The sequence below is a fragment of the Rhinoderma darwinii genome, chromosome 6, assembly GCF_050947455.1.
Source record: "Rhinoderma darwinii isolate aRhiDar2 chromosome 6, aRhiDar2.hap1, whole genome shotgun sequence".
Lineage (NCBI taxonomy): Eukaryota > Metazoa > Chordata > Amphibia > Anura > Rhinodermatidae > Rhinoderma > Rhinoderma darwinii.
The window spans coordinates 13,648,937-13,721,025 of NC_134692.1; the positions used below are offsets into that span (position 1 = coordinate 13,648,937).

The 72,089-nt window shown below is 43.6% G+C and overlaps 1 long non-coding RNA gene across 3 annotated transcripts; it reads left to right on the top strand.

Annotated features, from left to right (window-relative positions):
• The first annotated feature begins 19,258 nt into the window (after nucleotides 1-19,258).
• Nucleotides 19,259-32,892, top strand: LOC142656186 (uncharacterized). Of its 3 annotated transcripts, XR_012849609.1 has the most exons (6): nucleotides 19,259-19,703; nucleotides 22,746-22,860; nucleotides 29,149-29,235; nucleotides 30,073-30,174; nucleotides 31,216-31,354; nucleotides 32,110-32,892. It is a non-coding gene; the product is annotated as an uncharacterized LOC142656186 (long non-coding RNA). The 3 variants fall into 3 exon arrangements; XR_012849607.1 differs by lacking the exon at nucleotides 19,259-19,703 and having other exon boundaries at nucleotides 19,710-22,860; XR_012849608.1 differs by lacking the exons at nucleotides 19,259-19,703; nucleotides 31,216-31,354 and having other exon boundaries at nucleotides 19,710-22,860.
• The last annotated feature ends 39,197 nt before the right edge of the window (nucleotides 32,893-72,089 follow it).

A 72,089-nucleotide genomic window follows, 5' to 3' on the forward strand; every position in this document is an offset into this window, starting at 1 on the left:
CAATTTTCCCCAGAACAAGAGTCTGGTTGCCCTCCAAGAATATCCGTTTAAAGGTTCCGTCCTACAAATTTGCTCCTAGATTTCTCGGTCCTTTTGAAGTTGTACAACAGGTCAATCCTGTGTCCTACTACGCCTGCCTGCTACCCTCAAAATCCCCAACACCTTCCACATATCTCTCTTGAGACCTGCAGTTGCTAACCGGTACAGTAAGTTTCCTGGCTCTGCAACTGCTCCCAGCGGTTCTTCGAATATCTTCGAGGTCAAGGAGATTCTGGACTACAGGAAAGTAGGAGGGAAGACCTTTTATCTGGTGATTTGGAAGGGTTTTGGTCCTGAGGAGTGGTCTTGGGAGCCTGAAGTAAATGTTGATGCCCCATTTCTCATCAAGAATTTCCTTCCACGCTCTGGACCTAAGAAGAGGGGGCGTAAGGGGGAGTACTGTCATTCCCGTGGTTGCTGACTGCCGGCATTCCCCTCTTACCGGCAGCTGCAACTGCAGAACTGTGAGTCCCCACCAGCGCCTCCCTTCCCAGGGATGCTGGCGCCCTCTGCTCTCTGACTCCTCCTCCTCTGGACTGTGCGCGCGCTAGTGCTTGTTCTTAAAGGGCCAGCGCGCACCAGTCAATGTGTCCCCAGCCTATCCCTGGATACCAATGACTATTTAAGGAACCCTGTCTACTAGTCCAGTGCCTGAGCGATGTTGTTACTAACCCAGTGTTGAAGGTTCCGTATCCTGTTGCCTGAAACCTGTGTCCATGACAAGTCCTGTATCTGTGTCAAATCCTGAGTCCAGTGTCCGTGACAACTTTTCTGTCCATGTCAAGTCCTGTATCCTGAGTCCAGTGTCCGTGACTAGTCTAGCTTCCAGCTATCCGTCACAAGCCTGCTTCCAGCAATGCAGCATCCTGCTATCCGGCACAAGCCTGCTTCCAGTAATCCGGCACAAGCCTGCTTCCAGTAATCCGGCACAAGCCTGCTTCCACTAATCCGGCACAAGCCTGCTTCCACTAATCCGGCACCAGCCTTCTTCCAATACTTGCAATCTGGAGCATCCCTTTTTGTTAGAAGTCAATTTACAATAAGCCGATTACATTGGAAAACCCTGTCAGCCGCTGTCATTTGTGGAGGAATCAGACAGCAAATGTTCAATGTGTCTGCGGCGCCGTCACAGGTATAATAACGCATCACATAGTTTATATTGATATCAATGGGCTGTGCATGTCACCACGGACGTGTTGGGTCCTCAAGAGTAAGAGATGCTCTTTGAAGCCATTCTCCACTATGGCTAAAAGATAAAGGTACTGAACAATATATCACAATTCCTCAAGTGGGTATTTGAAAATGGATTTTCTAGACCAAACAGCACATTTAAGGAAAGATGTATTAAAAGAGAGAACTGTTCATCTCGCATTTCGGAATGTCTCGGTTGGCTCAGGTTACTACACTAATCACTAGGTGTCCTCAACCCTTCCACACCTCGTCTGGGTGTAGCTCTAGGTGGTGATAGGACATGTATTGCCAACAGCTATGTCTTCAGTGCCGCCATGGTGCTGATATCAGGGTTTTGCAACATTTCTGAGTTTTTTTACATTGCCATCAGCGATGTATTTCGGATCACAGTTGTTAAATCATAGGTGCAATTATTGCATTCTTACAAAGTCATGATCGTCTCTGACAACTGCTCAAGGCAGGTGGAGCTTGGATAAGAAGTATAATAAAAAAAAGATTATATTTCGGCGCAGAGATATAAAAACCAGGAGCAGCATCTTATGTAAAAAAACCAAAACCAGTGTCCTAATTCTTCCAAAGTCACATACAATGAAAACATTCGTAGCGCTCTACCAATATCGCAACGTGCTAGAAAAACACTTGACAGGCTGCAATTCACAGTAAAACCACTGGTGGCCGCACATAGACACTTAAACAAATGCAAAGCAGAAAAATAATAATAATCTTTATTTAGTGCCCACATATATAGCGCACTTTACAATTCAGAGGAAAAATATACAGACAATATCAAACATTATATAGAGACAAAAACAAATTAATTCAAACAAGATGAGTGAGGACCCTGATCACAAGAGTTTACAATCTATGAGGAGATAGAGGAGACACAAGAGGAGTGACGACCCTGATCACAAGAGCTTACAATCTATGAGGAGATAGAGACATAAAATATAAAGTGCTTGTTCAGTACAATGGTTCGGCCATCTTTTATACACATGGGGTAGTAACATAAAGCTGCATGAGCCGGTCACCAGGCAGGCAGTCTCTGTGTATGACAGACATGAAGTGCATTAGGGGGCAAGGACTGTGGGGGATACTGCTGAATGAGGGGGTCAAGTTCAGATGAATAATGTAAAATGGGGGCAGGAAAAGGAGGCAGATTAGGGAATGCGATAGATGTGTAAAAATATGTGTTTTTAGGACACTCTCTTAAAACCGTGGATGTTGGGAAATAATCTGATTGTCCGGGGTAGCACATTCCAGAGGACGGTGCAGCACGAGTAAAGTCTTGGAAATTGGAGTGGGAGGTTCGGATTATAGAGGATGTTCATCTAAGGCCATTGGCAGAACGTAGTGCACACATAGTGTGGAAGACAGAAATTAGGCAGATGTAAGAAGGTGCAGCACTGTGAACAGCGTGGTGGGTAAAAGTAATACATTTAAATAGAATTCTATAGTGAATAGGCAACCAGTGCAGTGACTGGCCCAGGGTAGAGGCATTGGTGTAGCGTACCAGTACAGTGACTGGCACAGGATAAAGGCATTGGTATAGCGGTCCAGTAAAGTGACTGGCACAGGATGGAGGCATTAGTGTAGCAATCCAGTGCAGTGGCTGGCACGTGGTAGAGGCATTGGTGTAGCGGACAAGTGCAGTGACTGGCACAGGATAGAGGTATTGGTATAGCGGCCCAGTTCAGCGACTGGCACAGGATAAAGGCATTGGTCCAGTGTAGTGACTGGCACAAGTTAGTCAATGGTGTAGTGATGAAGTTCAGTGACTGCCACAGGACAGAGTCCGTGTAGTGGTCCAGTGCAGTGATTGGCACAGGGTTGAGTTACTGGTGCAGTGATTGGCACAGGGTAGAGGCGTTGGTATAGCGGTTGGTCAGATAGATGAGCCTGGCTGCTGTATTGAGGATAGATTGGAGAGGGGAGACTTTAGTGAGGGAAAGATGATTAGTAATGAGTTACAGTAGTCAAGACGAGAGTGAATTAGAGCGACAATGAGAGTTTTGGTTGTTTCCTCCGTAAGAAAAGGGCGGATTCTGGAGATGTTTTTGAGGTGCAGGTGACAGGAGCGAGAGAGTGATTGTATGTGAGGAGTAAAGGTAAGATCCAACATAACCCCAAGACAGCAGGCGTGCTGCCCAGGAGTTATGATAGTGCCACAGACTGAGGTGGAGACATCAGGTTTAGGTCGGTTAGTAGATGGTGGGAACACAAGAAGCTCAGTGCTAGAAAGATTCAGTTTCAGATAGAGAGAGGACATGTTAGAGACAGCGTGTTAGAGGGGGGCACTGTTAATTTTCATCCCTGTAGCACAGGGACAGGGGCGGCGGAACGGGAGCGAGACCCCCGGCTTCCAGATAGTGGAAGCGTCGACGTTATCATGGTAACGGTGCTTGCGGAGTCACGACTCATGACGGGAGAGAAGACTGACGTCAAGGAGAGTAGCCTACTCCACCCAAGAAAAAGGAAGGCGCCTGGAGTGGAGTGGATTCACCCCTAGGAGAAGGGGGCAGCAGCCTGGCAATAGTGTGCGACAGCACCCAGCCAGAGGTGGCTGGCAGCATACCGCCTGAGTACAGCAGGACCCTTAGAGAAAGGGGCTGCCCGCCATTACAGATAGGTGTGCCTTAGTTCATACAATGTATTTGGAAAGTCTTCAGACCCTTTCACTTTTTTCACATTTTTTCACACCATAATGACAAAGTGAAAACAATATGTTAGTAATTTTTGCCACATTATTGAAAAGTAAAAACTAAAAACTTGCTTAGTTGAAGCACCTTTAGCAGCGATAACTGCCTCCAGTCTTCTTGACTTTGATGCCACAAGGTTTGCCCAACTGGATTTGGGGATTTTCTGCCATTCTTCTCTGCAGATCCTCTCAAGCTCTGTCAAGTTGGATGGGGACTGTCTATGGACAGTCATTTTCAGGTCTCTCCAGAGATGTTCCATTGGGTTCAAGTCAGGTCTGCGGTTCTGCAACTCAAGGACATTCACAGAGTTGTCCCCCCACCTCTCCACTCGGCTGTGTGCTTAGGGTCATTGCCTTGTTGGAAGGTAAACCTTCAGCCCAGTCTGAGGTCCAGAGCACTCTGGATCAGGTTTTCATTAAGAATATCTCTGTACTTTGCTCCATTCATCTTTCCCACAACCCTGACCAGACTCCCTGTCCCAGCCGCTGAAGAACACCCCCACAGCATGATGCTGCCACCACCATGCTTCACTGTAGGGATGGTATTGGGCAGGTGATGAGCAGTGCCTGGTTTCCTCCAGATGTGACGATAAGAATTGAGGTAAAAAAGTTCAATCTTGGTTTCATCAGACCACAGAATCTTGTTTCTCACAGTATTGGAGATCTTTAGGTGCTTTTTTGCAAACTGCAGGCGGCTTTCATGTGTTTTTACTGAGGAGAGGCTTCCTTCTGACCACTCTGCCATAAAGCCCAGATTGGTGGAGTGCTGCAGTGATGGTCGGCCTTCTGGAAGTTTCTCCCATCTGCACACAGGATTTTTGGAGCTCAGCTATAGTGACCATTGGGTTCTTGGTCACCTCTCTTACCAAGGCCCTTCTTCCCCGATTAATTAGTTTGGTGGGGCAGCCAGTTCTAGGAAGAGCCCTGGTTGTTCCAAACTCCTTCCATTTAAGAATTACAGAGGCTACTGTGCTCTTGGGAACTTCCAGTGCAGCAGACCCAACATCACCTCAGTTCCTCGGAAGTACAGTAGACGGAAGCGAAAACTTATAGACTACAAAGAGTGAACGGACTGCCTGGCTGTGGCACCAACTAGAGCAGGTTGGAGTAGCCCCAGATCCGGAGATGGAGGAACAGTTAAGGTCACCCGTACAACAGTTCAACTGGGTTTTCGCCCAACATGAGGAAGATTACGGGTGTACGGCCACCATTGAACACGAAATCCATACAGGAATCACTCCTCCCATTAGGGGCGCTTCCTCACATCCCCGAATGGAAGGATCCTTGACAGCAGCCATGCAGGAAGCACAATACTACACGACATTAGATCTAGCCAGTGTATAGTGGCAAGTGCCCATGAAGGAGGAAGGTAAGGAGAAAACCGCACTTACCAACGGTTAATGGAACATTGCTTAGGTGATCTGATTTACGAGTCTGTTTTAATCTATCCCGATGTCCTAATAATTTTTTCCAGGACCTTACCTGAACATCTGCAGCATCTACAGGTCATACTATGGTGGGTAATGCTTGGGGAAATATGGACTCAAATTAAAACCCAGCAAAGTGTCGACTGGGGCGACAACAGATCAAGTACCTCGACCATCTGGTGGATGCTGCAGAATTTCTCCCGACCCTGACAAAATTAAGGCCTTGCAAGGGTGGCCTCCTCCACAGAACACCACTGAAGTGAGAGCTGTCCTCGGTTTGGTCGGGTATTACCGCAGATTTATCCAGGGGTTTACGAAGATAGCGAGTCCCCTGAACCAACTTCTTTGTGGACAGCCCAAAAAAATGGACCCGGAGTCGCAGTGTTGTCGAGCAATGGCAGGAGGAACAACAACTAGCTGTAAAGGATTTGCCAGACACAGGTTCTGTGTCGACGCCCGTGGGCAATCAGTCTGCACCTGCTCCTATGTCTGTGAGACTGACTCCATCTTCCACCACACAGGATGGCAGGCTTAGGAGTGGGAGAGCCTATCACAGCCTGGCCAGACGGAGCTAGTTCCCGCCCACTGTCTATTTATACCTGCCTTTCCTGTTCCTCCTTTGCCTGTGATTCTTCTATGCTTGTTTCCTGGCTTGCTGCTGCTGCTTGTACTACTGATCCTCTGCATGTCATTGACCTTGGCTTTCTGACCACTCTCCTGCTCAGCGTTTTGTACCTCGCTCTCTCCTGGTTTGACTCGGCTCGTTCACCACTCTTGATGCTCACGGTGTCTCCGTGGGCAGCTGCCCCGTTTCCCTAGCTTCTGTGTACCCCTGTCTGTTTTGTCTGTCTTGCACTTACTGAGCGTAGGGACCGTCGTCCAGTTGTACCCCGTTGCTTAGGGCGGGTCGTTGCAAGTAGGCAGGGACTGAGTGGCGGGTAGATTAGGGCTCACCTGTCTGTTTCCCTACCCTGTCATTACACTAGCGTTCAAAGAGTTGACAGATCATCTGGTGACGGCTCCTATTCTAGCCTTTGCCGATTTCAAGCAGGCATTCCGGTTGTACACCGACGGTAGCCTGAAGGGATGGGGGCTGTGCTCGCTCAACAACAGGGGGACGTGGAGCAAGTCATCGCGTACAGCAGTCGCAGCCTACGCCCGTCAGAGCGAAACCCTACAAATTTCTGTTCATTCCGATTGGAACTCCCGGCCATCGTGTGGGCAGTCGTGGAATGCTTTGCTGAATACCTGGTTGGAAGTAAAGTAGATATTTAAACAGACAACAATCTCCTGGCCTATCTCAGTACCGCTAAATTGGGAGCAGTGTAACAGCGGAGGGTAGCACGATTGACCTGGTTTGATTACACTATACACTACAAACCAGGTAAAAACGACACCAATGCTGATGCACTCTCCCGCAACCTTCTGAAGCTCCTGATGGACATGTCGATCAGGAACTCGAGGAGGTTGAGATTCCCCCACTCGGAGTTGCCCATCCACCAGTAGAAGGAAAGCGAATGGTCGCAGCAGTACACGAGGTCAATATCCTGACCGAGCTGTACGATCGAGCAGAGTTGAAGGAGTACTTCAATGGAGGAGACCGACGACGTCAGAAAGAAATAGATTGTCACCTCAGGCCAAAACTTTGGCTCGGCAGTTAGAGCGGTTGGAATGTCATGATGAAATACTGTATCGGCGTTTGTGGGTACCAAGGGAGCATCGAGAGTTGTGGCAATTGGTATCACCTAAGGAAGATGTGGCACCGGTGTGTAAATGGATGCATGAAATGGAGTTCATTTTGCGTTGGAGAAAACTGTCCAGATGGTTTGTGGCCATTTTTATGCCCCTGGGTTGGAGGAGGTGACAGATGTATTTATGAATAATGCGACATGTGTAGTGCATAAAGTGACGGAACAACTAGAAGAACCAATGGCTATAAAGACAAGTGAGCCACTCGAACTACCGACAGTGGATTTCAAAGTTCAAAGTTTGCGCAGGGGCGTAGCTAGGGGGGGCAGGCGGGGCATGTGCCCCGGGCGCAACTTAGAGGGGGGTGCCATCGCCACCCCGTCCTGTACTATAATTGTACCTGCGTCTATTGGACACAGGTACAATTAGAAGCAATGAATGGCCGGGTATGTTCTGTGTCCGGCCATTCAGCGCTTTTCTACAAGTGAAGCGGTATCGTGCTTCCGTCGTTGAAAGGCGCTGACTGACAGGGAAAGTCATTATGCCCAACCAATCAGTGCCTTTCCTAGATGCTTCGTTCAACCCCAGGAGACCTGCGCAGAAGAGAGCAGGTCTCCATTGCTGCAGACTGGCGTGGGAACGGGATAAAGGTAAGTTTGAATAGTTTGTTATTTTATTGTAATAAAAAAGTGTGTGGCTTTATCTACAGGGGGGCTTTATCTACGGGGTGGCTTTATCTACAGGGGGGGTTATCTATGGGGGGGCTTTATCTACAGGGGGCTTTATCTACAGGGGGGGCTTTATCTATGGGGGGCTTTATCTAAGGGGGGCTCTAGCTACAGGGGGGGCTATATACCGGGGTGGGCTATCTATGGAGCACCATATACAGGGGTGGGCTATATCTACAGGGGGGTCTATATACAGGGGTGGGCTATCTATGGAGCACCATATACAGGGGTGGGCTACATCTACAGGGGGGCTATATACAGGGTTGGGCTATCTGTGGAGCACCATATACAGGGGTGGGCTATATCTACAGGGGGGTCTATATACAGGGGTGGGCTATCTATGGAGCACCATATACAGGGGTGGGCTACATCTACAGGGGGGCTATATACAGGGTTGGGCTATCTGTGGAGCACTATATACAGTGGTGGACTATATGTGGAGCACTATATACAGGGGTGGACTATATGTGGAGCACTATATACAGAGGTGGGCTATATATATAGGGGGGCTATATACAGTGGTGGGCTGTCTGTGGAGCACTATAGGGGGAGCTATTTGTGGGACACTATATACAGGGGTGGGCTATATGGGGGCACTATCTACAGGGGGCTCTATGGCAGGCACTATCTACAGGGGGCATGGTGCGCGTGTGTGGGACACAGTGTATGGTGCTATTATAATTAGAGGTGCAGTGTATGGCGCTATTATATTTAGGGGCGTAGTGTGTGGTATAATGAGAACTTCATGTTTATTTATAGGTGTAGAAATGTTGGAAAAGTGAGAAGCTGAAGACATCTGCGCGGCAAACTGCAGAAATGGTCTGTGACCGGGAGAAGTCATCATAGAGGTCTGGACCGGATGGAGAAAAAGAACTAGAATCTGAGACGCTTAATGTAAATGTTTATTCTGCCTCTAATCAGTATTGTAGTCACTGTATGATCTGCAGTAAGATGATGGGTGGTATGATTATGATATGATTTATTTTTTGTGAAACAGTATCTCCCAGCATATCCTTACCATTGTTCGGGCCATGCTGGGATCTGTAGTTTTACGCCGTACATACCTATATGGCAGTGGTTGCATTAAATTGAGCTGTATTTGTGCTGGTGTTGTATTTATGTACTGAGCTTAGTTCTGGTGCTGTATATATGTAATGAGCTTTGTTCTGGTGCTGTATATATGTACTGAGCTTGGTTCTGGTGTGTATAGAACTATATTGCTTGTAAAATTTACAAATGTTTTTATGCTTGAGTTGCATAAAAAGAAATGTGGAAAAGAAATGACACGTCATTGATTGGTAGAGAAAACAAACACGGCGAGGGGGAAGGAGATGTCGGGAAAGAGGTTGGTGGGGGGGCGCCAAACTGAATCTTTGCCCCGGGTGCTGGAGAACCTAGCTACACCTCTGCTTTGCGGTAGTAATTCCCACCCGTGATAAGACCGCGCAGATGACAGCGGCAGCAGTATGGAAGCATGTCATCCGTCCCTATGGCTGTCCAAGACGACTCTTATCCGACCAAGGTCCAAACTTTGAGTCAGATCTCACCTGGGAACTATGTGTATTTCATGGGATCTTGAAATCCAGAACTACACTATACCATCCACAAGGCAACGGTGCGTGTGAAAGTTTTAATAAGACTTTGGGAGGATATATTCTTATCTGGCCATTTAGCAATGTATAATATAAATCTTATCTTTGGTAGCGAGATCATATCTGTCACCCTCGTGTTCAGACAGTGATCCTTGCACAACGGAAGGATCAGCCTCAGGAGGGGTATGTAATTTTAGAGGATAATTATAGAGTTAATGGCGATTTCATCATCACAGATTCAGAACTTATGTTACATGTTTCAGCAGTAAAGTGAGTCCATAACTAACATTTTATCCCCTTCAGGCTTGATTCTTACTGTAATTCTGTGATGATATGTCCAGATCAGTATTTTCAATTTTTTTTCATTTTTTTTTTTCTACAATTCCTTAAATAACAATTTCTTGGTACAATATAAAATTAAAAACTCCCATAAGCTTTAGGACTGACCCAAGTCTACAGCCAAGCTTGTGGATAGACTCAACAGTGGACTCCTAGTGTAAAGGATCTGCCAGGCACAGCTTCTGTGTCTACGCCCATAGATAATCAGTCTGCACCTGCTTCTATGTCTGTGAGACTGACTCCATCTTCCACCACTCAGGATGGCAGGCTTAGGAGTGGGAGAGCCTATCACAGCCTGGCCAGACGGAGCTAGCTCCCGCCCTCTGTCTATTTATACCTGCCTTTCCTGTTCCTCCTTGCTTGTGATTCTTCTCGTTTGGTTTCCTGGCCCTGCTGCAGCTTCTGAACTATTTGACCCTGCTTCATATTGACCCTGGCTTACTGACTACTCTCCTGCTCTGCGTTTGGTACCTCGTACACTCCTGGTTTGACTCAGCTTGTTCACTACTCTCCTGCTCTGCGTTTGGTACCTCGTACTCTCCTGGTTTGACTCGGCTCGTTCACCACTCTTGTTGCTCACGGTGTCCCCGTGGGCAACTGCCCCATTTCCTTTAGCTTCTGTGTACCCTTGTCTGTTTGTCTGTCGTGCACTTATTGAGCGTAGGGACCGTCGCCCAGTTGTACCCCGTCGCCTAGGGCGGGTCGTTGCAAGTAGGCAGGGACTGAGTGGCAGGTAGATTAGGGCTCACTTGTCTGTCTCCCTACCCCCATCATTACACCTAGATTGTATTTTATGGCAATTTGCAGTGCGGTCTCTTAAAGGGATCCGTCAACGTATATGTACCCTTATGTTAGCGCCCACAGAGCGCTGCTACGTCTTTATTTGTTTACTATTGCATTCCAGTCACAGCTTGGTACCTGCCAATTTATTTGATTTTGCTGACTAAAGGTGAAAAAAAAAAAAACGGCAGCCGAAATCAGGCCCACATGCGGTGGCGAATGGCCGCATGATTTTGCACATGTGACGGATGCTGCCGGAGCTGGCTTGTAATGACATATCTTCGCCTGTGGGACTGCATGACTCCTAAGGAGATTGGGACTGCCCACATGAAGTGTGTGTCTTCATTTTGGGTGCCTCCAGGAAAGATTTTACAAATAAAAAATAAATCTCTACAACATTTAGTTCAAGAACGTTATTTATCATCTATATACTTAAAGAGGCTCTGTCACCAGATTTTCAAACCCCTATCTCGTATTGCAGCAGATCGGCGCTGCAATGTAGATAAGAGTAACGTTTAGTTTTTTTCAAAAACGAGCATTTTTGGCCAAGTTATGAGCATTTTATATTTATGCAAATGAGCCTTTCTTAAGTACAACTGGGCGTGTTTAAAGTTATGTACAAGTGGGCGTGTATTGTGTGTGTACATCTGGGCGTTTTTACTTGTTTTACTAGCTGGGCGTTGTGAATAGAAGTGTATGATGCTGACGAATCAGCATCATCCACTTCTGTTCGTTAACACCCAGCTTCTGGCAGTGCACAGACACACAGCGTGTTCTCCAGAGATCACGCTGTGATGTCACTTCCTGCCCAAGGTCCTGCATCGTGTCGGACGAGCAAGGACACATCGGCACCAGGCGACAGAGGCTACATCGACTTACCTGCAAACGCCGATGCTGCTGCAGAATCAACTGTAGCCTCTGTCGCCTGGTGCCGATGTGTCCTCGCTCGTCCTACACTATGCAGGACCTGGGGCAGGAAGTGAGTGACGTCACAGCGTGATCTCTCGAGAACACGCTGTGTGTCTGTGCACTGCCAGAAGCTGGGTGTTAACGAAGAGAAGTGGATGATGCTGATTCGTCAGCATCATACACTTCCATTCACAACGCCCAGCTAGTAAAAGAAGTAAAAACCCCCCGATGTACACACACAATACACGCCCACTTGTACATAACTTTAAACACGCCCAGTTGTACTTAAGAAAGGCTAATTTGCATAAATATAAAAATGCTCATAACTTGGCCAAAAATGCTCGTTTTTGAAGAAAAAAAACACGTTACTGTAATCTACATTGCAGCGCCGATCTGCTGCAATACGAGATACGGGTTTGAAAATATGGTGACAGAGCCTCTTTAAAATAATTTTTTGGTGGTTTTTTCTAAAATAAGAAATTACAGGTTTATGCAAATGGAGCTCTCCAGCAGATGAACTTTAGAAAACATGCAAACATGACATCCACCCCCCACCCATTCCCTCCCTCCCCGTGGAGTAAAATCGGGTGAAAAATAAAAATGTAATGTAGGGAAAATATATTTTCAACTAATTAACTAAAATCTAATAATGCAGAACAGTGTGGTATTTTTTAAAACATGGCTCAATGCACAGGCCTGGGGACATGATGGACAAAAATATCGGGAATCTTTGCGGTGCCCGTCTTTTCTGCAGACGCTGCACTTTTTCTGGGGGTTGCTTCTGGTTGGTGTTGGGGGAATCCGACTGATGAAGTGTCTTTCAGTCAGTCGCGTGACATCCTCAGACTGGGGGCATTCTCTGGTGTCCTGAACATCAAAAATGAGGCATTCAATAATTTTTTCCTGGAAATCCAGGTATGTGTCTCTGCCTCTGTTTTTTTTTGTAGAGCACAAATGAGTTGTGGATTGCCACCTGTAACAAATAAATGGCCACTTTTTTGTATCAGGTTTTTGTTTTTCGCTTCACTAAATAGGGCTGTAAAACCTGGTCGCTTAAATCCACCCCCCCCCCCCCATGTACTTGTTATATTCGGACACGCTCACTGGTTTGTGCTTGTCCGATGTTGCCCCCCCCTTTCCCTCACTGCCACTGTTCCTGCGGTATGTATTGTGCTTAGTACATACACGTGCAACACCCCTTTGGGCCGACCTCTGTAGGCAGGGTGTAGTGTAGTTCTCACCTCACTATGGCGCAGTGCCTCCACCCAGTGGCGGATTAAGTAGACCATGGGCCCTGGGCTGTTACCCAAACTTGGGCCCCCCTTCCTCACCGTAACTATTTTTAACACTACCTTTTTGGGCAAGCATTAACAGTGTTACGATTCCCCTTGTCACAGCGCGGTGTCCCTACATACTGACAGGATCACACTGTGCAGGGACACAACCTCCTGACAAGGGGAATTGTCTATCAGTCCTGGACCGCAGAAAGACTTTTTGTGAAATACAAGGATTTCCTATAATAAACATGTCAGGAGAGGTGACAGATTCTCTATAAATCTAGTGACTCACAGGTGACGACGTCTCAGATTCTAGTAGTTTTTTTCCTCTTTTTTTCTCCATCCGGTCCAGCGCTCATGACGACTTCTCCCGGCCATGACTCATTTCTGCAGAATTTGCCACTTAGACGTCTCCTCACTTTTCCAACATTTCCACACCTATAAACGAAAATAAAGTTATCATGGTGCCACATAGTGTACCCCTAAATATAATAGCACCAAACACTGCGCGCCTGAATATAATACCACACACTGTAAAACACCATACACACAGCCCCCTGTACATAGTGCCACACACAGCCCCTGTAGATATTACACACCCCCATAGATATCGCCATACACAGCCCCCTCTATATATCACACATCCCCCTCGTAGAGAGCGTTACACACAGCCCCCTATAGATAGTGCCATACAGCCCCCCTGTAGAGAGCGCCACACAGCCCTCCCCCTCTTGTAAATAGCACCAAAAAGCCCCCCCTATAAAGAGCGCCACACACATACCACGGTGGATAGCACTACACAGCCCCCCCTTGCCTCACAGCGCTCCCCCTTGTATATAGTGCCTCACAGCGCTCCCCCTTGTATATAGTGCCTCACAGCGCTCCCCCTTGTATATAGTGCCTCACAGCGCTCCCCCTTGTATATAGTGCCTCACAGCGCTCCCCCTTGTATATAGTGCCTCACAGCGCTCACCCTTGTATATAGTGCCTCACAGCGCTCCCCCTTGTATATAGTGCCTCACAGCGCTCCCCCTTGTATATAGTGTCACACAGCGCTCCCCCTTGTATATAGTGCCACACAGAGCTCCCCCTTGTATATAGTGCCACACAGCGCTCCCCCTTGTATATAGTGCCACAAGGTTATGTACACATTTAAAAACTTTATATTATAATTATATATATATATATATAGTATGTCTGTGTATCAGTGTGATTGATTGATTTTATTAAAAAATATTTTTACTTTTTGAGATACGGCTGCTTTGTATCCTGTATCCGTCAGGTCAGCAGGACTGACGGGATCAGTGACACGCAGGATCCACCTCAAATCTATCACATCTAAGATTATAATTTAGCGCAGGGCCCGTTTCACTGATCCCGTCAGTCCTGCTGACCTGACGGATACAGGATACAAAGCAGCTGTATCTCAAAAAGTGAAAATATTTTTTAATAAAACGTAATTACAAAGTTGCACCAAACACACATTTTTATTAAAAAAAAATAAAACAGACGTTATTTTTGCGACGTTTTTTCCGTAGACAATGCAGGTTTCGTTTTTTATCGTTTTTATGCACACATTTTTTGCCATTTTAGAATTTTTATTCATAAAGTTTGAAAATAATAGTAAAAAAAGAAGCTTTTTTACGTTTCAGCTATTTTTTTTTGGTAATAACATTGTTTTACCCTAAAATAGACCTTTTATCTGTGATCGTCATTGTCTACCGTAAATTTTAATATATTACATGTCTATATTAGGGTAATTGGGTCAGCGCTAGCGTTACAACAATGATTGGCGGGGGGGGGGGAACGTTTTTTTTGGGGTGGGTATTTTATGTGTATTTATTATTATTTCTTTTTTTTGCACTTTACTATTTTTTATTACTATGTTCTGATCCTCAAAGGTCAAAAAAGACCTTTGGGGAACTTTATATCTACTTTCTCTTTGTTTTACACCATGTTTTTCCACTGTAACTGGAGCTGCACAGCAGCCCCAGTTACAGGGGAAATCAGCCCTCTCACAGTGACGATTGTCACTAATAGGGCTGTGCTGGGTCTAGTAAGACCCAGCAACAGTCTGCCACTAACGGCACCCGGCGATCATGTGACCTGTCACATGATCACCGGGAGGAATAGAGACAGCGCCGCTGCTGCTGTCTCTATTCCTGTACACAAGCGTTCATTGAACGCTGTGTAAGAAGACATCGGAGAAGACAGAAGCAGCGAAAGCTGCTTCTGTCTTCTCCTCAGGGTCCCCGGCAGTCACTGACAGCCGGAGACCCGACATTCAGCTGCCCGATCGCGCGGGCAGCAAGTTAAAACCCGAGCCGTAGAAAGTCTATGGCTCGGGTTTTAAGCACCCGTCCCTGACCGCTGGCCGTAAAAATACAGCCAGCGGTCGGGAACCAGTTGGGCAGGAGGATAATCCTGTACTGACCTCAGCGCCGGTGACCGCCCGCCGGCTCTTCTCTTGCTGCTTTGGAGTAACAGAACAGCCGTCCGTCGCTGTTCTGTTACTCAATGGCGGCGGCCCGCACTGTCAGGGAGGCGTGTCCTACCCCTGGATCCCGGCGAATTCCCTGCTCCTCCCCATCTTCGGCCGTTAGCAGCGCTAGCGCGCTGAATAGATTTACGAGATAATGTGCGTTTCGGGCTGCCATGGGCCCCCTGGAAGCCTCGGGCCCCGGGCGGCCGCCCGAAACGCCCATATGATAATCCGCCACTGCCTCCACCCAAATCTTGCTAGGAGCTCTATAGGAAAGCAGGAGTGTCTTCCTCTTCTGCCAGGGGTCGACTCGGGAAACCCCCACCTGAGCTCAGTACACACTCACAAGCGGTTATGGTGAAACTACTCAACTGTTTTATTTAGGGAGAGGTAAACACGGGCGATCTGAATAAGAATAATGCAAATAAAGAAAAAGCACAAATGACATAACAGTTACAGTTCTGTGTGATTGACCCCCTAGTGGTGGGCATGAGCTATATGCCAGGCCTGGCTGGTACAACACATATCAATATTCCCAGAAATGTTATGGGGATAACAAAGGGTTAATCTACTGTCTTCACCAAACATATACAGTATATCAGTGACCCACACAGGATAATGATCACTCACCCACACTCATACTGCTGGTAATAGCCGGCGCACACTTATACTGTACTAATGGCTGTAGTAATGCAATGAACACAGTCCAAACATTGGGGCCCTGTTGCCGCGGACGTTGGCGCGCTTTTCAGGAACCGTTGGTGCACTTAGATACTGAACTTCCTCTCAAGAACAGTTCTCTCACTAAGTCCTCAATATCAGCACAATAAGTTCCAGCAATGTGTACTCACTACTTCTTTCAGCAAAGATGATATTCCCCCGGGATCCAGCTTGGCGCCGAAGCGTTCAGACGCCTGGACGACAATGGAGTGGCAGGCAAAATCCTCCTGTGCTGCAGAGCAGGGAACCTCCCTGGAATCAGGCTTTTTGCAGAGGGGATGCTGCTGCAGCATTTCTTTCTCTCGTACAGTGAGCTGCTGGGCTGTCAGGACTGTCTCTGGGTTTCCGTGCTGTGTGCCCCAGTGCATCCACACATACAGACCACACCTGTAGCTAGTGCCCCACATCCCAACATATAGACCCCCCTGTATATAGTGGCCCACATATAGACGACCCCACTGTAGATAGAGCCCCCACTATAGATAATGCCACTCACCGTTTTAGGAGAAAAAAAACAAAAAACTTTACATACTCACATGATCCCGTTCCCACGCTGTTCGCTGGCAATGCTGGAGCTGAACGAGCGTCGTCCAATGACGCTGATTGCCATTGCAGAATGACTTGCCCCGTCAATTAACGCCTTTCAAGCATGGAAGATGACGTCATCTCGCCGCTAGATAATCAGCGTCATTGTAAGGCGCTGAATGGTCGGCCATTCAGCGCTAATGCATTTATTTGGCTGTCGCTAGCACCGGGGCCCCCCCCCGGTGCTAGCGACGCCTACAGGCATGAGAGGGCCTGTGTCGCCCGGCCCATACTTGTTGGAGGCTCGGCGGCACGGGCCCCATATGCGGTGCGCGTGTTGGCTGGCGGCATGGGCCTCCTCAAGCCGCGGGCCCCGTAGCAGCCGCTACGGCTCCTACCGCGGTAGTTACGCCACTGAATGCAAACATAAAGTAGACATATGGGAAATGTAAACTAGTAACTATTTTTTGTGGTATTACTATTTGTCTTACAAGCAGATACTTATATTTAAAAAAATGCTAATTTTTGCAATTTTTCTCCAAATTTTGGTGTTTTTCATAAATCAACACTGAATATGTCGACCAAATTTTACCACTAACTTAAAGTCCAATGTGTCACGAGAAAACAATCTCCGAATTGCTTGAAAAAATAAAAGCATTCCCAAGTTATTATAACTTTAAGTGATACATGTCAGATTTGAAAAAAATGGTCTGGTCCTTAAGTCCAAAACAGGCTTAGACACTAAGGGGTTAATAAAGAGAAAAGAATTGGCCATGCTCCTTCAGTGTTTTCTCTTTTATTAGGATATTCCACTGCCGTATGTGGACGTTTTCTTACTGCTTTCATTTCCTTTGTATGCTGTAGCTTGGCGTTGAGCTGCATCCTCTGGGCTACGGTAGATTCTGATTATAGCTTCACTTATGTCTACTCCAATGGTTTTCTACACAGATAGGGGGGGGGGGGGGGATATTTTGATGCAAAAATGTTAATAATACCCAGTCACTAAAAGCGATTTCAGTCTAAATTAAAAAAAGATTGTCCTTGGAAACAAGTCCTTAAGTTTTCCTCTTGTGTGAGATTGTAAAAAAATTCTTCTATTCAATGATTTCATAGTTCTATCACTTCCTGAGAAAGCCGTATACTGCCGGTATGGCTGCAATGACATTTCTATCAGGGGTTGTCACCAAATCTTCCCTGTTACCCATGTAATTACAAAGTGCTTGTTCTCAATTCTGGAATGGACACTTGGAGGAGGAGGATTCTGGCATTGGATCCTAATTTTTTGCCACATTTTAGGGTCCCAATTGCGGCTGCAGCATCACCACCTGCTGAACAGAACTTAGATCACTAAAGAGCTGTATGGTGACCTGAGTTTGGTTGAGTAGTACCGCATAGGCTCCAAACGTGGCAACCGTAGTATGCGTCTTAAAATGTGGCTGAAATGCGCCAAATTTCCAAAATTTGCGGATGTGTTGCATTGCATAGGAGAAGTAAGCAAGGCACACTGTAGGTTCTAAGGGCACACTAGGTGGGGGGTCTATATTTGTTTTACTATGAGCCCGTCCCTCATTAGCACACGCCTCTATGACTTTACATCATATCAAATGGATCTTTCCATCGCCATAATTGGATCTTTGTATAAATGGTTTGGCTGACAGATCTCATGTTTAGGATTATTTTCCCTATTCATAGATTCTGAACTTATCCATCCTTTTATAGATTTGAGGTGCATGTTCTTTTACCATAGAAATTTGGATTAAATATGTCTGTCGTCTTATGACTGAAATGAATGCCTTCCAACATATGGACCCTCCAACATATGGACACCTGTAGGGATAGGTTTGCACCTGACATTATTATATAGATTACTGTGTACACTTTTCCACTGACCGTACTGTGTGGCATGTAAGAGCTCAATAAAAACCGCCATATTTGTGGTCTGTGCATCAGCGAAGAGAAGATCTCTCAGTGGTTATACAGCGGAGCAGCCACAAGATCCCGGCGCACATAACTCCTATAACCTATGTACGGTATATATGGCAGTGAGAAATAAGGGTATGTTCACACAGCCTATTTTCGGCCATTTTTCGGGCCGTAAACGTTCGAAAAACGGCCAAAAAATCGGAAGCAGAACGCCTCCAAACATCTGCCCATTGATTTCAATGGGAAAACGGCGTTCTGTTCCGACGGAGCATTTTTCGCTGAGTTTTTTACGCGTAAAAAAACGGCAGCGAAAAAGAAGTGCAGGACACTTCTTGGGACGGTTTTGGAGCCGTTTTCCATAGACTCTATTGAAAAAAGTTCCAAAAACGGGCGTAAAAAACGCAGCGAAAATCGCGAGTGCCACAAAAAACGTCTGAAAATCAGGAGCTGTTTTCTCTTGAAAACGGCTCTGTATTTTGAGACGTTTTTCACTCTCATACCCTAACTGTTGGGAGAGCGCCCTATCACGTCTCTCCCATGCCCTTCAACAGAAAAAATCAAACAGTTTTTTTTTTTTTAAATCGATCTGGTCAACAGCACAGATAGTGTGCACTACAGATCCCAGCATGCTCTTCTACTGTCAGAAAGAAATTAACTACATGGATACATTTAGACTTTTTAAACCATAGCATCTCTATTGGCGTCTCATCGAACAGAGAAGGTGGAAGAAAAGCACATTGGGTACAATCTGTCCATGCCGATCCGGGCACATTTTTATTTTCTAACCTACAACTTGTACAGTGAGAGCTAGAATCTGATTGGATGCCATGAGCGGCACCACTTAGGACCTTGTTGCCATGGACAGCATTATTACATCACAGAAGCGTCGTCATCCAGTCACGGAATACTCAGCAAGAACGTCAGTGCGAGGCAGGTATCGAGGAGAGAGGAGCGGCTAAGCACTATTGCGATTGTCCCGGCTGGGTTTCTATTTCTTTTATATCTTTTTATTTATTTTATTTTTTTACATTTTTGTTAGACCTTCCAGACACACATATCTGAGTGTGTGGAGGAAGAGGCAGCCAGATGGCTGCACCGGGGGCTGCTGGAAAGCTCCAGCCCCGGAGACATCTCCATCGTCCCGGGAAGAGCCCGTACAGCCAGGAGCCTAAACAACATGAGAGGCAGACTAGCTGTTTTGGACGTCTAACGTCAGCTTTAAATATCGTGCCATTCATTAAAAAGCTGTGGAAAACACCTGAAAAAGAAGTTGGCCGATACTGGAGACTAAAATCACCACCACCACCACCACCAGCATCAACATCTGTGGCCAACACCTGCGCAGCAAGCGATGATCCTCAGGTACCAAAACCCACCAAAAGACCAGGTGAGGTCCCTGCCCCATTGCCCAGGAGACCATATGCCTATGAGAACTTTCTTGCAAGACAGTCATCCATCTTGTCAAGTCAGAGAGGGTCAGCAGTGGCAAGATCATCGAGGGTCCGCAGTGCACCTTATGTCGTACCACCGCGCATTAAGGTGACTGCCAGACAGCTGCATGACGACCCTCTATGTGTCCTTTTGGGTTGTGATTCACGCAGGATCCTGAGAGCCACGCTGAACAGGACAGTGCCGGATACTCGCAGTTTCTTTGCCAGCGACGAGGGAGAGTATGTCAGGTACACCTTCTCCGGAAATACCATCTTACTGGAGAAGTACACCATACCAAAACATCATGTCACCTCAAAAAATTCTAGTGGTGGAGTCTCCTGCAGCGTGCAACGACCATCGTAGTGCACTAGCTGCTTTTCCAATTGATTGATTTTCCGGTTTTGACCTCAGCTTGATTTTTTGACTATGCTTTTTGACTGCCGCCTGCCCTGACCTCTGCCTGTTTTTTGACTATTCTTATTTGCTGCCTGCCCTGACCCCGGACTGTTTATGGACTACGCTTGTATGCTGCCTGCCCTGACCTCAGCCTGTTCATGGACTATGCTTACTTGCTGCCTGCCCTGACCCTGGCCCACATATTGACTATGTTTGCTCCTCCCGGCTCCACAAGCACCACTGGTGTGCTGCTTATCAGGGCGCTCCCTGCAAAATATATGTAGTGCCCACCTGCTTTCTAGGCTGAGAATCCTAGATTACCTCATATCCCGGCTGCTTATGGACAGTCTGGCCTAGATGCAGAGTGCTAGCCATTACACTATGGAACGTTCTTTAGGTTGTGACGCCTAGACAAGGCTCTAATTCCCACACCACAACTCTACGCCACTGCTTGGGGTACCCTTTTTATGTCTAATCCTAGCACACGGGTACCTTCAGTGCCCCCTGATTTAAAGGCCGGCCAGCCCTGTATATGCTTAGTACCCTTATGTCCATGCTGTTAGTGGATAGTCCGGCCGAGATGCAGAGTGCTAACCTTTACACTATGGAACGTACTTTAGGTCATGACCCCTAGACCAGACTCCAAATCCCACACCAGAACTCTCCACTACTGCCTGGGGTCTCCTTTTTATACCCCCTGTCTATCCTCCTAGTACATGGGTAACTTCAGTGCCCCCCTGGTTTCTGGGCTGGCACGCACGGAGCATCCTCAGTTTCCTGACTGCTGATGAACAGCCTGGCCTATACACAGAGTGCTAACCATTACACTATGGAACGTTCTTTAGGTTGTGACCCCTAGACCTTTAATGCTGGTTTTGAATATACTTGCAGTCAAATCGCGTTGTGCCTTGATTGACGAAATAAAACCGCTGCATTTTGCCGCAATAAAATGTTTTTGGGAGTGTAACACGTAAATGTAGCGGAATGGTCCTACTGGATCTCATCCCTTACCCAGTGGACGCTGAAACTCTCTGGCCTTGACTTGCACCCTCTTCTACAGCTGCATTCAACTGTCCCTGTCATGGTTCACAGCGCTGCGGCCTCCTAAGACGTAGGATATTATAACAGATATATATATACACAGATAGATATATCAAAGATGTTCCCTCTGCAACACTATAGGGCAGCAATGGGTAATCATTTTAAAAGTTTATAAGAGTTGTGAGAGTTTTGAAGTGTTGAGAAGATTGAAACCACCTTTACGTGGGCCGGTCACTACTGCCGTTGTATTCTCTATGTGCAGGGTGGTGTCAAAACCAATGTTGGGAGCGGTACCTGGTGATTTTTAAGAATAATGCAGATTTCCCCTTTTGCACTGATGTACATTTTACTTGATGGGCGCCAACCAGCAGCGGTCTCTTTATTAAAAAATTGGACCATTGAACACAAACACTACTGCTGTCCCGCTGGCCCAATCCCTGGGAAAGCTGCTGGACTTTAAGGGGCTCTGGTAAATGACTCTAATTTGACCCTTATATCCGCATTTGTCTCCTCCTAAACAACACAATGAGAATTGTATTTAAGGGCACCCTCCTGTATTAAACAATGCGTTCAGCCTCCTACATTTTACTTGACGGCCTTGTGGAGGTATCAGCACGGCACTACTACTCCCACTATGCCACGCAGAATCCTGCTATAGCATGGGCAAGTCTAAACGCAAAGGCAGTCCTGCCAGACTTACTGAATGTTTTCATCAATTGAATAATTGTCAACTGGGGTCTTCATCAGAGACCTCCTCTACCTGTCACAGTATTTTAGTTGATGTAGGAGAGAGACTCCCTCATCCCTGCACCCTCTGGTAGCTAAGTAGTCCATGAGGTGTTTGTTGGGGGCCCAACCGGGAGAATGTCATATCCCACAGGAAACCATCCTTGCTGCCTCTTCATCTGATCAAAGAGAGATCGAAATGTCCTATATTGTTGTACTGACTCTTAAAGGGCCCATGCCTATCTCTGGGACAACTTACTCTAGTAAATGACTCTACTCTATACCTCAGTACTAGGATAACTCTATATAAAAAGAAAGAAGAGGCATCCTTTCCATGTCACAGTATTCCAGCTGATGGAGTAGACTTGTTTATCCATGAATCCTCTGCGAACTGAGGAGTTCATGAAGCATCTGTTGAGGCAACTAGAATTGTATGAATTGTAATTAATTGTTGACTCTCTAAAAGAGGAATTGCTCCAATCAGGAGACCATTGCCAAATCACAGAATGAACTGATTAATAAAAATGTGGAAATGGAGGAAGAAATGGAAAAAAACAATTATGGACATAGGAGGACAATCCCTATTCAACCACAATTGACTTTGAGGAATCCTGGATTTGGTCTCTAAGTCACCGACTTCATTAGAATTCTTCATCCAGATGTCTCTACCGTAGAGAAAACACTGGCCCCAAAGCTGAAATATCTTCCCCCAGAGTTGGACTATTTTGACTAATCTCATCATTACACCGAAATTATTGCCTACAAATGAAGATTCCCATCAAACTAATAATGTCGAAAAATATCCATCATTATGTCATCACAACACCTTCTGCAGCTCTGAAAGTCTTGAAGAAAAGGAAACTCCTGACCCATCACCATCGAGAAACTCCGTCACCACCATAAAAGAATAATCCTGGAAACTCATGAATGGACTATAATGGACGGTGATGGTAAGTCTAAATACTCACTGTGCTCCCTGATGATAATTTAGTATGTACCAATACTTCTTACATGATGTCTCTTCAGGATTCTGTATTCTGAATTACATGTTCACACGACCACTCTCATTGCTTTACCTTGACCTCTTGGCCTGTGTTCACACATTGCAGTCATATCACATTTTTTGGCCAAGATTCCATGGCAAAAATGCAGCTTTTTTGCAAAACCACTGTGTCCTTGTTGTCATTTAGTGAAAATCGCTGCAAAAACCGAGATCTGACCGCAATGTATGAACACGGCCTTAGGCCTGATTCACACGAACGCTGCGCATCTCGGACGTGAAAAACGGCAGTTTTTCACATCCGAGGAGCATCCGTGCTCAGCGCTGTGGGACGCGATGTCACGTATCCCCCATAGTTGAGAGGGCGCGTGATGCGTGAAAAGATAGGACATGTCCTATTTTCGCACGGACCCTTCACACGGTCCGTTGAAAAAACAGCTGTGTGAACGGCCACATTGAATTACATAGGTCCGTAGGACGGTCGCTGTTTCAACACGTTCGTGTAAATAAGGCCTTAACTATACACTTTGATGTGATGCTTAATGGAATGTTAGGCCCTGTTCACATTATGTTATAGCCTTCCGGAGGACTTCCGCTGTGTACCCCCGACGGAAGTCTGAAACGTATCGCACTGTTTAGGTATACAGTGGGAAATGTCGGCGCTACCTGACGGGTGGTGCCCAGGGGAGCTGCTGATGTCACTGCCCATATATGTACAGTTATGTCAGGAGCTACAATGCCGGAGACCCCGGCCAGAGCATCAGCAACATGCAAAATGTCATGTTTCTTGGAATAAAACCAGCGCCACTTTAGGTGGCCATATTGGTTGTCAGCCAGCTAGACCTAATAATGAGAATGATAAGTGACTTCACACAAGAAGACAACTAAAAACTTATATTTAAAGGCAATATTTTCATCTGAGGGGGAAATGCTCATTAATTATCAACTAGTGAAGATCTTTATCTTTAACCCCTTCCCGACATTTGTCACATGGAAACGTCATAGAAAGCCAGTGCTTCCCGCATTTTGCCGTATCCATACGACAAATGGTGGACACCACCTCAGAAGCTGAGTCGGAGCCACCATCCCTGGGTGTCGGCTGCATGTTACAGCTGACACCATGGGGTAATGGCGAGGACCGAAGTTTGCTCCAATCCTCGCCATTAACCCCTTAAATGCAGCGGTCAAAAGTGATTGCTGGATTTAAGGTGCTTGCAGCTCATCGGTACCCTAGCAATGAAATTACCAGGATGCTGGTGGCTCCAAAGGCAAGCGGAGGTGAGCGGTATGCCTAGTATGGAAGACTTTCAGGCCCCGACTGAAGGCGGAGCCTAAAAGTTTTCCATAGCCGACGGCAAGATGGCGCCGGCTCAGGAGCGGAGCCAGCATCATCAGCGGTGGATGTCAGCTGTATGTTACAGCTGACATCCCCCTGTAATGGCAGGAAGCGGAGCTAGCTCCGCTTCCTGCCATTAAACCTCTTAGATGCAGTGATCAAAAGCGATTGCTGCATCTTAGTGGTTGGCAGCAGATCGGCAGCTCTGCCCTGCAATCGCAGGATTGCTGACCTCTACTATGGCAACAGGAGGCCTAACAATGGCCTCCTGCTTTGCCATTACGGAAGCCGATTAGGCCTCGTCTGGAGGCGAAGCCTTATCGGCTTACTGTCAGTGAATAACTGACAGATCTAATACATTGCATTACATAGGTAGTGCAATGTATTAGAAAAATAATCTGACCGTTGGACTTTCAAGTTCCCTAGTGGGACCAAAGACAAGTGAAAAAATAAATAAAAGTTGTTAAAAGTAAAATAAAAGTTTCAAGTAATAAAATAAAACAAAACACAATCGCCCTTTTTCTCTTATCATGTCCTTTATTATTGAAAAAAATAAATAAACCATACATATTTGATATCGCCGCGTCTGCAATGGCCTGAACTATAAAATTATTATGTTATTTATTCCACGCGGTGAACGGTGTAAAAAAAACGGAAAGAACAATGCCAGAATTTGTTTTTTGGTCACTTTGCCCTACAAAAATTGGAATAAAAAGTGAATAAATAGTCGCATGTATCCAAAAATGGTACCAATATTGCTTGTCCTGCAAAAAAACAGCCCTCATACAGCTCCGTCAATGAGAAAATTAAAAAGTTATGGTTCTCAGAACACGGCGACAGAAAAAAGACATTCTTTTTACAAAAGTAATTTTATTGTGCAAAAAGTTGTAAAACATAAAAAAGTTCTATAAATTATGTATCGCCGGAATCGGACTGACCCGCAGAATAAAGTTAACATGTAATTTATGACGCATGGTGAACGCTGTATAAAAAAACCCATAAAAAACAATGCTAGAATTGCTGTTTTTTGGTCATCTTGCCTCCCAAAAAATAAGATAAAAAGTGATCATAAAGTCGCATGTACCCCCAAAAATGGTACCAATAATAACTACAGCTCGTTCATTTCTTCTGTTTCAAAAGGCGATTTATCAAGGCCCTAAAATTAGGTAACCATGAAGGGGAGGGCCCAAGCATATCTGCTGGAAGCGAGGGCGCCCGTCTTATACCAGGACAACACTTCCCAGCAAAATTCCCCAAACTGCAAAGGTGCAGAGTGTGGACCAAAAGGGGGATAAGGAAGGACATTTATCAGTGCGACACCGGCCTGTGCAGAAAGGATTGCTCACCAGCGTAACAAATATTTATGGATTATTTTATTGTTTTTTTACCCCGTTATTATACCACCTGACTATGCCCCTGATATACTCTGCCCAGCTTACATGTACCCCCACATTATAAACTAAAATACCAGAGAACTCCAAACAAAACTACTACCAAGCAAAATCCACGCTCCAAAAGACAAAAGGTCCTACCTCCCTTCTCAACCCTACAATGTGCCCAAACAGCAGTTTACTTCCACATATATGGCATCGCCATACCTGGCAGGACCCTTTTAACAATTTTTGGGGTGTGTGTCTCCAGTGGCACAAACTGGGCATGGCATATTTGCCACTGAAATGGCATATCTAGCGAAATATTTTAATTTTTACTTTGCACCATCCAACGCGCAATCATATATGGAAAAGACCTGTGGGGTGAAAATGCTCATCACACCCCTTAATAAATGCCTTGAGGGATGTAGTTTTGAAAATGGGGTCACTTCTCAGGGATTTCTTTTATTATTTCACATCAGAGCCCCTGTAATTGTGAACCAACACTTTGTAAGTCGCCAAATTAGGTCTCAACTTTGCATGGTACTATTTCACTCCTGAGCCTGGTCGAATGTCCAGGCAAACGATTAGGGCCACATGTAGGGTGTTTCTAAAATCTGGAAACACAGCATAATAATTAGAGAGCTATCTTGTTATAGTGGCACAAGCTGGGCACCACATTTGGGCATATCTATGCAAAAAAATCCCATTTTCACTCTGCAACATCGAGTGCACACTAATTTCTGCAAAACACCTTCGGGGTTAACATGCTCACTACACCCGTAGGTGAATACCTAGAGGGGTGTAGTTTCCAAAATAGGGTCACTTCTGGGGGTTTCCACTGTTTTGGTCCCACAGAGGCTTTGCAAATGAAACATAGCGCCCAGAAACCAATCCAGCAAAATCTGCACTCCAAAAGCCAAATGGCGCTCCTTCCCTTCTGAGCCCTGCCGTGTGTCCAAACAGAGGTTTATGACCACAAATGGGATATTGCCGTACTCTAGAGAAGTTTATTTACAATGTTGGGGTTCCTTTTTTCCTTTATTTGTTGATAAAATGAAAAATTTTGAAAAAAAGGAATTTTTTTATTTTCACTGCCCAACTCTAATAAAATCTATGAAACACCTGTGGGGTTAAAATCCTCACTACAGCCCTAGATGAATTCCTCTTGAGGTGTAGTTTCCTAAATGGAGTCACTTTTTGGGCGTTTTCACGGGTTTGATCCCTCAGGGGCTTTGCAAACCATTCCTGCTAAATTTGAACTCCAAAAGCCAAATGACGCTCCTTCTGTTCTAAGCCCTGCTGTGTGTCCAAACAGCCATTTATGACCACATGTGGGGTATTGTTTTACTCGGGAGAAATTGCTTTAAAATTGTCACAGTGCTTTTTCTCCTTTGGTCCTTGTGGAAATTAGAAAGGTTATCTAAACCTACATTTTCTTTGAAAAAATTTACATTTTAATTTTCATGGGCGATTTCCAATAATTTCTGCAAAAAACCTGTGGGGTCAAAATGCTCACTATATCCCTAAACAATTTCCTCAAGGGGTGTAGTTTCCAAAATGGGGTCACTTGTGGGGGGGTTTCCACTCTTTTGGTCCCTCAGGGGCTTTGCAAATGTGACAAGGCCACCCCAAACCATTCCTGCTAAATTTGAGCTCCAAGAGCTAAATTGCGCTCTTTCCCTTCTAAGCCCTGCTGTTTGTCCAAACAGCCATTTATGATGACATGTGGGGTATTGTTTTACTCGGGAGAAATTGCTTTACAAATGTTGCAGTGCTTTTTCTCCTTTAATCCTTGTGGAAATTAGAACATTTAGCTAAACCTACATTTTCTTTGAAAAAATTGACATTTTCATTTTCGTGGCCGATTTCCAATAATTTCTGCAAAAAACCTGTGGGATCAAAATGCTCACTATACCCCTAGATAATTTCCTCAAGGGGTATAGTTTCCAAAATGGTGTCACTTTTGGGGGATTTCGACTGTTTTGGCACAACAAGAGCTCTTCAAACCGGACATGGTGCATAAAATATATCCTAATAAAAAGGAGGCTCCAAAATCCACTATGTGCTACTTTGTTTCTGAGGCCTTTTCTTCAGTCCATAAGCGCACTAGGACCACATGTGGGATATTTCTAAAAACTGCACAATCTGGGAAATAAAAATGGAGTTGTTTTTCCTCTGGTAAAACCTTCTGTGTTACAAAAAAATTGGATTAAAAATAAATTTCTGCACCCAAAAAAAAAATTATTTCTAAATTTCACCTCCACTTTGCTTTAATTCCTGTGAAACATCTAAAGCGTTAAGAAACTTTCTAAATGCTGTTTTGAATACTTTGAGGGGTGAAGTTTTTGAAATGGGGTGACTTATTATTAATATATAAGGCCCTCAAAGCCACTTCACAACTGAACTGCCCCTGTAAAAATAGCCTTTTGAGCAAGGCAAACGTAATCTCGTTTGAAATGACAGGTTACATCGTAATCTCGCGAGATTACGCCTGCTATGCTGTAAATCTCACAGAGACGCTACAGACGTGGTCAGGATTCTGAATACACATCACGTCCTGGCTGGAGGTAATGTATATTCATTGTCAGGACACTGCAGTAACGTTAGTGTGTGTGTGTATGTGACTGCACATAGTGATATAACTATATCGCTTTCTGCAGTGTAAATGAATGGAGAGAAGTGTATGACGATGATTGGTCACTGATTGGTCACTGATTGGTCAGCGTCATACACTTCTCTGTACAACGCCCAGTTGGCCAAAAAGTAAAACGCCCAGTTGTCCATTAAGAAACTCATTAGCATAAAACTAATATAGGTCATAACTCTGTTAAAAATGATCGTTATTCTAAATAAAAAACACTGCTGTAATCTACATTACAGTGCCGATCACATCATGTACAATATAGGGCACTTATAATGTGGTGACAGAGCCTCTTTAAAGTGAAACATGTCATATTTGAAAAATTAGGCGCTGTCAGGAAGTGAGGCGCTGTCAAAAGTGGCCAAAGCGGGAAAGGGTTAACATTAAGTTTATTTTTAACAATGTATCAGGAAGAATGCCTCTTGTTACACATAAAGGGCTTGTCTCATCATGACAACATCCTTCTATATTAAGAATGGCCCAGTAATCAGCTGATTGCCATGAGTCCCGCTTATAAATCCCCAGAGATCACCTCTTATCACCAAGGGAAGCTCTGACTGGCAATACACATACAGCGCCCACTGCAGGGGAAATGTAGTAATTACATGTCAGCCATTCAAATGAATAGTCACTCATGTCATACATGCTCAGACCAGTCCGCCAAAACAAGAGCCGCTGCTCTTTGGCTAATAGTGGGGAGGTGTCACAAAAGCGGGATATCCCTCTATGACATCCATATGCCTTAATACGGAATATGGACAGGGGTTGTAGTGATAAGATATCCCTATAATGACCCTCACGCTGCCAAACCAATGTGTATTTGCTTTATTTCCAAAAACAACTAATAGTTTGATCCATTTGACAAAACTTTTTTTTCATTCTTACCAGGACAAGCAAGGAATCCGCTGGTGGCTGGGAATTATCTACGAGGGAATTAAACAAGACGATCTACAAGACCAGATAAAGCATAGGAAGGTATGTTCTCTTACAAGCTCTGATGAATAGGCATAGCCGGTGTCTAAACGAGTGGTCCCCACCCTGTGATTCAGCATGCTCTGAGTTATCGTTTTTCAACATGGTTCTCCGTCATTATGCTGGTATTGGATAACTACCTATTTCATATTGGCATGGCATTGTCTCTCCTGATCTCTGTATTTCTTATGTATATTGACACCTGCTACATCTGGCGGTATATAATGCCTTCTCATCATACCTGGTATATAGGGTCTTCTAGTTACAGCATACAATTGCAACACAATGTGTATTGCAGCATGTCAGTCACAGTTATTAGCATGATATATGGGCAATTCCTCATCAAACAATTACATACAATAAACATACTGGAAGGCTTTGGGCACGCTGCAATAGTGTGAGGGGCAGAGTATTCAGTCATTTATATTAAGCTTCGGTAATTGCTTGAGAGACAATTACATAGGGAGGTGTTCCTGTATAAGTACCCCTAGGGGTATGACAATATATGTTTCTTCCAGATGGTATTTTGAAGATGCTGACAACATACTCACCCATGCTATTCCTCTTTGGTATCTTGGTAACTGCTATTCTAGTAATTTCCTGACTGATTTTCATTTCATTTTTGTAAATCATCTGGAAATCTGATATAAGGTGACATCATGTACGCTGTTATTTGGTCATTTTTACCAACAGATTGTTTGGAAAAAAACATCACTATATAACTCAGGATTGTTCTCAAATAAGAGAAATGTCAATTTCATATTATCTCTTTTGCAGGACATTATTACCGTATTAGCCATTATAACTGTTGGGGTTACTATCTGGCATTATTGTTTTTAGGGGCAGTATTGAGTCGTGGCTAGAAGAAATCATCATGGCAGTCTAGGACGGATAGAGAAGAAAAGGGAAAGTGAATGACTCCAATCATAGAAGACGTCACCTGTGAGTCCAAACCTTTCCCATTAATGTGTCTAACAAGTCACCTCTAAATGAATAGAATTGTTCTTATGTTTCATTGAATGTGTAGACATTGTAACATAATTAGGAGGGGGGGGGGCACTCATGAAGCCTTTGCACTGGGACCAACAATGTTTTAAAATGGACCTTTTAGAGGAGGTTCCTGAGCAGGAGATGCTCCACTATGACATCTTCCTTTCGTAAGGGTATGTTCAAACAGGGAAAAGCACACAGCGTATCCGCCCTGTGGGCCGCAGATAATTCCGGACGAAAAACCGCACCAAATTGTGGTGCAGTTTTTCAACCGGAATGTCTGCTGCGGAAAATTGCCCCCCCCCCAAAAAAGATACATAATTACGTAGCCATTGCGATGTGTCCCACTGCAGCCCGGCCTTCTGGGATGACGTTTCATCCCATGTGACCGTTGTAGCCTATGCTTTGCTGCAGCGGTCACATGGGATGAAACGTTATCCCAGGAGGCCGGTCTGGATGAAGAAACACAGAATTCTGGGTAAGTATAGGATTCTTTTTTTCTGAATTGCGATTTATGCGGTGAAATCGCTTCTTTTATTTTTTGCAAAAAAACATAACATCTGCTATTTGTTGCAGGATTTACCCCCCATTGAATTCAATGGGGAAAACCTGCAACAAAAAAGCAGCGATTCCGGAAATGCAATTGACACGCTGCGGATTAAAAACTGCACCGCAGGTCATTTCTGAGCATTTTTTCAGTTTATCATTTACGCAGAGTGTGGAGGAGATTTGTTCAAATCTCATCCACTCGGCTCCTACTTTATTATGCTGCGGATTTTCTGCATGAAATTAGTTGTGGAAAATCTGCAGTATTTGCACGATGTGTAAACTTACCCTAATAGCACATATAGAAGAGGGACGTCTTCCTGATACAACTACATAATCACTATTCCATAAGGCCCCTAGTCGATCCCCAGGATCAGTAGCAAAACAAGTCATAATACAATGCAGAACAGATAGATATTTTTTATATTTATATATATATATATTTAGTTTATAGAGAAAGAGACCGCATAAAGTGAATTGAACCCGGCATCATTGGACCTGATAAATGCTGGATTATCAATTCTCCGGATTATTGGACAGATACTGTATATACACCGATCAGCCATAACATTAAAACCACTGACAGGTAAAGTGAATAACATTGATAATCTGGTTACAATGGCGCCTGACAAGGGGTGGGATATATTATGCAGCAAGTGAACAGTCAGTTCTTGAAGTTGATGTCTTGGATGCAGGAAAATTGGCTAGTGTAAGAATCTGAATTGTGATGTCTAGACGATAGAGACACACACACACACACGCACGCACGCACGCACGCACGCACGCACACACACACACACACACACACACACACCTTTAAAATGGACTTATCAGTATATATTTGTAATCTGGAGAATCTTTTCTTGGAACTCTGCGTTGTGCCATTCCTCTTTTATTCCTCCTAGAAATGTATGAATAAATTAACAACTGCCTGTTATTAATCCCCTTGTCAAAGGGGCTTGTCCCTACACACACTGAAACTGTCCAATCAGTGCTGCCAATATTAGACAGTGTAGAGACACACCCTATTCACAGGGATAATGCTAACATCCAGTTGTTCATTTATTCATACATTTCCAGGAGGAACATGCTGTTCCAGATGGCAAGACTAATTTTGTCTGGAAGTTGCGTATGGAAGTATAGTATGCACCCCAGACTTCTGTGGTTCCTACCATACTTCCACAGAAAGTAGTCTTGCTGTCTTGAAAGTGCCAGAATGGAAGTATGGTATGTACCACATATGCCTAGGGTGAGGACCATTCTTCCATATGTCACTTTAGTCTATAAATGTATTTATTTTTTTAATTATAATTAGGTTTATGATTTATTTTTCCATTGTAGAACCATTGACAGTCTGGATGATCCACAGGAGGATTCTGATAACACCCAAATTGAGGCACTAGTGATGGAATCGGCTGAGAGGAGCACCAGGACCTCCCAGCAACAAATCCCTGAGGAAGTCAACATTCTGGAAACTTCAGAGTGGCTGCAGACACGCGGCCAAGTCGCCGTGCACCGTGCTGTAGTTGGGGGCGTAGCGACACTGCACCCACAACCAAACCTGATACACGAGCCATGATTGACACCAGTGTGCTCGACTATCTGAATCGGAGCAACGATGAAGGTCCGGAGGCTTCATTCCTTCGCGGGTCTCGTGCCCCATCTCCAACATGTGCCACAAGACCGCCAGCTACGCTGTCAGAACATGTTGATGGCATTGGTGGAGATCTTTGCTGTTCAAATGACCTGTAAGACCTGTACCAGCATGTGGAGCAGTACAGATGGCGGGTGGCGTGTCCTTCAACCCAGGCCCATTATACAGCTGGACCACCACAACATCCTACTAACCATTACTAGCCGAATAACAGTTCTCCACCCCTGTTTCCTTCCGACAGGACTGCGTACTATCGAGTGGAAGACTACGGCCCCGCTCCCACTGGCCAATCATACAGTGGCCCATACCCACCTGCTCAAACTGCCCTGAACATTCAGAGTGTAGCTTAGCAACTCCAGCACCGTCTACCTCTTTGAGCCCTGAACTGTTTGACATGTGAACTTTTCTTTTCTCATTTGATTGTTCTGCACAGGGTCTGTGCTATTGTACATTTAGTTTTTGCACCAGTGATACTTGTTTCATTTGTTTATTCAATATGAACGTTCTTTAAAAAAAAATGTCTGCTGTCATTTTTAAGTTACTTGTTTTGGATCGGGTGGTTGGTGGATTATGTCCCAGTATTAGAAATTGATGTTTTATCCCAGGGGTCTCAAACTTGGCCGGGTAAGTGGGCCGCATATAGAAAAAATGGGAAGTTGACTGGCCGCATTACTTTCAAATTTGATACAATACAAAATTATTGTTAATCAATTAGTTATTTGAACTCCTATAACACTATAATAATAATACTACATTACTATAATAATACCGCTAGGTTTAATATTTGAGATATTTCTCCACGTGCTTATTTTAACAATCCAGTTTTCCATTTTAAGTGTCGGTAATTGCAGTCCGGCGGCTCAGTTATCAGTGTTTGGCAGACACACATGTCAAGATTGGGCAGCCCCTTTTTAGATAGTGATACTAGCGCTCTGCACGGGACTCCGCTCTGGGGGAAGACCCTGACACACTGTCCATATGTTGACAGCGATGTCAGGGAATTCCACAGAGTCCCGGAGCAGAGCCTGTACTAGCGCTCTGCCTGGGACTCCGGCTCTGGGGAAGCCCCAAACATCGCTGTTCATATGTGGACAGAGATGTCAGGGAATTCCAGAGTCTCGGAGCAGAGCCGATACTAGCGGCTCTGTGTCCCGGGGCCGCAGATGACAGCCCCAGGGTCCGCATGCGGCCCGCGGGCCGCATGCTTGAGACCCCTGGTGTAGTGAGTATTTTGACCCCACAGTTGTCTTATAGATTTTATTAGATTTGAACGAGACAATGAAAAACTCACATTTTTTACAATAAGATGTTTTAACTAAAAAAAAATATTTCCATAAGAAATAAAGGAAATAAAAGCCATCCAGAATGTATAAAGCAAATTTGCCAGAGTACGGAAATACCCCATATGTGGTCATAAACTTATGTTTGGGCACGTGGCAGGAGTCAGAAGGGAAGGAGCGCCATTTGGCTTTTGCAAAGTCCCTAAAGTACCAGTACAGTGGAAACTCTCGAAAAGTGACTCCATTTGGGGAAACTACACCCTTGAGGGGTGCAATGAGCATTTTGACCTCACAGGTGTTTCATAGATTTTATTAGAATTGGTGGAGACCCCTGGGCATAAAATGTGATAAGGGTTCCATCCCACCTCTGGAGCTTGGATCCTACCATTCATTTCTCTGTCCACTGAGCCTCACAATAGACTGATACTTCCAGTTCTGTAGAGATCACTTCTTAGCAGTCATCTCATTATCATCACAGGCAGGATTACACTGACAGGTGACACCTCTATATAGATAACACAGGATCCACCATTCATAATAGACTGACCCTTCCTGTTCTGTAGAGATCCCTTCTCAGCAGTCTTCTCATCATCATCATCATCACCACAGACAGGATTACACTGACAGGTAATACCGATACATAGATAACACAGGATCCACCATTCATAATACACTGACCCTTCCTGTTCTGTAGAGATCACTTCTCAGCAGTCATTTCATTATCATTACAGGCAGAATTACAATGACATGTAGCACCTATATATAGATAAAACAGGATCCACCATTCATAATAGACTGACCCTGCCTGTTCTGTAGACATCACTTCTAAGCAGTCATTTCATTATCACAAGCAGGATAACAATGACAGGTATCACCACTATATAGATAACACAGGATCCACCATTCATAATAGACTGATCATTCCTGTTCTGTAGAGATCACTTCTTAGCAGTCATCTCATTATCACCACATGCAGGATTACACTGACAGGTAACACCTATATATAAATATAAAACAGAGGATCCACCATAGACAAATGGTGATGGACACAGCTCCCCCCTCCCTTTCCCTGCAAAGTGAACTTACACAGGTCACAGAGCATGCCCACAGCACTCTCTCATATAATTAAATGGGCCCCCTCCTCTTCACATGTTCCTATAGTCCTTGTCCTTAACAGCAGCTCAGGCATGATGGCTTCCCCCATAATCATGTATAGAACATAGAATTAAAGAACATACAAACAAAAAATAAAAACATATTAGAATAAAAGATGTTTTTACTATCTGGTTTTTAATTTGGAAAAAAAATATAGCTGATACATAACCTTTAAGGAAAGATCCCTTAAAATAGAGAACAGTTCATTTTACATTTCGGAAAGTCTCAGTTGGCTCAGATTACTACACTAATCACTAGGTGTCCTCAACCCTTCCGCACCTCGTCTGGGTGAAGTTCTAGGCGGTGTATTGCCAACGGCTATGTGTTCAGGGTTATGGGGTTTCTCAACATTTCTGAGCATTTGATGGTTATGTTAGATGTCACATTGCCACTAGCGATATGTTTGATGTGAGTTAAATCATAGGTGCAATTATTGCATTCTTGCAAATTCATGTATGTCTCTGGCAACTGCTTACATAAGGTGGAGCTTGGATAAGAATGCTGTAAGATTTAGGTGTTACATAAAGAGAACATATAAAAAGGGCACATATCTGACTAGAGGAACAAGCGCTTCACCAGAGGAACCACTTCTGTCCCTAACCCGACAGCTCTCGTTGTAAGTATTATACCGTCTGATCATATTATTGTCATGTGTATACACTATCATTCCCAGCTATCGGCATAGGCTGCAGCTTTATAATGGGGGACATGGGGAGAACCTGTGGTAAATGAATTTATGCCAAATCCTCTAATACACGACTACTACCTAATCGTTTCATTTGTGAGCAGAAGTGATCCTGGTAATAGAGGGCTGCCAGTTTAAGGTTGTTTAAATGCTATGTACACCTTTTAAATTTTTATTTTTTTTATAATATAAAAATGTTTCAGTGTGACTGGTGCAACTTTCAAAATACTTATTTTTTGTTAAAAACTATTTTTTACTTTTTGTGATACAGCTGCTTTGTATTCTCTATACAGAGCAGCTGTATCAGGCACTGAATACTGTATCCGTCAGGTCTGCAAGACTGACGGTTTCAGTGTCAACGGGTCTTGTGTGTCTCTGGCACACAGGATCCACCTGTAATCGATCACATCTAAGTTCATAACCTAGATGTGATCGGTAACAGCTCGATCCTGCGTGTTAGAGACATGCAAACCTGACGGATACAGGATTCAGTGCTTGATAGAGCTGCTCTGCATACAGAATGCAAAGCAGCTGTATCTGAAAAAGTTAAAATAATGTTTAATAAAAAGTTTTTTGAAAGTTGCACCAATCAGACTGAAGCATATATATATATATATATATATATATATATATATATATATAAATAAACAAAACAATTTCAAAGGTGTGCATAGCCATTAAGGCGCCTGTATTCTGTCAATGGAGAAAGGAGAGGAGCTTCCAGATGTGCTGATGAACATAGACAGAATTTTGATGACAAGAAGAGCAGCCGAAGGGAATTTAATGTTACTGTACTTGATATCAACTTTTTCTCCAATCACTCCTATTCATAAAGACAGCAATTTTGATAATAGAAGTTCTGCTTAAGTATATAAAAAGATATATCATCTATGTGTATATAGTATATACCTGTTACTAATTTGTCTGATACCCCAATATCCTTAACTTGTTGTGGGATTGAAATTACTGTGCAGCATTTTCTTAATAATGTGTCTCTTGGATACAGATTCTATTCTATTCCAGTGTAATGTAGAGCATTATGGTTTTTTTGACACAGTATCACACATAATAGGCTTAGATACATTGGCTCAGCAGACAGTATCACACATGATAGGCTTAGTAGATCTTCTCAGCAGGCAGTACCACACATTATAGGCTGAGGGATATTCCAGCCTCCAGTATTTTTCCCCTTTCCATTGATAGATGTAAAATGCAAGATCTGTGGGGGTCCAACTGTTGGGACCCCACACCGATCGCCAGAACGGGACGGTGGACCCTGGTTCCTCCTGTCCCCACCCCCCAGGCACAAGACGGCGGCTAGGAGTTTGAATGAATTAGAGGCCCAAGCCTCCGCTCCATTCAAACTCCTCCTAGCCACCGTCTTGCGGCTGAGTGCAATGGGAGACCAGGGCCCTCCCATTTTGGCGATCAGTAGGGGTCCCCTACTGATCTAGCATTTTTCACCTATCTGGTGCATAGGTGAAAAATGCTGGAGGCTGGAATACACTATAACACATATAGGCTTAGATACATTTTCTCAGTAGACAGTATCACACATAATAGACTTACATACATTTTCTCGGCAGACAGTATCAGACATAATAGACTTAGATACATCTTCTCAGTAGACAGTATCACACATAATAGACTTAGATACATCTCAGTAGACAGTGTCACACATGATAGGCTGAGAAACACCAGTTTAGCAGACAGTATTACAGTTTTGCTTTTTAATTTTCCATGTCACTATTTATACACATACATTTGAAATATTATAGTTTTTACTCTGGCCACTAAAACATTCACAATAGACGAACTTCCTTTTAGGTATCTTGGTTTTCACCTGTGATGTGCAAGCTAGGTATATGTTATCAGAATCACCGTAACGCACAACTTTCAAGTATTGTAAATAGGGACACTTCCTGCGGCTCTACAACAAATTTTTTCACTGTTAAACCACACCTCTATCCCAGCCCGGTCCCTGCCTATACACACCCAATTCAGACCACACAAGAAAATACCCCATAATGCCTCCCTACAGTATAATGACCCCATAATGCCTCCCTACAGTATAATGCCCCCATAATGCCTCTCTACAGTATAATGCCCACATAGTGCCTCCCCACAGTATAATGTTCTATAGTGCCCCCCATAGCACAATGCCCCCACATAGTATAATGCCTCTCTACAGTATAATGCCCACATAGTGCCTCCCCACAGTATAATGTTCTATAGTGCCCCCCACAGCACAATGCCCCCACATAGTATAATGCCTCAATGGTAGCCCAGCATACAGTATCATGCACCCATAGTGCCCCCCACACACAGTATAATGCCCCCATAGTGCTTCTTCACACACATTTTAATCCCCTATAGTGTCCTTCAACAGTTTAATGCCCCCACTTAATATAATGCCTCCATAGTGGCCCAGCACACAGTATGTTGTCCCCATAATGCCCCCACATGCACAGTATAACAGTACCATAGTGCCTTTCCACACACAGTATAATTCCCCCATAGTGCCTCTCCACACAGTATAATGCCCCTATGGTGCCTTCCACACACCGTTTAATGCCCCTATAGTGCCTCTCCACACACAGTATAATGCCTCATAGTGCCCCCACACACAGTATTATGCCCCCATAGTGTCCCCACACACAATATAATGCCCCTATAGTGCCTCTCCACACACAGTATAATGCCCCATAGTGCCCCCACACACAGTATAATGCCCCATAGTGCCCCCACACACACAGTATAATGCACCATAGTGCCCCCACACACAGTATAATGCCCCATAGTGCCCCCACACACACAGTTTAATGCCCCCATAGTGCCCCCCACCCAGTATAATGCCCCTATACTGACTCTCCACACACTATAATGCCCCCATAGTGCCTCTCCACGCACATTATAATGCCCCCATAGTGCCCCACACACACAGTATAATGCCCCTAAAGTTCCTCTCCACACACAGTATAATTCCTCCATAGTGCCTCTCCACACAGTATAATGCCCCTATGGTGCCCCCCACACACAGTATAATGCCCCCATAGTGCCTCTCCACACACAGTATAATGCCCTTAAAGGGGTTTCCCCACGAGGGACATTTATGACATATCCCCAGGATATGTCATAAATGTCAGATAGATGCTGGTCCCTCCTTTGGGACCCACACCTATTTGTAGAGCGGGCCCCCTAAACCCTGTTCTAGATTTTTGTGCTCACTCTGACTCCTGACCCCTCTCTGATTACATGGTCTGGAGTTACGTAAATAGCATAACTTGCTGAGCTATGCTGTTTCCATAACTCCCATAGTAGTGAATGGCAGTTACGGAAGCATTCAGTTCTATGGGGCTTACAGAAACAGCAAAGCTCAGCGAGCTACGCTGTTTTCTCCTTCATGGTCGGAAATCAGCCGGAACACAAAGAGGTAGAACGGGATTTAGGGGCCCCGCTCTAGAGAAAGGTATGGGTACTGGGGTTGGGCATCTTTCTGACATTTATGACATATATGACATAATCTGTGGATATGTCATAAATGTCTCACGTGGGAAAACCTCTTTAATGTGCCCCACAAAGACTGTATAAGGGGCTTCCATAGTACTTCCCCCTACACAGTATATTGCCCCCATTGCACCTAATAAAAATAATAAAATAAAGACTATCCTAGCCCTGTTCCCACGACGAGTGGAGGAGATCCTTGTGCAGTATAATGCTCCATAGTGCATCCCCACAAAGTATAATTCCCCCCACATAGTGTCATGCCCTCATAATGCCCCACCTGCAGTATAATGCCCCCAGTGCCCCCACACATTATAATGCCCCTATAGTGCCCCCCCCCCACACACACACACACCATATAATGCCCCCATAGTGCCCCCCCACAACGTATAATGCCACCAAAGGGGCCTCCCACACAGTATAATACCCCCATAGTGCCCCCCACAAAGTATAATGCCCCTACAGTGCCCCCCTCACACAGTATATTGCCCCCATTGTGCCTCTCCACACACAGAATAATGTTCTTAATGTGCCCCTCAAACAAAGTATAAGGCTGCCATAGCACTTCCCCACACACAGTATAATGCCCCCATAGTGCCCCCCACAGTATAATGCCCCCATAGCGCCTCCCCCCACACAGCATATTGCCCCCATAGTGACTAATAAAAATAATAAGATAAAAACTCACCTAGTCCTGTTCCCACAACGAGTGGAGGAGATCCCTCTGCATGTCCTCTTCGGTTGGTACTGTATGTGACTCGATGATGACATCACCGCACCTGTTTGCGCCAAGCTGGTCACGGCAGTTGTTACATAGTGAATAGTGGTGCAGGGAGCTGACGGCTCCCTGCTTCACTATTGGTTCCCACTACATCTGCGTCCTGAGGATGCAGATGCAGTTGAAACCGGGAAGTAGCTGTCCCCACACTGTATAATGACTCTATAGCTGTCCCTACACAGTATAATGCCCCTATAGATGGCCCCACATTGTATAATGCCTCTATAGCTGTCCCTACACAGTATAATGCCCCTATAGCTGTCCTAACATAGTATAATCGCCCTATAGTGCCTCCCACACATTATAATGCCCTGTAGCTGCCCCTACAAAGTATAATGCCCTCATAGTGCCTCCCACAAAGTATAAGGCCCCCATAGCTGCCCCCCCCCCCACACAGTATAATGCACAATAGCTGCCCACATAGAGTCAAGAATCTGGGAAAAAAGATGCTCCTTGTATCGGGCGCTCTTGTGCGGCTGGTTCAGTAACTCCACAGGACCGTCGGATGGATTTAAAAAATTTATTGGACATACTAAAAACAATAAAAATCACTGCTGCAATGCGTTTCAACCTCGTACTAAGGTCTTCGTCAGGCATAACGAAGACCTCAGTACGAGGTTGAAACGCGTTGCAGCACTGATTTTTATTGTCTTTAGTATGGCCAATAAATTGTTTTAAATCAGTCCGACGGTCCTGCGGACTTACTGAACCAGCCGCACAAGAGCGCCCGATACAAGGAGCATCTTTTTCCCCAGATTCTTGATTCTAAGTGACCACGGAAAAGAAACTCCACCCTTGGAGCTTAAAACGTGGGTCTGCTCCGGAGGCCTGCTCAGTGGGTTCGAAACTAGGGTGAACTCACCCGATAAGTATCAAAGTCAAGTTATGCTGATAATCCTGCACAACTATATCAGGTGAGTCTACCAACACTCACTTGAACAACATCCACCACTTATAAGTATGTTATCACCTTAGAGGAGCGCCGTCTTCCCCTTTTTTTTCTCCACTTATCAAGCGTGCCCACATAGAGTATAATGCCCTCATAGTGCCTCCCACACAGTATAATGCTCTCATAGTGCATCCCACACAGTATAATGCCCCCATAGCTTTCCCCCCACACAGTATAATGCCCCATAGCTGCCCACATACAATATAATGCCCCCATAGCTGCCCACACTGTATAATGCCCCCATAGCTGCCCCATACCTTATAATGTCCCCATAGCTGCCCCATACAGTATAATGCACCCATAGCTGCTCCATACATTATAATGCCCCATAGCTGCCCTCATACATTATAATGCCCCCATAGCTGCCCTATACAGTAAAATGCCCCCAAGCTGCCCCATACAGTATACTTCCTTATTGCGGCCCGCCCATACCCAGTATAATGCCCCCTTAGCTGCCACCACACAGTATAAAGCCCCATAGTGCCTAATAAAAAAAAATAATATATATTTACCTATCCCGATTCCCACGACGAGTGGCAGATATTCCTGTGCTCCTCCGCTCTGTCCAGTGTGTAGCTCTGCGCAGACAGGCGCGATGACTTCACTACATCACGGCTGTCTGCATCACAGCTGAAGCTGGCATTGCACATTGAATGCTGGAGCAAGGAGCCATCAGCTCCCTGCTCCAGCATTGGATTCAACTGTATCTGCGTCCTGAGGACGGAGATAGAGTTGAAACTGGGACACACCACACCTGGGTGGACCGACCCTGGGCGCCATCATCTCAGTGGGCCCGGTGCCACCACCCCTCCTTCTCCCCCGCTAACTACGCTACCGCATGGCCCCATTGAAATGCATTAACACAATACTTGGGGTCCGTGTTACAGACCGCAAATAGGCTCATGTGCTTGAGGATTTAGTCTCTAAACAGTGATCAAAAGTTGCCCCATGTACGGCCAGCTTCCTAAATTCAATTCTACTCTGACTAGAAAAACCATCTTCTGGATTGTTGTTGTTGTGGTATTATTTGTCTTCTAGAATCCGTAACATGATAGGGACAAAACCAAACATAAAAGAACAGTCTAAGGTTGACTTATGTGGCACTCTACATGATCCATCATTTTTAATTTTCCTCTATTTCAGAGTCACAATTATGGTTGGAAAAATTGTCCCTAAGAACCTGGCCAAAGGGGTGGATTTTTGTGGTGTTGACAAAAATTATTACATTGTCCGATCAGATCTTGCTTGCTACATGAGATCAACCAACTTCAATAAGGGAGAAGGTCTTGAAGTCTTCAGCTTGCATCCTGCTTGTAGAGATGGAGATCATTACCTGGCTCATAAAGATGACCTGTTCTACATAATCAAGGGAAATAGTTATCGCCGTGTGAAAAATATGAACACAGATGAAGACTCCGTGGTTTACACCATACATCCTAACTGCCAAGGAGGAGATCACTACCTGTCGGCCTTTGATTACTTCTATATAATCTATCGGTGCCGAGGTGTTTACCGTCGAACCAAAAACATGAACAAGGATGAAGATGGTGAAGAATTCACTCTGCACCCAAACTGTAAGAATGGACTTTACTATTTCGGCACCAAGGATTACTATTACTTTGTGAAGCCTGATGACGAGTGGGGGATCCAATACCTAAGAAGCACTAACTTCAACACTAATGCGGATTCTGAGACCTTCTCATTCCATCCCAGTGTCATCAACTTTCTACCAGGAGGTTTTGGCATTACCAAGGGGCCAGCTTACGGTGAATGGGTATGTATCAAGACTATCAGCAATGATTCAAAGAGCCCTGTCGAGTGGAAGAAGAGGATTACGAAAAAGATTGGATATGAAAAAGAGAAGATGTCTAGTGTGGAGCATAACTGGAAGGTGTCCGCTACAGTCTCAGTAGAAACTGGTGGTTTGACAGCCCTCATTGCCAAGAGCCAGTTCTCTCTGACAGCTGAATATGGTGGAAAAAGTGTTAGCACGGAGAAAGAAACTTGGAGTGAAACCACCGAAATTGAGGAGAACATCACAGTTAATTTGAAACCTGAAGAGAAAATATTCCTCTGGTCTTACGAGCTTGGCCTGGGTGACAAGCCTTTGCTACACTGCCGTGATATGAGAATTTTGGATCATTCCAACCCCCCAACTGATGTTCCCTTACCCCCAGCTTCAAATTAGTTATCAAACAGGCAATGTCTGACTTGTGGAGCTATTACAGAGTGAGCAAGTTGTCATAGCCATGATATAAGCTTAGCTAAGAAGCATTGTTTTTTCTTATCTGCATTGTACCAGAAATATGTAGCCAACTACTTTGACACTCAACAAGACCATGATTTTTTTCACACCTCCTTGTGGGAGCCTTATATTTAGCACTAGATTGGATCCCATCAGGACCAAACAGGGAAACCTTTCCCAAACAAAACCTCTGGTAAAGTTTCCCTGCTTGACCTGACAGAGCCGTATTATGGAGGTGTGAATAAGCCCTAACACTGATCGGCTGACTGATGTGATAGACCTCCATGGCTTGTTATTAGTCGGAAGTAATCCACCTAAATGTATCTTCTGATAGGTCATATAAATGTCCCAGAAGATTGGAAGATGTTTGTGAGGTGAGATCCCCAAAATAAAGGGGCTGCGCAACTCCATTAAAATTACCCCATGGTTGTCGTCTTCTTCTGGGTCTTTGGGGCCCATTACTGTGTCAGAAGCTGGGCCCACTGGAGGATCCACTAATATTGTGGTGGGCCAGTGTGGCCCTACATGTCAAATTATATATTTAGGTGGAACTTTTCTATCAATTAGAGGTCCCATATGCTCATCTACCTTTATATTCCCTCATCTAATGGCTAAAGCTATCATATAAATAAACCAAATATGGTTTCCATTAGAGTATTTACTTCATCTATTCGCTGAAGGTCATACATATCATATAGGTGAACGAGGCAACGGCTATGGGGCCTGGTGTAAGGGAAGACTCAGCTCCAGTAATCCTTCACCCTCTACCCCATAGGCAGTGGATGTCTACAAAGGCCTCCTCTTCTCCAAATTTCTAGCAAAAACAAGAAGAGGGGAAAAGCCCAAAAGTCCCAATTCTTTCTCTTCTCCGAGGGAAGGGCGGGAAGAGGACGAACAGGCACTGTCTCTGGATGTAGTGGTGTGATGATGAATGTAAGCAAACCCTGCAGGCCCCATTATGATTATCACTGTGGAGCCCCCCTCACATTTATGTACGCCCCTGATTTATTCACTATACATGGGATTGTGTTTATAAGAGAGCAAAGATTAATAAGCATAAGATAAAATCCAGCATAGGACATGTACAGAAGAAATTAATTGCAATTTATAATGCTAACTTTTCTCTGAATTATATTGGCATATCGCAAATAAATACATATATAAAATGTGAACCTGCAGTTGTATTATTTTACTATAATTGTACTGGAAAATCAATTTCGACAACAACAACATGGGAACATGAACATATATAACCATGTAACGTGGCCAAAACCAGGTGCGGAGCTATAGAGGGTGCAGAGGTTGCAATCACCCCCGGGCCCTGGTGCCTGACTGGGCTCAAAGGCCACTCTGACACATGAAAGATGCCAGTATTATAAAGGACACATGGTAGATGGGCAATATAAAGAAGAGGAACCGCAGCACTCAAGTTTCCAAAAGATGTGTTGGTTTTTATTCACCAAGTAAAAAAACTTGCAACGTTTCAACCCGTGTTGGGTCTTTATCAAGCATATTAACAATTAATTTTATAGAGCGCGTAGCTTGCGGCATCACTCGCTTTACAATTTTTATATAAATAACATGTAAAACATTAAACAGTGCATGACAAGACAGATAAATATCCCCCACAATATCACCATGCCCCATAGTATCAATATATATAAGGGTCGCCAAGAGAAATACCTGTATATCAGCTTATTATCCCACCTAATACGGCGTCCACAACTCTCTATAGCGCACGCGCAGCTTTCCTTGCTACCAACTTCTGCCGTTTCCAATCACCATGACAGCAGATCACACTATTCAGTGTGAACTGCGCACGCGCGCTTCTAAACCCCATGTGCGCATGCGTTCCCTAGCGTAGCGAGGACATATAACGTTACATGGTGAGTGATCGGTTACCAAAGGCAACGAGTGACGCTAACCCGTCTCTAAAGAAGCACGGATCGCACCGTAACTGTACACATAGTAAAATTATGCTGCAGTCCCTAGGAGTTCTGCGTGCCTCAACAGAATCACATTTTTTTAATACCATCAATGACTATTTATTGCAGATGAAAAAGCCGTCTAGAGAGAACTATAAAAGAACAACTATACAATATATTTCTCATAGGCTCTATGGCCTTAATCTATACACACCCATAGCTAACAAAAAATGGGATAAGTATATAAAGCCCCCATATAATGGGGTCAAAGAGTACTAAACCAATTTAGTAGCATCACAATATAGTAATATTACTTATAGTGTTCAACTCCCTAGTTTAGGCAAAAATCATACATTTCATAATATAACAACTATCCTTCCGGTGAGGCAGGCAGACAATCCCAGGGAACAAGAGCAGTCAGGGTCCAAAACTGATCAGGGATTCTAAAGGCTTCCTTCTCGGTGTATTCAAAAATTCTATTCCCAAATAGTACAAAAATACCTAAAATAAATAAAAACAAGTAAGTAATCATTAAATCAACAACTGACAATTACCCACAATAACACGACCAATGGTCGGGCACTAACTCTTAGTTATACTCTCAATGATGATGTGGCCAAAACCACCCCTGGGACACGCGGCTAACCAATACCTGTGGTCCTAAATTCCCTATTCAACCCCTTAGGTTCCAGGGTGTCCAACTCATAAATCCACTTTAAATCAAATTTTTTCAAGGCCTTTTCCCTATCGCCCCCTCTCATCACGGGGGCCACCCCATCAATTATTTTATATCGCAGCTGCGAGATATTGAGTCTATTGTCCATCAAAATGTTCTGGAATAGGCAAATCTATCTTGTTACTCTTAATAGTATACTTATATTGATTAATACGTGTTCAACATTCTTGCGTGGTCTCTCCTACGTAAAGATGTCCACATGGACACTGTAACACATAGTTTACAAAACTTGATTTACAAGTAAAGAATTGTTTGATCTTTCCCATCCTGGGATGTTCAAAAGTATTTCCCCACATAAGATTGTTACAATTGCAACATCCCAGGCAGGAAAAACATCCCTTCTTAGGGCCGGTTCACATCAGCGTTTGCTTTCCGTTCAGGGGTTCCATCGTAGGTTTCCGTCGGGTGAACCCCTCAACGGAAAGTCAAACGGAAACCTTGGCTTCCGTTTGCATCACCATTAATATCAAAGGTGACGGAAACATTGCTAATGGTTTCCGTTTGTCACCATTGCGGCAGGTTTCCGTTTTTTCGACGGAATCAATAGTGCAGTTGACTGCTAGGAGATCCTCTCGGTTGTGTTCCTTAACTTTAGTCATGGCTCTATCAAGGACAGGTCTAGGATATCATCTTTCAAGGTATTTGTTACATATGACATTAAGTCTCTCATCGACAGCTCCATCGTCTGACCCTAATCTTTTAACCCTTAAGAGTTAACTATATGGTAAAGATTCCACAGTGCCACGAGGATGACAACTATTAAAATGTAATAAGTTGTTACGGTCAGTTGATTTAACAAACAAGTCAGTAACAAGTCGACTATCTTTCTTAGAAACGACTGTACCTAAAAATTGCATTATATCCCTAGAATAGAGTATAGTAAATTGTAGTTCTGGAAGATGCCTATTGATGTCCTCTATAAATTCCAATAGTTTTTGTTCACTATCATGCAATACAAAAAATACATCATCTATGTACCTCATCCAGCCCCTCACAAATTGGAAGAAGCTGGATGGGTACACAAATCTTTTCTTAAAATATGCCATAAAAATGTTGGCGTAGGTTGGTGCGACATTGGACCCCATAGTGCCTCTGCACTGAATATAAAATGTATCCTGAAAGAGAAAATAATTATACTGCAATACGATCTCTAATAATGCCACTATAAGTTTTTTGCTCATCATCCAGGGTCCAATGTCGCAACAACTCTACAACCGCCAACATTCCTTTTTCATGTTCTATACTAGTATATAAAGATACCACATCAAATGACACCAGGAGACAATCATCTGAAACTTCACTATTTCCTAATTTGTTAATAAACTGAGTTGCATCTTGAACATAGGACTTTGCAGTTATAGCCCCCTTGTGTAATAGCTGATCTAAAAATGTGGCGATAGGTGTGAACAATGATCCAATCCCAGAAGACTATGGGTCTTCCAGGTGGTTTACACAAACCTTTATGTATTTTAGGGAGTAAATACAGAACAGGTGTTCTAGGGTATTCTACCTGTGAATATTGATAGCATTTCACGCCTATCAGATCCATAGCATATGCATTATCAACAATAATTCTCACCTTCTTCATAATCGAATTTAGGATAATTTTCAAGTTTCTTATAAATCTGTGTATCACTCAATTGTCTGAGAGATTCCTCGATGTAGTCACTGGTGTCCATGACCATGACCGCACCCCCTTTATCAGCAGGTTTGATCGTCAGGTCATGGGAACCAGCAAGTACATCGAGGGCTTCTATTTCCATTTTCGTTAAATTAGGTCTATTCAAATTATTACCAGTTGAATCTTTTAATTTTTTAATCTTATCTCTCACCAACTGTATGTATGTCTTCACAGCCTTATTGGTAGTCGTTGGCTGGAACGTACTGGATGTCAGCAACTCAAAATCTCAATTTACTCGTGTCACATGATGTGGTCTTCACCTCTTCTTGTTCGATTCCCGAAAGAAATGCTTTTAGCCGCATTCTCCTAAAGAAAGCAATAAGGTCAAGTTCACATTGTGTCACGATCTGTGGGTATGTGGACCCAATGGGCCGTACCGCCATAGCGGGTTAGCAGCTGGCCAACAGAGTACCAAGTCAATATATAAATAGTCCAAGCAATAGGGTACATGTAGTAGTTCAGACAGTAGCAACGGCTAGGCACAGATGGGACCTTGACAGCAGACACAGCAGACGGAACCGGTGGCACAACACGACTCCAACAGGTTTAAGGCAGAGGAACAAATAGCACAGGGTACAGGTAGCAGGCCACGGGAACAACGGGAACAGGATAACGCTAAGGGACCATTTGCAAGACTGACATAGGAAAACACAACAACGGTCAGGCAATGAGCAAAGGGGCAGGGCCCTTCTTATAGTCCAGGGTGATCATGGACGGATTAATGATTATTCCCATGTGCGCGTGCTGGCCCTTTAACCCTATGGGCACAGCGGACCGGAGCGGAAGTGAGCGCTGCCATCTCCTGGGGAGGAGATGCGGGCCAGCGTTCACAGATCCATGGCTGTGGGCGTCGGGGGGTGAGTAATCCCAACGGTCCGCGGCCATGGATGTTACACATTGGAGCCAATCAAGATGTCCCTGTGGACTATATGAAAGACCTCTATTTATATAAAAATTGGAAAAGGAAAAGGAAGTGATGTCACAAGCTATGTGCTTTATAAAGCATGCTGTAAAGGATCTGCCAGGCACAGCTTCGGGGTTAACTCCCTTAATTAATCAGTCAGCACCTGAATCTACATCCCTGAGACTGACTCCAGCTTCCACCACTCAGGCTGGCAGGCTTAGGTGTGGGAGAGCCTATCGCAGCCTGGCCAGACTCAGCTAGCTCCCGCCCTCTGTCTATTTATACCTGCATTTCCTGTTCCTCCTTGCTTGTTATTCTTTTTCGTGTGGTTTCCTGGCCCAGCTACAGCTCCTTCTATTTTGCTCCTGCTCCATACAGACCCTGGCTTACTGACTACTCTTCTGCTCTTCGTTTGGTACCTCGCACACTCCTGGCTTGACTCGGCTCGTTCACCACTCTGGTTGCTCACGGTGTTGCCGTGGGCAACTGCCCCTTTCCCTTGCTTGTATTCCCTTGTACGTTTGTCGTGTTTGTCGTGCACTTACTGAGTGCAGGGACCGCCGCCCAGTTGTACCCCGTCACCTAGGGCGGGTCGTTGCAAGTAGGCAGGGACAGAGTGGCGGGTAGATTAGGGCTCACTTGTCCGTTTCCCTACCCCCGGTCATTACACATGCACTGATTCATTTTTAATATGTTTGATAAAGACCCAACACGGGTTGAAACGTCGCACGTTTTTTTACTTGGTGAATAAAAATCAACACATCTTTTGGAAACTTGAGTGCTGCGGGTTCCTCTTGTTTATATTGCATATAATTTGTCCCTTTGGACCTGGGACTTTCTCTCAGCGTGCACCATCCCTTGTTGGGATATTTTTGTCCTTCTCCATGATACTTACCTGGTTGTGCAGCTGATCTACTGAATACACATGGTAGATGGGGGAACCTATTATACATTTTACACCGGGGCACATGAACATCAGGCTATGCCTCTAGCCGAAACCATCAAGAGCCTCTCTCCAGCACCTAATGCAGTATTATTTTTTTTTAGTAAGTAGGCAAGTTGGGACAGTGTTTCGCCAGAATGTCTTCTCATCTATTTGGGTCTTCAGGCTTCTCAATAACCAAGTTCATGATTTTAGTGATTGTCTCCATCCGATTTCTCGTTCATCTCTTCGGAGCAGAGTTATATTTTCTAATGAGTTGGGTCCACAATAACATGAAGCCTCAGGCTGCTCATATATTCAGGAAGCAGAAGGTTTAGTTTTATTTAGAATCCATTTGTTTGTTTACCATAACCGGTTTTTCCTCCTTAGCACAATCATAAATTCCAAAATAGAGGTAAATGGGTTAAAGTGGTTGTCTCATAAAGAATACCCGAGGCCATATGCCCTATTAGACCATATGGACATCATGGAGTGGTGTCCTGAGCAAGGGACTAATTAAAAATGGCTTTTGTTTTGGAGGACCTAGTCCGTCTATGTATTACATGGTTGGTCATTCATTTGAAAGAACACATGTAATACTACATTTCCCCTGTAGCGGCCACTGCAGGGGAAATATATGGTTGAATACAACTTCGCCCAACAATAACGGCTGATCGCCGGGGTTCCAGGATCCGGCAGTCTTTAGAGAAAGTGTTGTTTTCATGATACAAGCCCTTGAATTGCACTTGGAAAGTTAATTGCGTCAATCTCCAACACTGAGACTAGAAGAAGACGAGAAGAATATAGAACCAATTCATAAGAAAAAATGTAGACAGCACTCCCCTCTTCATGCAGAAAGTTTGAGGCTTTTTTTTCCCCGGTCTTGCAATATTTTATATAACTCTATCATATGGTTACACAATTAAAATAAAATTCACAAACTTTCTGCAAGAAGACGTGAGTGATGGCTATACTTTTTCTTTTGAATTGACACTAATTTATGGGCCGGTTGGATGGATCCCCTGAGGACTTGCGCTACTCTGCATTTGCTTTTTGCTTTGGTCCACTTTTCTGCCTGTAGAATATAGAGTTGTGCTCTTTTACACTTCTATACCTTTAGGTTCCATCCTATTACTGTATATTTTTTATATAAGCGTTCAGTCATATGGTAATGTAGGGTCATCTTGCAGGTTGACAGTTGCCAGATCTTCATTCAAAAACACGAACACAGTTACAATTCTGACACTTAGAACAAGTCGATAAATGCCTCACCCAAGTATACAGCCATTGTCTCTCCACTATAAGGGTCAGCTCACACTGAGTTTTTTTGGTGCTGATTTTGACGCGGAAACTGCGTCAGAATCAGCGCCAAAAAATGGCTAAAAACGTTCCCCACTGATTTCAATGGGAGGCAGAGGCGCTTTTTTTCCCAGGCCTCTTTTGGCCGCTCGCGGAAAAAAAAAGCGCCATGTTTCCGCCTCTGACCTCCAATTGAAATCAATGGGACGCAAAAAAACTGCAGCGCTCGTTTCAGAGTGTTTTTCGCTGCATTTTTTGCCCATGGTCCTTGCATTAGATTTGATGGCCACAGGCAAAAAACTGCGAAAAACGCAGAAAAAAAAGCGCAGGCAGTGCAAAATCTGCCTCAAAGGTCCTGAAGGAATTCTGAGGCAGATTCTTACTGCCTGAAAAAAAAACTGTGTGAACAGGACCTAACCCCTTTTCCATAGAAAACATCATGTGAACATCAAATCCGCAGCATGCCTTTTTTCAATTTTTTGGATTCAGAAGTGTAATGTGGTGCGCAGATTCCACTAAATATTCCCTCATGTGTACTGAGCCTTAGGATGCTTAAAGCCACTACACAACCACTGAGTAAAAACTGCAGAGAAACCACATGTTAGTACACACAGGGGCAAATTTATTAATAGCTTTGCGCTTTTTTAAAGATTGAAGTCGTAACGAAGTCGCCATATTTGTGCAAAAATGTCCGAATTTTCATGCCACTTTTTTTCTAGACTGGCATATGAAACACCAGTCTTAATAAATCTGCCCCTCAATTGTTGTTGAATTCTAGGAGCTGCTTCTACGGAAAACTGTAAACACTTTTTTAAATGCAGTTTTGAATGCTAAGTCAATGGGAAAAACCTGCAGGAAAACCGCGTGGAAAGTGATACGGCAATAAGTAACGTCTCAATCTCCAGTAGGAACTCACATGGATGCAGATGTGCACGATTTTCAAATTCAAGGTGTGAATAGGATTTGTTTATAACTTCATATTAATGCCAAAAGTTCAGACTAGTTTTTCACCGAATTAAGATCTCACCACTAGATGGCGATAGCTGACTGTGCAGAAAAGCTTCTCCTGGCGGTGGTTATAGCAGCAGCTCATTTCTAGTAGGACATTTCTAAGCACAAGGTTTATTTAAAAAATAATTCCGATTCATTCATACCGTAATGGATAAAAAAATATATATTAAAGTGATATTTTATGTGAATGCTGCAAAATATATTGAAATCTGGTGTATTTGGAGCATAACAGCACAGAGAACAGTCTGCTGCATATTAGACTATAAAAATAAAGTGTACGGTAGCGACGTGTAATATGGTGTATGTGTATAAAATGGTAAAGCTTTTTATTAAGTGAGTGAGTGAGTATAGAATCGATTTTGGTTTGGGTGTGTATCAGGGTTCAGAGCTATGTCTTGTGAACAAAATGATAAATTAGAATGTATGCACCACTAGTTTATACTTCTCTGCACTCATTATACTATTGATCAGGACCAGATTAAGTTTGGTGGAGACCCCTGGGCATAAAATTTGATAAGGGTTCCCTCCCACCTCTGGAACCTAGACCCTACAAGTTATTCCTCTGACCACTGAGCCTTACAATAGACTGACCATCATCTAATTATCATCACAGACAGGATTACAATGATAGGTAATACCTAGATATAGATAACACAGGATCCACCATTCACAATAGACTGACCCTTCCTGTTCTGTAGAGATCACTTCTCAGCAGTCATCTCATTATCATCACAGACAGGATTACACTGACAGGTAGCACCTCTATATAGATAACACAGGATCCACCATTCATAATAGACTGACCCTTCCTGTACTGTAGAGATCACTTCTCAGCAGTCATCTCATTATCATCACAGACAGGATTACACTGACAGGTAACGCATATATATAGAAAACACAGGAAACACCATTCATAATAGACTGACCTGACCCCTCCTGTTCTGTAGAGATCACTTTTTAGCAGTTATCTCATTATCATCACAGGCAGGATTACAATGATAGGTAACACCTATATATATATATATATAACATAGGATCCACCATTCATAATACACTGACCCTTCTTGTTTTGTAGAGATCCCTTCTCAGCAGTCATCTCATTATCATCACAGGCAGGATTACACTGACAGGTAACACCTATATAAAGATAACACAGGATCCACCACTCATAATAGACTGACCCTTCCTGTTCTGTAAAGATCACTACTTAGCATCATCTCATTATCACCACAGGAAGGATTACTCTGACAGGTAACACCTATATAAAGATAACACAGGATCCACCACTCATAATAGGTGATGGAAACAGCTTCCCCCTCCCCTCCCCTCACAATGACTTCTGCACAGGTCACAGAAAACTCTACCACGAAAGTCAATGGGTCCCCTCCTGTTCACAGGTTCCTACGGTCCATGTGGCTGCTGTAAATCATATCTCCAAATGCTGTTACCAGCAGCAAGATGGTCAAGGCAAGATGGCCGACCCCATAATTATGTACAAAACATAGACTGAAAAAATTTACAATCAAAAAATAAAAACAGATTGGAAAAAAAAATTGTTTCGCTATCAGGTTTTAATCAGGAAAAAAAAACCATAGGTGATACATTCCCTTTTAAGGAATGCCCCGTCCAAAACTGATACACTGTGTTATGTTACACTGCCATGACTCAGAAATTAAAGGAATGCCAAAGAGAGAATCCTTGTATCATGTTCTGTGTCTTCGGGCGTGCACTAGGCATAACACAGGGTTTTCCCCCGAGGACATCCCTGTCTATTGTCTGATTAGGGCATAAGCACATCATAGAGGGTGGTCGTTTGGGGCGCTTTCTATGAGCCAGAGCGGAGAGCCTGAAAAACTCGAACCAGTCATATATATTACATAGAAGGCCATTCATAGCGGTCACGGCAGGCGAAATTAGTATTAGACATCTTCCCTGTGACGATCAGCTGATTGCCTCCACATCTCTCAGTTTAAGGGGGTTGTCTGTGATGAGAAAACCTTTTATGACCAGGAATAAGAAAATCAAGGAACTCTACTATACATAAAGTTTTTCCATGTCGAATTTTTTTGGGTGCCGCATCGGGAGCCATTATATAGGTCAAAAGTCATGTGATGAAATTCTATACAGCTTTTTCCTAATGGCTGAATTAGTGATACATTACTGTATAAAGAGGCCATTTTTTAATACTACGCTGACGTTTTAGGTCCCAGCCAGTACAATGTGATGAAGACACATTATCTGCTTATAGACACCATAGTTTTACGACATGGAGGAGTCAGTGCTAAAACAAAGGCAAAATTCATTCCTAGAGTTTCGACCCAGAGACCCGTGCAGCCAAAATCCGTCTCTGAGCCTATTACAGGGCGATACAAGACTAGAAAATACACGGATGAAAATGTATTTGGGTTTTAGGGGTGACCAAACCTGAGCCCTCCATTCTATGCTGATCCCAACACCCATCATGCCCCAGAACTGATGAGTATTATCTTCCACAATACCCTCCTATTATTGCAGTGATGGGTGTCGTTCATATCTCAAAAAGTGTCAAATAGTTAACCTTGTAAGATGATGTTATATAACATAAATGTTTTACAAAAAGTTAGGTTACTTTGTTAATCCCTCGCTTTACTTATCTACTCACGGCCTGTATACTAGCCCATTCACTTCAGGCGCAGCATTAAAATATTTGCAGCCTCCTGATCTCCCATTTGCCAGGAGCCTTGCTTGTTCAGCTTCTGCACAGAACTTGCTTCAGTGAATTATTTTCTGGGATTACACCAGGGGCTGTACTGGAACTTATGTAGGAAAGGCGAGCTGTCCCAGAATGCTGTGCAGTGTAGAGTATTGTAATATAGGAACTCAGCTAAACTGTGAGGGTATATCTGTCAACAAGACGTTGACTGTTTCTAATTGAAACCAGCAACAATCTGAATGCAGCTCTGCCGGTAACTCAGGACTGTCATTCCTGTTATAATAGCTATCTCTATATTTTTAGTTTATAGGATTGTATTTTTGTTCCCCCTATAATTAAATGAATTAACCGTGCAGCTTCTCATCTGTAATATTTATTGTCCCCCTTAACTGTAAATCAAATTCAGTTTAACAGGTTTAGAATAAATACATTACATTTTCCTGTGTGTATTGTAGAGGCATTGAATTGTGTGTAGCGTCTATGGGGTCCATAGAGAGGCGGCCAGCTCAGCTTGGGTATCCCAGGTCCTCATGGGCGGGATGAAACTACCAAGGTCTCCACCTCTGCACTGTAGCGTTAACAGGAAGATTTAGGACCCAGGACCAGAGGGTCACTCTACTCTTTTTTCCAACAAGGGATAAGTAGGGAACAGGGCAGGTAAGTTATCCTGTTCTGGGGGGCTGTGGTGACATGAACCTACACAAGGAGGTTGCCCCATTTTATCTTGGTTTAGTACTTACTGGATGTTTTTTTTTAATCTTGCACACTACATTTAGTATACTCTAGAGACTGTTTTGACTGTTGAGGTAGTTAAAGGGGTATTTCAGCCCAAAACGTGAATCATTTGTACAGTGGCTGGGTTATCAAAATAATATTGGTGGGGTCCGGCCACTGGGACCCCCACTGATTGCCATATATGGGGAGCCTTGTCCCCCATCTCCCCTCACCTTGTGACTGTGGCAAGGAGGAGTTTTGATAGAGCATTAATGGTATTACAGGTAATTATAGATAATAAATGTTTTTGACTGGAATCCCTGTTAACTTTGTAACATAGAGGCTTCAGGGGTGGCTGGCTAACTGCCTTTTGGTAGCCACAATAATGTCAGAAGTCTCCCTCACAGGTGCATAGAGGCTGAAGTGCAGCAAGTTTTTCAACTCTAAGCCCCATCCTTTATATTCCTAACCCTATGTCCAAAACCAACTCTGGTTCTATTGCTGGACGCACGCTCTTGCCCGGCCTTAAAGTGCCAGCGCGCGCACATGAATTATATTTTGTATTAGCCCTAATCACTCTGGACTATTTAAGGGGCCCTGTCCCCTCACTCTCTGCCTGAGCGTTGTTAGTAATTCCAATGTTAGTCGTTGCAAATGGTCCCTCAGTGTTATCCTGTTCCCATGCCCTGCTACCCGAATCCTGTTTTGTTCCTGAGCCTGTCTAGTGTTGGAGTCATGTCCTGCTGCACTTACTGCCGTCCGCCACGTCTGGCGCAACCTGCCACATCCGTGCTAAAGCCTCTGCCACTGTCTGAACTATTCAGGTACCCTTGTGCTGGACTTTGTATTTATTGAGTGCTCTGTTGTTTGGCCAGCTGCCTCCCCGCTACGGCGGTGCGGCCTAGTGGGTCCACCTACCCACAGACCATGAAACTGTGCCTGGACTTAGATACGCCTGTGAAGCCCCTGATTTGTTTAACTATTACCTATATAAGGTGCAGGTAGATGGATGATCCCCGCTCAGATCCCAGGTATCTCCTCTGCGCACAGTGCCTCTGCGCACTGCTCCTCTGCACAAAGCTCCTCTGCACACAGCTCCTCTGCACACAGCTCCTCTGCATCTGCGCACAGCTCCTCTGCACACAGCTCCTCTGCACACAGCTCCTCTGCATCTGCGCACAGCTTCTCTGCACACAGCGCCTCTGCGCACTGCTCCTCTGAGCACAGCGCCTCTGCGCACAGCTCCTCTGCGCACAGCTCCTCTGCGCACAGCTCCACTGCGCACAGCTCCTCCGCACACAGCTCCTCCGCACACAGCTCCTCCGCACACAGCTCCTCTGCACACAGCTCCTCCGCGCACAGCTCCTCCGCGCACAGCTTCTCCGCGCACAGCTCCTCCGCGCACAGCTTCTCTGCGCACAGCTCCTCCGCGTACAGCTCCTCCGCACACAGCTCCTCCGCACACAGCTCCTCCGCACAAAGCTCCTCCGCACACAGCTTCTCCGCACACAGCTCCTCTGCATCTGCGCACAGCTCCTCTGCGCACAGCTCCTCTGCGCACAGCTCCTCTGCATCTGCGCACAGCTTCTCTGCACACAGCTCCTCTGCACACAGCGCCTCTGCACACTGCTCCTCTGCGCACAGCTCCTCTGCATCTGCGCACAGCTTCTCTGCACACAGCGCCTCTGCGCACAGCGCCTCTGCGCACTGCTCCTCTGCGCACAGCTCCTCTGCGCACAGCTCCACTGCGCAAGCTCCTCCGCGCACAGCTCCTCCGCACACAGCTCCTCCGCACACAGCTCCTCCGCACACAGCTCCTCCGCACACAGCTCCTCCGCACAAAGCTCCTCCGCACACAGCTCCTCCGCACAAAGCTCCTCCGCACACAGCTTCTCCGCACACAGCTTCTCCGCACACAGCTCCTCTGCACACAGCTCCTCTGCATCTGCGCACAGCTCCTCTGCGCACAGCTCCTCTGCATCTGCGCACAGCTTCTCTGCACACAGCTCCTCTGCACACAGCGCCTCTGCACACTGCTCCTCCGTGCACAGCTCCTCTGCACACAGCTCCTCTGAGCACAGCGCCTCTGCGCACAGCTCCTCTGCACACAGCTCCACTGCGCACAGCTCCTCCGCACACAGCTCCTCCGCACACAGCTCCTCCGCACACTGCTTCTCCGCACACAGCTTCTCCGCACACAGCTTCTCCGCACACAGCTTCTCCGCACACAGCTCCTCCGCACACAGCGCCTCCGCACACAGTGCCTCTGCACACAGCTCCTCTGCACACAGCTCCTCTGCACACAGCTCCTCTGCACACAGATCCTCTGCACACAGCTCCTCCGCACACAGCTCCTCTGCACACAGTTTTTCAGCAGGCAGTTCACACAGGCCACCTCTAGAAAAGTTCACTTCACACACGCACTAGCTAGAAACACTTCACACCTCCACTTCCAGTTCGAGCAGAATATCCTTCCCCTGAAACAGTCTCTCCTATTACAGTGCCTTCTTCTGTAGGTTACCCATCTAGTGATTGCAGGTTGGTGATACCAAACTGGTGGCTTGTGGGCTGCATGTGACCCTCATGTCAGCTGTGCAATTCTCACACACTTGGTGTTTGTCCTGGGTGCCAGGGGAGCATTGTGCCATCTTTCTTATCTTAAAAAGTTGTGAGGAGGTGTATCTACATATGGGCTTGTATATGTGACCACATTTAATTATTTTATTTTTTTTCTCTGAAGGATCCAAAATCTCTTTTTGGCAAAATAAAATATATGGAAAAACCAGAGACCATGAATGTGCATGTAAGTTGTATGTGTTGGTATTCCTAGCCCTTGTCCCAGCCATGGCTGAATATCCCTATAACGTTTTACACTGACCATGACTAACCTACATCGCGGTGCCACATAGTTTCACACTGCAGTGCCTATAAAATATTGTAGACCAAATTGTAGTGCCAGCATAGTGATACCATCAACACGGAACTGTCCAATGGGAACTTCTGTTCTAATGGGATCAAACGTAGAAAATGTATTAAAATATTCAAAATTTATTGTGAACGTCTCCAGGTCGCTGCTTCAGACAGAAAAATGGCTTCAAGTAATGAACGTGAATATCAAAATAAAAAATTTATTACTTTTATGTTTGCAGATGAATCCATTTAAGATAAACTCTTGTTGTGTAGGATCGGAGTGTTCCTTTATGTCATCATTTATTTAATAATATTGCAGGAAGTGAATTATACGGTATCTCTGTTAATTGCAAATGTTCCCTTCGTGGAGACAAACAGCCATAGAAAGCTCCATAGATCACAACTCCTCCGTATTCTGCACTAGATAATAGATTGAGACTTATTCATATATTAGTGGCGAGAAAATGAAACGCTGCAATTATCGTCGCAACTTTATCACAAAGACTCATTGGTAGATGGCTACATAGTATTTATAACCAGGACCTGGCATCACTGAAATAATTAGTAAAGTGCATTGAGGTTTATTTATTGAGACAAGCAAAAAGTTAGTGGTATTCCAATGAATCCAATCATAGACGTAGTAGTTATATTCTTGTATATGGGAGCAGTATTATAGTAGTTATATTCTTGTATATAGGGGCAGTATTATAGTAGTTATATTCTTGTATATAGGGGCAGTATTATAGTAGTTATATTCTTGTATATAGGGAGCAGTATTATAGTAGTTATATTCTTGTATATAGGGGCAGTATTATAGTAGTTATATTCTTGTATATGGGAGCAGTATTATAGTAGTTATATTCTTGTATATAGGGGCAGTATTATAGTAGTTATATTCTTGTATATAGGGACAGTATTATAGTAGTTATATTCTTGTATATAGGGCAGTATTATAGTAGTTATATTCTTGTATATGGGAGCAGTATTATAGTAGTTATATTCTTGTATATAGGATCAGTATTATAGTAGTTATATTCTTGTATATAGGGGCAGTATTATAGTAGTTATATTCTTGTATATAGGGGTAGTATTATAGTAGTTATATTCTTGTATATAGGGGGCAGTATTATAGTAGTTATATTCTTGTATATAGGGGCAGTATTATAGTAGTTATATTCTTGTATATAAGAGGCAGTATTATAGTAGTTATATTCTTGTATATAGGAGTAGTATTATAGTAGTTATATTCTTGTACATAGGGAGCAGTATTATAGTAGTTATATTCTTGTATATAGGGGCAGTATTATAGTAGTTATATTCTTATATATAGGGGCAGTATTATAGTAGTTATATTCTTGTATATGGGAGCAGTATTATAGTAGTTATATTCTTGTATACAGCGGTAGTATTATAGTAGTTATATTCTTGTATATAGGGGACAGTATTATAGTAGTTATATTCTTGTATACAGCGGTAGTATTATAGTAGTTATATTCTTGTATATAGGGGGCAGTATTATAGTAGTTATATTCTTGTATATAGGGGGCAGTATTATAGTAGTTATATTCTTGTATATAGGAGTAGTATTATAGTAGTTATATTCTTGTATATAGGGACAGTATTATAGTAGTTATATTCTTGTATATAGGAGGCAGTATTATAGTAGTTATATTCTTGTATATAGGGGGCAGTATTATAGTAGTTATATTCTTGTACATAGGGAGCAGTATTATAGTAGTTATATTCTTGTATACAGCGGTAGTATTATAGTAGTTATATTCTTGTATATAGGGGGCAGTATTATAGTAGTTATATTCTCGTATATAGGGGCAGTATTATAGTAGTTATATTCTTGTATACAGCGGTAGTATTATAGTAGTTATATTCTTGTATATAAGGGGCAGTATTATAGTAGTTATATTCTTGTATATAGGGGCAGTATTATAGTAGTTATATTCTTGTATATAGGAGTAGTATTATAGTAGTTATATTCTTGTATATAGGGGCAGTATTATAGTAGTTATATTCTTGTATATAGGGGGCAGTATTATAGTAGTTATATTCTTGTATATAGGGGGCAGTATTATAGTAGTTATATTCTTGTATATAGGGGGCAGTATTATAGTAGTTATATCCTTGTATATAGGGGCAGTATTATAGTAGTTATATTCTTGTATATAGGGGCAATATTATAGTAGTTATATTCTTGTACATAGGAGCAGTATTATAGTAGTTATATTCTTGTATATAGGAGCAGTATTATAGTAGTTATATTCTTGTATATAGGGGCAGTATTATAGTAGTTATATTCTTGTATATAGGGGCAGTATTATAGTAGCTATATTCTTGTATATAGGGAGCAGTATTATAGTAGTTATATGCTTGTACATAGGGGCAGTATTATAGTAGTTATATTCTTGTATATAGGAGAGTATTATAGTAGTTATATTCTTTTATATAGGGGGCAGTATTATAGTAGTTATATTCTTGTATATAGGAGGCAGTATTATAGTAGTTATATTCTTGTATATAGGGGCAGTATTATAGTAGTTATATGCTTGTACATAGGGGCAGTATTATAGTAGTTATACTCTTGCATATAGGGGGCAGTATTATAGTAGTTATATTCTTGTATATAGGGGGCAGTATTATAGTAGTTATATTCTTGTATATAGGGGGCAGTATTATAGTAGTTATATTCTTGTATATAGGGAGCAGTATTATAGTAGTTATATTCTTGTATATTGGAGGCAGTATTATAGTAGTTATATTCTTGTATATAGGGGCAGTATTATAGTAGTTATATTCTTGTATATAGGAGGCAGTATTATAGTAGTTATATTCTTGTATATAGGGGGCAGTATTATAGTAGTTATATTCTTGTATATAGAGACAGTATTATAGTAGTTATATTCTTGTATATAGGGGCAGTATTATAGTAGTTATATTCTTGTATATAGGAGAAGTATTATAGTAGTTATATTCTTGTACATAGGGGGCAGTATTATAGTAGTTATATTCTTGTATATAGGGGCAGTATTATAGTAGTTATATTCTTGTATATAGGAGGCAGTATTATAGTAGTTCTATTCTTGTATATAGGGGGCAGTGTTATAGTAGTTATATTCTTGTATATAGAGACAGTATTATAGTAGTTATATTCTTGTATATAGGGGCAGTATTATAGTAGTTATATTCTTGTATATAGGAGCAGTATTATAGTAGTTATATTCTTGTACATAGGGGGCAGTATTATAGTAGTTATATTCTTGTATATAGGGGCAGTATTATAGTAGTTATATTCTTGTATATAGGGGGCAGTATTATAGTAGTTATATTCTTGTATATAGGGGGCAGTATTATAGTAGTTATATTCTTGTATATAGGAGGCAGTATTATAGTAGTTATATTCTTGTACATAGGGGGCAGTATTATAGTAGTTATATTCTTGTATATAGGAGCAGTATTATAGTAGTTATATTCTTGTACATAGGGGGCAGTATTATAGTAGTTATATTCTTGTACATAGGGGGCAGTATTATAGTAGTTATATTCTTGTAAATAGGGGCAGTATTATAGTAGTTATATTCTTGTATATAGGAGGCAGTATTATAGTAGTTATATTCTTGTATATAGGGGCAGTATTATAGTAGTTATATTCTTGTATATAGGGGGCAGTATTATAGTAGTTATATTATTGTATATAGGAGGCAGTATTATAGTAGTTATATTCTTGTACATAGGGGGCAGTATTATAGTAGTTATATTCTTGTATATAGGAGCAGTATTATAGTAGTTATATTCTTGTACATAGGGGGCAGTATTATAGTAGTTATATTCTTGTACATAGGGGGCAGTATTATAGTAGTTATATTCTTGTAAATAGGGGCAGTATTATAGTAGTTATATTCTTGTATATAGGAGGCAGTATTATAGTAGTTATATTCTTGTATATAGGGGCAGTATTATAGTAGTTATATTCTTGTATATAGGGGGCAGTATTATAGTAGTTATATTATTGTATATAGGAGCAGTATTATAGTAGTTATATTCTCGTATATAGGGGCAGTATTATAGTAGTTATATTCTTGTATATAGGGGACAGTATTATAGTAGATATATTCTTGTATATAGGGGCAGTATTATAGTAGTTATATTCTTGTATATAGGGCGTAGTATTATTGTAGTTATATTCTTGTATATAGGGAGCAGTATTATAGTAGTTATATTCTTGTATATAGGAGCAGTATTATAGTAGTTATATTCGTGTATATAGGAGCACTATTATAGTAGTTATATTCTTGTATATAGGGGCAGTATTATAGTAGTTATATTCTTGTATATAGGGGGCAGTATTATAGTAGTTATATTATTGTATATAGGAGCAGTATTATAGTAGTTATATTCTTGTATATAGGAGCAGTATTATAGTAGTTATATTCCTGTATATAGGGGGCAGTATTATAGTAGTTATATTCTTGTATTTAGGGGCAGTATTATAGTAGTTATATTCTTGTATATAGGGGACAGTATTATAGTAGATATATTCTTGTATATAGGGGCAGTATTATAGTAGTTATATTCTTGTATATAGGGCGCAGTATTATTGTAGTTATATTCTTGTATATAGGGAGCAGTATTATAGTAGTTATATTCTTGTATATAGGAGCAGTATTATAGTAGTTATATTCGTGTATATAGGAGCACTATTATAGTAGTTATATTCTTGTATATAGGGGGCAGTATTATAGTAGTTATATTATTGTATATAGGAGCAGTATTATAGTAGTTATATTCTTGTATATAGGAGCAGTATTATAGTAGTTATATTCTTGTATATAGGGCGCAGTATTATAGTAGTTATATTCTTGTACATAGGAGGCAGTATTGTAGTAGTTATATTCTTGCACATAGGGGGCAGTGTTATAGTCGTTATATGTTTGGCCATAGGGGGCAGTATTATAATAGTTATATTGTTGTACATATGGTGCAGTATTATGGTAGTTATATTATTGTACATAGGGAGTAGTCACTTAAAGGATCTTTGTGATGCCAGATTTAATATATTGCTGTATCACATTCGAGCATTCTGTTTTACTTTATTTTCTTGAGAAGAATCCTTCCCTTCCTGAAGGAAATACATATTGAGAGAACACGCCAAGCTCAAGAATAAACATTCGGACCTTTCCAGATGCACTACACTGTCTATTAAAATGTCATAACAAGTTTTCCTTCTTATTTGATGAATTACTGTAATGCAGAACACTTTAAAAAATGATCGCACTCTACTGTACATTCAGAGTATCTACGCCTAAGGAAACAATAAAAAAAACAAAAAAAACAAGTAAATAAAAATTCCTGAGTCATTCTTATCTTGCTGTTTTGTCACTTTCTTCTTGGAAAACTAGATAACAGCACTAGATTACTCACGCAGATACATTGTAGCTGGGGGCATATTACTGTATAACTAGGCAGATTTGCAATTTAGGAGTCTTGGAAAGTTGGATGATGACCCCAATGTAAAAGTCCATTTAGGCTCTGTTCACATTTGTGTCAGGAGTTCTGTTTGGATCCTCCATCGGCAGTATCAACAGGTATGACAGCAAGAATGGCGTAGCATGCAGTGCTGTCCTTGCCGTCAAAATGACTAAAACCACAACGGAATCCTGACAGACCCCATTATAAGTCAATGGGGTCTGTTGGGCGCCATTGGTATCCATCGCTTGGCGGATGTGGTAATAAACGAAAGCCACAACGGAGTCTTACATTGGTTAATCTAATAGGGGGAGTACAACCTCTGCACTTTACCTGAGGGTATGTTCACACGCACTGTTTTCTGACAGAATTCTGGTGTTTTACGCCTCAAATTACGCCTGAAAAAACGGCACCATTACGCCTACAAACATCTGCCCATTGCTTTCAATGGGATTTACGAGGTTCTGTTCCCACAAGGTGTAATTTTACGCGTCACTGTCAAAAGATGGCGCGTAAAAAAACAAACGCCCGCATCAAAGAAGTGCATGTCACTTCTTGGGACGTTTTTGGAGCCATTTTTCTTTGACTCCATTGAAAAACAGCTCCAATAACGTCCATAAAATACGCCGAGTTGTTAAAAAATTTCTGAAAATCAGGAGCGGTTTTCAGGCGAAAACAGCTCCGTAATTTCAGTCGTATTTTTCTACTGCGTGTGAACATACCCCAATTCTCATAGACTTGAATGGAGAAAGCCACACAGATGCGCAACCTCCTCATTCAGTCTATGGCTAGCTGCAGCTGCCTAGCCTAGTGGAATGGGGGTCATGGGGTCTGCCTATAAATGGGGGTCCCAAAGGTGGATCCCCCAACGAGCAGACATTTAAAGGGGTATCCTGTGCATATGCCATAAATGGTATTTTAGATGGGAATATTCTGCAATATTTTGAGACGTAGACCTCACAGTGCGGGAATCCTATACTGGTCGCTAAGATGCTGAGATCATGATTGGGGTCATGCCGTCAATACACTTTGGGTGTTAACCTGCTTCTTGTTTCCACGTGGAGGAAACCTAAACCAACGATAGATCACAATCACTGAGGGCAGCAGGAGTGAGTTCACCTTACACGTGCGCATCCGATAGACCCAGGTCTATACCCTGGAGCAAAAGCAGGAGTCTCATTGTACTGCAGTATAAACAGCCGTCACTCAGGCTCTTTGTTTAAATTGTTCTCAAACCAGACAAGCAGCTTCATATAAGAGCGTGCCGAAAGATAGATATTTATAGATAATAGAGTTTAGATAGATAGCAAAAAATAGGCAGCACTCCGTGGAATAAAGGGAAAAATGAGGGGTACTTTATTACCGTCAGTGCAACATTTCAGCTCTGTCCATTTAGAGCCTTTCTCAAGTGGACAGAGCTGAAACGATGCACTGACGGTAATAAAGTACCCCTCATTTTTCCCTTTATTCCACGGAGTGCTGCCTATTTTTTGTTTTGTATTTACATGGGATGTGAGTCTGTTCCCCAGGGCCTGCACCCACAATCTGCTTGTGCTGCTAGATAGATAGATAGATAGATAGATAGATAGATAGATAGATAGATAGATAGATAGATAGATAGATAGATAGATAGATAGATATGAGATAGATAGATAGATGATAGATAGATAGATGATAGATAGATAGATAGATAGATAGATAGATAGATAGATAGATAGATAGATAGATAGATAGATAGATAGATAGATAGATAGATAGATAGATAGATAGATAGATATGAGATAGATAGATAGATAGATAGATAGATAGACAGACAGACAGACAGACAGACAGACAGATAGACAGACAGATAGATAGATAGATAGATAGATAGATAGATAGATAGATAGATAGATAGATAGATAGATAGATATGAGATAGATAGAGAGACAGATAGATAGATAGATAGATAGATAGATAGATAGATAGATAGATAGATAGATAGATATGAGATAGATAGATAGATAGATAGATGGAGACATCACTAACAATGAAAAGACCTCAAACTCCACACACCTCACTACACCCAGGAGAAAAACCCCTTTACCCAAGATCAGACCAACAGAGGCAAAAGCCATGGAGAAAACCCCCTGCCTCACACAGAGACACGCAGAGCAGAGACATTGAGGAAACCCCCTGCCTCACACAGAGACACACAGAGCAGAGACATGGAGGAAACCCCCTGCCTCACACAGAGACACACAGAGCAGAGACATGGAGGAAACCCCCTGCCTCACACAGAGACACGCAGAGCAGAGACATGGAGGAAACCCCCTGCCTCACACAGAGACACGCAGAGCAGAGACATGGAGGAAACACCCTGCCTCACACAGAGACACGCAGAGCAGAGACATGGAGGAAACCCCCTGCCTCACACAGAGACACGCAGAGCAGAGACATGGAGATGCTAAAGACCCTGCTCAGCACTCTATGTAAAAAACTAATGTGACTGTACAACACGAGAACATCTACAACACATCCAACAGTCACATCTCCAGCCCGTCCTACACAGCGCCGCTCATTACAAGGTATATGGACACACAATGACGTCCTTTATAATCAGCAGCTGGAATATTCAAGGCCTCAACGCCTCAGCCTTTGGATGCAAAATTAACGATCCAGACTTCATCCAAAGACTGAAAAATATCGATATACAAATCCTCCTGGAAACATGGACTAGGACAGAGAATGAGTCCCTGGTGCCCACTGGATACAGGGAAATCTCTGTCCCCGCCCTGAAAAATAAACACATCAAGCAGGGTCGGTGTTCAGGAGGAATATTAGTCTGGTACAAGGAGGAGCTCCATGAGCAGATCAAAGCCGTGAAGCGAGGAGACAGCCACATCTGGATAAGAATAGGCAGCTCCATCCTCACCTCTCAGTCTGACATGTATCTCTGCGCAACGTACATCGCACCGCCAGAGTCCCCGTACTCCAACCCAGACAGCTTTGAGATTATACAAAGGGAAGCCGCCCATTTCCAGACCCTGGGCAGCGTTCTCATCTACGGAGACCTCAATGCAAGAACGGGGAGAGATAAAGACTACCTGACCAATGATGGAAACATCTTCATCTTTGGAGCAGAGGCCGACTGTCATAACTCCCTACAGAAAGAGAGAAACAGCTATGACAGCACCGTCAACAAAAGCGGGAAAAAACTACTGAATCTATGTCGAAGCTTAGGACTCCACATACTGAATGGCCGCACCAAGGGAGACTCTTTAGGAAGGTATACACAAAACTCCCATGTAGGCAGCAGTGTAGTAGACTATGCCATCACGGACATGGACCCCGCAAACATTGGCGCACTCATAGTCACTCCACAAACGCACCTGTCAGATCACAACCAATTACTTCTATACATCAAATCCACAACCAAACCATCTGCACAAAAACCACATCAAACCGGCCTCTTCAACCTGCCCCCATCTTATAAATGGTCCAAAACGTCAACTATAAAATATAAAGAGACAATGAACAGACCAGAAGTGCAGGAGATGCTTCACAACCTCTACAACAAGGTGTATGAGACAAGCCCAGGAGGGGTCAATCAGGCCGTAAATGACCTCAATAATATATTCTATACCATGGCAGAGAAGTCTGACCTGAAAAGATGTGACTACAAGAGGCCACAAGAAATACATCCTAACGGTTGGTTTGACCGTGAGTGCAAAGAAGTACGGAAGACCCTAAGAAATGCCTCAAATAAGAAGCACCGAGACCCAAACAACACCGGTCTGAAGGAGGCCTACAGCAACATACAGAGGCAATACAAGACCATCCTCCGAAAGAAAAAACAAAGGCACATCTCCACCAAACTTACCCAACTCCAAGACGCCCTCCATGACAACTCGTTCTGGGAATTATGGAAACACATGGGCAAAAATTGCAAGAAAAACAACCTTCATATTCAAAATGGCAACATCTGGCTCCAATATTTCAGGGACCTCTACAAAGATATCCCGAAAGAAGAACAAAGCCAAGAACAAAAACAAATAATATCAAAATTGAAGGCGATGGAGGAAACACTTAAAGATTCTCAAAACCCCCTGGATACACCAATAACACTGCAAGAAGTAACAGAGAGAACCTCAGACATAAGGTGTAAAAAATCCAGCGGCCTAGACAGAATCTCACCAGAAATGATAAAACACAGCCCGCCAGAAATACAGGCCGCAATAGTCAAACTATTTAATATAGTGCTGAGTGCCGGCTACTTCCCGCAAATCTGGAACCAAGGCCTTATAACACCAATCCACAAGAGTGGGGACAGGTACGACCCGGCCAACTACCGAGGGATATGTGTCAGCAGCAACCTGGGGAAACTGTTCAGCAGCATCCTGAATAAGAGAATCCTCAGCTTCCTCACCCAGCACAATGTCCTCCACCAAAGCCAAGCTGGGTTCATGCCAAACCACCGCACCACTGACCACATCTACACCCTGCGCAGCCTCATCAAGAGCCACGTCCACAATACAAAGCATGGGAAGATTTACGCCTGTTTTGTGGACTTTAAGAAGGCCTTTGACTCAGTGTGGCACCCGGGCCTATTCCTGAAACTGCTGGAGAGCGGAATAGGAGGTAAAACCTATGACGTCATCAGAAGCTCCTACACAGAGAACAGATGCAGCGTGAAGGTGAACGGGAGAAGAACGGCTGATTTCCAGCAGAGCCGAGGAGTCAGACAAGGCTGCAGCCTCAGTCCAACGCTCTTCAACATCTACATCAATGAACTGGCCACAGCTCTGGAATCCTCCTCAGCACCAGGTCTCGCCCTCCATGACACCCAGGTGAAATTCCTGCTGTATGCAGATGACCTTCTGTTACTATCACCAACCGAGAAAGGTCTCCAAGACAACCTGCAAATCCTAGAAAAATTCAGCTCCACGTGGGCACTACCCATCAATGCCAAGAAAACCAACATCATGGTGTTCCAGAAGAGAAACTCAAAATCCCCCAGGCACCCGACCTTCACACTAAATAACGCCACAATCACAGCGACCGACAGGTACACTTACCTGGGCCTAGAAATCAACCAATCAGGAAGCTTTAAACAAGCCATAGAGATTCTGAAAGACAAGGCGTGCAAAACCTTCTATGCCATCAGACGAAAACTCTATCATCTCAAACCACCAGTGACGGTCTGGCTGAAAATCTTTGACTCCATCATCTCCCCAATCCTCCTGTATGCCAGTGAAGTCTGGGGTCCGGACACATACCCAGACTGGTCAAGGTGGGATTCCAGCCCAACAGAAATCTTCCACCTAGAATTCTGCAAACACCTTCTCCAAGTCCATCGGAGCACCTCAAATAGTGCCTGTCGGGCAGAACTGGGCAGATTCCCACTACACCTCACAATCCAGAAGAGGGCGCTATCATTCTGGGCCCATCTACACAGCAGCAGGCAAAGTTCCTATCACCATAAAGCCCTGTTACACCAAGGGGTCCCAGGTAAACCAGGCCCCCCAGAACATCTCACCCTGACCCGGCCTGAAGAAAATGTCACCCAGCGCGGCCTCACAAAAGCCGAAATCAAGAAGACAATAAACAAAGGCCAAGAGGAATATATCAGTGACTGGAGAAACGACATAAAGACATCCCAGAAACTGACAATATACCGGAGTCTACAGCGGGAATATAAACTGGCGCCATATCTGGAGAAACTGCCAAACCCCAGAGACAGACAGATCCTGAGCCGCTACAGACTGAGCGCCCACAACCTGCTCATCGAATCCGGGCGCCACAGACAGACCTACAAGCCCAGGGAGAGCCGACTGTGCCAACAGTGCGACCAGGAGGCCGTGGAGGATGAGGCCCACTTCCTGCTACACTGCTCCAAATACTCAGCAGTGAGGGACACTCACTTCAGGAGACTCTCTGATCTCTTACCGGACTTCAGCTCCATGGAAGAGCAAGAGAAACTCTACATCCTGCTGGGTGAAGAGGAAACCACAGTGGGCACAGCGGCACAATATGTCACTGCATGCCATAAACTGAGAGAGACATGATATGCCATGGACTTGTATAACCCCAACCCTAGATATGTCCCTATCCCCCAATCCCTCAGTCCCTATCCCTCATTCCCTTACTTCTTACTTGCTTTGGCAATGCTAATATGTATTTGGTCCTGCCAATAAAGCTTCTTTGAATTGAATTGAATTGAATTGAATTGATAGATAGATAGATAGATAGATAGATAGATAGATAGATAGATAGATAGATAGATAGATAGATAGATAGATAGATAGATAGATAGATAGATAGATAGATAGATAGATAGATAGATATGAGATAGATAGATAGATGATAGATAGATAGATAGATAGATAGATAGATAGATAGATAGATAGATAGATAGATAGATAGATAGATAGATAGATAGATAGATAGATAGATAGATAGATAGATAGATATGAGATAGATATGAGATAGATATGAGATAGATATGAGATAGATAGATAGATAGATAGATAGATAGATAGATAGATAGATAGATAGATAGATAGATAGATAGATAGATAGATAGATAGATAGATAGATAGATAGATAGATAGATAGATAGATAGATAGATATGAGATAGATAGATAGATATGAGATAGATAGATAGATAGATAGATAGATAGATAGATAGATAGATAGATTAGTGCCTCATTAAGAAATGTATATGCAGTAATTGTGTACTATCTAGGCATGACTGCATAGTAAGGGCTATGAAAAGTCTCTACGATGGACTGTGGTTGGGCGGTGCGCACCATGCTGCTCTTTAGCATATAGTATTTATGTTATGGTGTTTACTTCATGCATTATGGTCTGGTCTGTAATGGTTGCTTTCATAAAATGGGTATTGGGCTCCAGTGTTACTTGCAACATGTCGGTAAAGAGTCTTACCCTGGGCACCATGTTGTTGGAGATCGGCCACGCAGGGATTTTTATCATTGGGAGCCCTGTAATGACGTTGGCATTGTAGTTACTCCACAACATTAAGTGGATAGGGTTTAGTGATCTATACTAAAAAAATATGGTTTCCCGCCGGGAGGGTGGCTCGGTTGGTTCCAGGTCGGTGTGGTGACATTTGTCCATGTCAGGAGAAGCCACAAACTAGCCAGGTTCAGCTTATCTAAAGAGAAGGAAAGAGTGAGAAGCAGTTGAGGATTGAACCTTATTGGTTTCAATAGACACTAGTAGTCTTGAAAATAGAAAGCAGGGCTGTTCATGGCTCTCTGCTCCGTCTATATTGAAGAGCGGTCCTAATTATGGAAACCTCCCCTCTATAATCTCACAATGCCCTACTAATGCATTTAGAAATAAAAAAGCTTAAATAAGTAGAGAACACTTTAAGGGTAAGTTCACACATACCGAAATACTGTGCATTTTTCTGCAGCATAATACAGTAGCAGATCTTATACTTACCCAGAATTCTGTGCTTCTTCCTCCAGGCCGGCATCCTGGAATGACATTTCATGCCATGTGACCACTGCAGCGAATCACAGGCTGCAGCGGTCACATGGAATGAAACGTCATCCCAGGGATGCAGAACGTCAGGACGTCGGAGGGACGCGTCGCTATGGTAAGTATACTTTTTTTTTTTTCAGTGCAGGATTTCCGCAGTGGACATTCCGGCCGAAAAACTGCACCACAATTTGGTGCTGTTTCTCGTCCGGAATTACCTGCGGCGACCAGAGCGGATACGTTGTGTGAACATAAACTAAGAAGATTGACAACTGCTAATGACATCCTGATAATTGGTAGGAATACAAGGACCTGCAGAAGAGGAGAGGTCCTGGGGAGACCTCAAGATTTGCTGAGGAAGGAAACCACAATTGTAAGGATCCCATTTAATTTCCATAACAGGACTTTTGTGTTTTGAGGCCGGAGTTTCCAGCAAGGTCATCGCCTCCGTTACCTGGCACTAAGCATCATTACACCCCTGCATTTCCATATGGATGATAATTTGTGGGATTAATTTCCTTTATTCTGTGATATGTCAGGTGGGATTATTCTGTTTATCTAATGCGTTTATGTTGAAGGATGACGCTCGTGGCTGCCACATGACTCCCTCTTTCCTTTCCAGTCACACCCATGTCATAGCATAATAGTTTTGACAAGATTTGACGTAATTTCCCTGGAATCAACCTGACATAAGATTCCCGTGCCATTATGTGTCTCTAATGTATCGTCAAGACAGAGCCGCACCCTAAGACAGCACAGGAAATCATTGTCCAAATCAAAGTCAAGTTCCCACCTCCCGCTGCTTCCGGCTCAATGCCGCAAACAGCGGGAAGCTCAGCAACGGCCCCCTGACTCCTCCTTGTCCCTCCTCCACCTCCTCCTAACTCTCCCTCCAACTCTCCCTTACCTATTAACCCTTTCCCTACCAGTGAGGTCATGGAGGCTTCCCCTTAAGCCCTGCAGGCTGCGTCCAGCCTCTTCTGGAAGATTTTTCTTGCGCCTTGTACACAGATCTTCCTAAAGAAAGAGCGAGGGTTGAAGCCCCCTTTCTAGGCTTTTGGGAAAAGCGTTCCTCAACAGGGGGCGTCAATGAGCACAGGAGAAAGCTCCTCCCTCAGTAAAGAGAATATGAAATCTGTGCCCCATCCTGAGGGATGATGGGAGTATTATTCATTGTATCCATTCATATTTATAGCTGTTTTGAACATTTTGCTGGTTGCCGTTAGAAACAGACAGCGGTTTAGCTCCACCCCTCTGTCAGACATGTGACCTAACAGTTGAGCTCTAATAATGCAACTATGCAGCTCCCACAA